The sequence below is a fragment of the Phyllopteryx taeniolatus genome, chromosome 5 (genome assembly GCF_024500385.1).
Source record: "Phyllopteryx taeniolatus isolate TA_2022b chromosome 5, UOR_Ptae_1.2, whole genome shotgun sequence".
Taxonomy (NCBI): Eukaryota; Metazoa; Chordata; class Actinopteri; order Syngnathiformes; family Syngnathidae; genus Phyllopteryx; species Phyllopteryx taeniolatus.
In genome coordinates, this window is record NC_084506.1 from 15,444,493 (window position 1) to 15,505,957 (window position 61,465).

The 61,465-nt window shown below is 43.7% G+C and overlaps 1 protein-coding gene and 1 long non-coding RNA gene across 3 annotated transcripts in view; one reads left to right on the top strand and one right to left on the bottom strand.

Annotated features, from left to right (window-relative positions):
• The window catches only part of LOC133477813 (transcription factor Maf-like), a 57,833-nt gene extending 49,436 nt beyond the window's left edge, over positions 1 to 8,397 (bottom strand). Inside the window, exons 1-3 of one of the 2 annotated variants that reach the window (XM_061773000.1) lie at positions 6,910 to 8,397; positions 478 to 547; positions 43 to 161 (exon numbers count right to left, since the gene is read on the bottom strand). In XM_061773000.1, coding sequence (XP_061628984.1) covers positions 520 to 547; positions 6,910 to 7,934 — 1,053 coding nt within the window. In that variant the 5' untranslated portion in view covers positions 7,935 to 8,397 and the 3' untranslated portion in view covers positions 43 to 161; positions 478 to 519. Of the gene's footprint in view, positions 1 to 42; positions 162 to 477; positions 548 to 6,909 lie in introns of those variants that run through there. The other variant, XM_061772999.1, reaches the window with a different exon arrangement.
• Positions 8,398 to 11,271: 2,874 nt separating this feature from the next.
• Positions 11,272 to 53,292, top strand: LOC133477900 (uncharacterized). Its single transcript, XR_009788512.1, has 4 exons — positions 11,272 to 13,964; positions 22,717 to 22,857; positions 29,775 to 29,874; positions 53,149 to 53,292. It is a non-coding gene; the product is annotated as an uncharacterized LOC133477900 (long non-coding RNA).
• Positions 53,293 to 61,465: the final 8,173 nt, after the last annotated feature.

Consider the following 61,465-nt stretch of genomic DNA (forward strand, 5'->3'; position numbering starts at 1 on the left):
CTCATCCACTCCCATCTGCCGTGTCTGTCGGATGTGAACTATAAATAAAGTCAGAAATACCCGCACAGCGTCTGGCTCCTCGGAGGGAGCGGAGTGGGGTGAAGGAGGTTCACGGGGTCAGCGCATGAAGTGAAAGCTTTTCGGCCTCGTCAGACTCCCTCCTGTCAATCAAGCACGTTTTTGTCAGTGAGCGAGGGAGAGAGAGGAAGGGGTGCGGTCGTCCACGGAGATAAATATCAAATGCATCTAATCTTAAAAAGCTCCTCGGGGAGTCAGCTGTCAAAAATCTGCACGGAAATAAATGGGCACGCGCACAAGTGCTTTGTCCGCAAAAAAATCTTGTCTGACACTTCCTCATTTTTTACACAGATTTATTTCACTAAATCTTTCCTGTCCGAATTATTTCGGAACCTTCTGGGGCTCACGGAAGGAGAAGTAGTAGTAGTTTAAAGTATTTGTGCTAAAGACGCAGGTTACCTCTGACTGAGGGTGACGGGACGTTGAAGTCCAAATTCTCGATCACAGATGGAGGAATTTTCTCGACGTCCTGCAAAGTAAAAAACAGACGAGGAAACAGGATTAAAAGACAGAAAATACTAATCACATTTCTGATCAAATATATGGGAAACATTTTAACTGACTCAATGTGTTAATAATTCAAAACGATGGCACAAAACGTTAAGCGGTACAAACCGGAACCGTTCTGAGAATCATCTTTCATCTTTAAAATGGATTTGGTATGTTACGATACGGCGGACGACTGGTTAGCACATCTGCCTCACAGTTCTGAGGACTGGGGTTCGAATCCCGGCCCCGCCTGTGTGGAGTTTGCATGTTCTCCCCATGTCTGCGTGGGTTTTCTCCGGATACTCCGGTTTCCTCCCACCACCCAAAAATATGCGTGGTAGTTTGATTGAAGAGTCTAAATTGTCCCTAGGTGTGAATGTGAGTGCGAATGGTTGTTTGTTTCTATGTGCCCTGTGATTGTCTGGTGACCAGTTCAGGTCTCTCGCCCGAAGATAGCTGGGATAGGCTCCAGCACGCCCGCGACCCTAGTGACGATAAGCGGAACGAAGATGAATGAATGAATAAATGTTACGATACACATTCTCTTCGTTTTGTTGACTGAATGTGCCTCCATGAATTTACATGAAAAGACATTAAATGCACAAATCATCCAGATTACAAGACTCGTGTACATTTAACATTCGTATTAAGAGACAAGTGCCATTCAAAAGACAGTCCAGAAGAACTGAAGTCATAAATCTTCTTCCTTAAAAAATAACCACTCGGCCGCGCTTCTTGTGGGGAGAAACGAGGCTAAAAAGGGACACAGCAGATTAAAGCAGACTCTCTCTCAATCTAACAATGCGAACCATTCACGTCTCCGTAATCCGACTCAACACCGGGCCAAGTGGACTGCGACCCTTTTGGCTGCGCTTGACGACGGTCAATATGTACGACTGGATTGAAACCACAGAGAATCAAGTCGTACCGGGAGAAAATTTCAAAAGAATTTAGCAGAATTTCTTACAGAATTAATTAGTAGAACATGAACAATATTAGGGGGGTACCGTTAAAATATCTTCTGGTTTATCTTTATTATTAAGGAAGTAATTCCACTAAGTTCAAGATGGGTACATTGATGGGGAAATAAATATATATATATATATATATATATATATATATTCACAAATTTAACAAGCTATCGTTCGCCTGATTCCCTAAGTCATTTTTCATTTACTGTCACAATATTAATAAAACAATACCAATGTGCTTGCTATAAAGTGTGTTTTTTCTTGGTTTGTGTAGATTCTCAGTCATCCAGGTCATGGTAATCTGAAAATGTAGCATTGATGAGGGAAAGAAATTGAAATCCGATTTAAAGAGATTAGCAGACAAAAATGTTGCTTGTAGGTATATGGCAAGTCATAAGTACAGTCAACTGATGCTACATTTGCACAATGAGTGCAATATGGGAAGTACAGTATAATATTTTTGACAGAAATTCATGATGACATAATTCCAGGAGTTATTATAATTTCATGGAAATGTGCTACTAGTCAAAAACTGCTCCGGAAAGAAGTTTGTTTTTAGAGCGGCTTCTCCACTATCTTTGTGGAATATTTGGAAAGTTGTTTTGAAAAAAATATATACTTTCATGGAGTGAATGACTGCTAGTTAGTCGCTGTGATGCTCATGTTGATCATTGCTTTCCTAATTGAAGATGAATCAAGTCTTATCTATCTGCAAAATTAAGAAGTGATCTTAACTTTTCCCAATTTTCGCGTACATTCCCGTGAGACTGCGTTGCACAGAAGCGTGTGCCATGAACGTTCCCGCACATGTCCGCCTGCTCTGCATGTGTGTACTTCGTCCAAATAAATTGCAACACACGCACACACACGGATTGACAGGTAGGGCGCGGGGCCCACATGCTACATGGCAGCAGCGTGTGGGGTCAAGGCCTTTCCCAGGTGCAAATTCACAGACAGAGAGAGAGGGAGAGAGAGAGAAGGGGAGGGAGGGGGAGAGTTCGGAGGTTGGGCACAACATGGCGGGTCACCTTGCTTTGCTTTCGAGATCAATGTCTGTTTGACTGGCAGAGAGACGCACAAAAGCGTGTGAGTGGCCGCTCGCTCGCTTCATTGAGATGCAGCAACAAACGCGCACCACGCCGGTCTCGCCTGCAGCTCCGCAAGCGTGTGTGCGCGCGCACCGACCGCATTTGCGTGACGCACGCCTCCTCCTCGCTTCGTGTTCACCGCACGCCGTCAAAAAAACTCGCAGCGGACTCCGTCCGTGGCTGTTAAAAGCCGCAAAGGAGACATCGGGAGTCACTGAATCCTTAATTAGCTGAATGTTCCACCTCTCGGATGCAAACTCGGCATCTGCAAGCATATATAGCGTTTGGGAAGGGGGAAAAAATCACTTTTGTAGCATATTTGTTAAAATATTCCGTATATAAATTAATAGTAAAACATGATCTGTGGAGAAAAAAAAATCAGCCACCTCTGGCCTTATCTTGTGCCTCTAGTTTGATATACAAGAAACCACCACGCCCGAGAAAAACAACCAATCAGAGACAGACGGCTTGACTTACGAGGTGTAAGGCCCAAAACGAGATTTTTACCTAAAAAGTCCACCTAACAAAGAAAATAATGGTCAGTGTTTTTGATTGAGATGCACTGTTGAGAGTTGATTATTGCAACTAACTACTAATTAACGACAAAGTGCTTGTGTTTTTGACATACTTGGCAAATAAAGAGGATTCTGATTCTGATTGCATTGGTTGTGTACAACTGTACTGTAACATACTTAGAGCTGGTTTTCAAATGGTTCGGTTATCCTTTTTAGCTACACGAGACTCAAAACATTGGAAAAGGTTCTTGCGATGATCCAGTGCAGTAGTGGACCACTGCAAGCTAAAAATCCAATGATAAAGTCTCACGAGTAGATCTCAATAAAAACAGAGCGGTACCATTATCGTTGGAAAGACTATTATATCATAATATTGCGGCATATTACTAAAATAGTTCCCCTAGAAACTGAGGACCTCTGGTGACAGTTCTTGTTGTGGATCTTGCAGGTCTACCTTATGTTGTGGCTGCCGAGCGGGAGTGGTCATTTGGATTGGATTCAGACCTTCACAATACCTCACACTCACACACACTTCTGAAGATGACAGGACAAATTGAATTCCAAGTTACATAAGTCAGGGCGAGCCAGTCTGTCAGTGCAGGTGCCCGCGAGGGACGCGGCGTGAATGCCAGCCATTTAAATCGCTTTAAATGTAAATGTTTATTGTGCCGAGTGATGCAGATGCAGATCAGTCGGAGGAGATTGGAAATGTATCGAACGTACGCTTGTCTTTCCCAGAACACGAACTGCAAATTAAAGAAGAATATGATTTGCTCGGGTAATGCAAAACACTTTCCACTATAGAGGACAACACGCTGGCTTTTCTCCATCTCGACATTTTATTACACCTTCCTTTTTCTTTGTTTGTTTGTTTTTTGGGGGCTGACATAACCAAAGTACAGAACAAGCTCCACAATGTCATGATCAAATGACTTTGTCCCATAGATTTAATGCACTTAGCACCCTTTTGTGGATGCTAATTCCGAGGCATGAAAGTGAGCTACGTCGCCATGATTCGCATGTCAATACTGATACCATTTCAAAGTGATTTCCCATAGTTGACCGTAAAAGTGCACGGCCCCAATACCGTGACAAGGGGACAACTGCATTATCTTAAATAACTTCATCACAGGGCGAGACTCTGAAGTGAGTGACGAGTCAATACGTAGCGAGGCGGAGAATTAATAATGCGGCCTACGTATGTGCAACGTGCGTCTTTCAAGCGGGACAGGAAACGCTCAAATGTTGTTTTCCTGTGCCCGCTTGCTGCTTCTTCAACACGGGAAGTTGAACTTGCCCAGAACGTGCACACACAGAGACACACAACACATAAACAGATTTTCCACACACCATAATCAGCAATGTTGCACTTTCGCTAACAATGGATGCATGGCAGCTGTACAGGAATGTCCAGTTCTGGGTTGTAATTAAGTAGAAGGCTATATTGACCTCATCAGATAGGAAGGCCATAAATTAGTGGATACACACACACACACACACACACACACACACACACACACACACACACACACTGAAAGGCTTCTCCAGAACATTCCTCGGCTCGTTTATCATGAGGAAAGAGCAGCAAATCAGCCAGCCAAGCTACAAACAAAATCATCATCCGGGTTATACGAAACCATCAACTCACTCGGGACCACAGAGAGCCAGGTGGCAGGTCACAGTGTGTGTGTGTGTGTGTGTGTGTGTGTGTGTGTGCGCGCGTGTGTGTTTGTTTGCGCACAATGAGAGCTGACTATGCACCAGCTGCGCATTCAAACACTTGACCACGATGCAAAGTTTCCATAAGAAACGCACACATTTGAAGAAGAACCAATAAAGGCACTCTCATTGTGTGTGCGCGCGCACACACGTGGACGCGCGCGGGCACGTGCACACATCAACACTGCATGTGCTGCATGCATGGTGACCTTGCACAGAAGCTTTGTTCTTTCAAGCCATGCACGTCTGCAGGAAGCCAGTCGGCCTGAAGGACTTTGAACGCCTCATGTGGCCCTTCAGTGTGCGTTTTTTTTTTATTTTAGTCTACTTAAATTGGAGAGTTTTTACACTAAGGTAAAAGTGGCAGATTGTCTTCACACAGTGAAACTGTAATATTATCATGCCATATCTGCCATTTCAGAATTGCTATAAAATATTAGTTTCACATCCATATCTGCACGTTAATTGTTTAAAATATTGGAACATGTTTCATTTTCCTCACTAAACGTGATTCCATTTTAGCACGTTTTTATTTATATTGAATCTACATTAAATAGATTTTTTTTCGTGAGTCTTTTTCCTTTTGTTTTTTTTGTTTGTTTGTTTTTGTACAGAGCGAATCCAACAAGTGGACGCGTGTCAAGTGAAAAAGTGCAAGTTTACTCAAAACTTAATCATTGACGAGCTCCGTTGCACACAACGCTCACATCTGGCCTTCGCAGTACGTTATTTAAAGTATTACATTTTTGATAACTGCTTTGCGCAACAGGTGAAGGCCACCACTTGTATCATGTAGGGAAAAAAAACATTTTCCAAGAATGAATATTCACATTAACCTCTTAATGATAATACACTATGGGCTCGAAAATAAAATAGACATTCGGGGTCTCAATGTTTGCCGAGTTATATCAGTGCGTAAAATGCGCATTGTCCTTCCACTTCGAGTAGACATTTATTTCCAATCTATGCTCGTATAACTGACATATTTTTGTTGTTTTCCTCATCAGGCGGAAGCAAAGTCACACAACACAAAACAGGTTTGTGCTCTGGTCGACACACTAGCGGAGAGTCACGAACAGACCGTGCGTAATCGACAACACTCCAATAAGAAAGAAAACACTGTCAGAAGAAAGCATGTTTTTTTTCATGTTTATTGCTGTATTGTGTATTTATCTAAGATTCACATTGGCTGCTACATGATGCTTAACACTGGGAGAACGTCATATATTTTTCAAACAGTTGATTTAGCGTGCACGACCCATACAGGTCTCTGCGTCGAGTCCTCCAAAGTGCAAAACACTGAAGAGGTCGTTTTTAGGCAAATATTTGGCCCACTTGTTGACGTAATGGCCAATTGCGTTTGTGCGTCATTAGGATGAATTAAAATAGTCTGTCGGTGAATCCCGAATACAACAGTTGATTTATTTCACTGTCACACCGACGTGAGTGGGCTCCAAAAAGGACGCGTGAAAGTGTGTCAAGGTCCAAGTGACGCGTGGATGTGGTCCAGATCCCGTTAAAGGCGATGAGGCTGAGCAATGCAGTCAAAAGAAAAAACGGAAAATAACATACACACAAATAAAAAAGAGAGAAAGGAAACATGACCAGGATGCATGGCTTCACAGTCGTTTCTCTTTTTTTTTGTATTATTTTTATTTTTTTTCCTTGACAAAAATTATCCAAACTTGTGCAGTTTTAGTTTGGATGTTTTCACAAGGGGGAAGGGGAGGGGGGCTCTGAAAATAACAACATAAAGCACTCAGAACGCACACAAAACAGGAAAATGAATTGCTGGCATTGCGCGTGACGAAAGTGAGCCAACGAGAAGCGACGAGGAATCATTGAAACACAGAAAACATGACAAGCTTGAGAGTTATCGATGCAAAAGCCGAACTCCAAAGTCCGCCAACTCGTCATTGTCACCCAGAAACGCAAACATCTTTCTTTTTGACGGCACGAGCTGTCGTTATGTTGCGCGCAAATGTAAAACAACAACAACAACAAGTTTTGGTTGAGTTCGCTCGAGTGGAGTTTTAGGCGGGGACTCACATGAAAAACTCCGGGGACGAGGGGTTGTGGTCGCTGCCGGAGCCCCCGTTTTCTCTGAAGCCGGTGGTGATGAGCTTCTCGTACTTCTCCTTGTAGGCGTCCCTCTCCCTGGCCAGCCGGGAGATCTCCTGCTTGAGGTGGTCCACCTGCTGGATCAGCTGCGTCTTCTCGCCCTCCAGGACGTGCCGCTGCTGCACCCGCTTGTAGCGGCACGACTGGGCATAGCCGCGGTTCTTAAGCGTCCTCCTCTTCTGCTTGAGACGGATCACCTCCTCCTTGCTGACCCCGCGCAGCTGCCGGTTGAGCTCCCGCACTGACATGGTGACCAGCTGCTCGTCCGAGAAGCGATCGTCCAGGCGCAGGTGCGGATGGTGGTGGTGGTGGTGGTTGTTGTTGTTGTTGCCCCCTGCGCCGCCGCCGCCGCCGCCGCCGCCTCCGCCGCCGGACTGGGACCCGGAGGACGGGTGGTGTGCCCCCGCGTGGTGGTGATGGTGGTGGTGATGGTGGTGGGGCGCGCCGGTTTGCGCCGCGGCCGCAGCGATGACCGCCGACACCACGGCGGCCGCCGAGCCCATCTCCTCCCCGGCCATGGCGCCCGCCGGGGCCGCCCCCCCGGCGAACTGCTGCCCCCTGGCATAGCCGTCGAAGCTCTGGAGCGGGTGGCTGCTGCTGATCAGCGCCTCTACGGCGTCCTCCGGGCTGAAGCCCAGAGCCTCGGGGTTGAGCTGCTGTTGGTAGCCGGTCATCCAGTAGAAATCCTCCAAGTGCGCTTTCTGCTCGCTCCCTGATCCCGGACTGGGCGCCGAGAAGCTTGGAGAGGGGGGAACCGAGCTGCAGGGCGTGCTCATCGGGGTGGAAGACAGGGATCCCCCGGCGACCAGGCGGCTGCACTGGCTGATGCTGCGATCGGGCTCCAGCGGCTCCTTTTTCACTTCAAACTTCATCAGATCGAAGTCATTAACATATTCCATGGCCAGGGGACTGGTGGGCAGGTCGGAGTTGCTCATTGCCAGCTCTGATGCCATCCTCTTGCTGTTGACAGTCCTCCAAAGGGGGTGAGGAGCGCCTGTCAAAGTGGGCTGTTGAGACACGCACTGAGCCAGCTTGATTTCTTTTTTTACTTCAAGCGGAGGAAATGTTCAAAATTTTTGAAAATAAAAACATAAAAACAGAAGAAATACAGTGCGCTCCTCGCACTGATTCGCTTCGGGAAAGAAGTTTGGGTGAGGTTTTTTTTTTGTTTCTGTTGTTCTAGTATATATATATATATATATTTTTTTTTTGAATGTGTTCCCCTTCGGTGTGACGCAGTGGAGCAGCAGCGGCGTTCCCTGCCTGTCTCCCGGCGTGCGTGAGTCTGAGCGCCGCTCTGCCTCTTTCTGCCATTTAACACTTCATGGCTCCTTTTAGGATTAGCGCACCAATTTGAGGAGGCTCACGTATGTGTCCCGGGCAAATAGTTGCCTGCCGCTGCTGCTGGAGGAGGAGGAGCAGGAGGGGAGAAGAAAAAAAGAGGACTTGAAGGGTGGAGGGTAAAAAAAAAAAAAAAAAAAAAAAACTCCACCCAGGGATTGATAGATTTTTTTTCTTTACATCTTCTCTAAAAAAAAAAAAAAAAAGCGTTGCTCATTTTAGAAGCGACGTGAAGTCACAAAGCTAAAATTAAGCGAGAGTGACAATGAGGTGCAGCAGCTCATTAGCATAATACAAGGTAAACGTCTGTAAAATGGACACAAAGTCTATTTTTGTTTGTTTGTTTTTAACGCATTTGAAGCAATTGGGCATGTGGGGCGTTCGAATGCACAACGCAATTTGTGTTTTCTCTTATCAATTACATTAATTGGCAACAATGAAAAAAGTTTAACATTCACTATAACGTGTAAATATCATATCATAAAGCATGACGTCGATGCTCCCTTAAAAAAAAAGGAATAAAAAGACAGCTTGCCAAACAAAAAGCAGAAGCAGCGAAGTGAGCGTGTGTCTGCGACCGCGTGACAGCTTTTAGAAACCCAATGTCGCCCCCTTTTGATGAAAATAAGTAATTCATGAAGGCGCTTGACGGCCCACCTTAATATGGGAAGAAGCAAAACACGTAAAAAACATATATAAATATATTTCTAAACTCTGAAAAGTGCCTTCATTAGGTAAATAGCTCTAAACAAAGGAGCGGAATCCAAATTATGGTGGAGCAAAGATCATAAAGACCGCGTTTGTGGTTAATGTGTCGATTATTGTGGCCTGCAGTATTGCAGAACTGCACGGCATCATACGGCAAGATGTTTTTAATAGTTTTCCACGCGTGCTGTTGTATTTGCATGTTCTCCGCCTGCTTGTTTGTTTGTTTGTTTTCTTGTACTCCAGCTTCCTCCCACATATCAAAAAACGGGTTCGGTTCATTGAAGACTTAAGTTTCCATATATGTGAATGTGAGTATTTATCGTTTGTTAATATATGTGCCCTGCGATTTGTTCGCCAACATGTATCCACTGTCGTGGAACTTTGAAATGCATTCAAAAAGGTAGAAAGGTATTATATAGCACAGCATTATTCTATGTAGCACCATGGACTTCTTTCAAGGTTCATAAAGTTTATTATCAAAAAACCATTTGGTTCTCCTTTGGTGCTATATAGAACCATTGGATAATGGTTGGTTCACAAATGGCCACTGATGGTGGAGTGGTACACTGACCTGACTTTGGTGCAGGCAGTGTGGGTTCGGTGTAAATGTGAGTGCGAATGGTTGTCCGGGTCTATATGTGCCCTGCGACTGACTGTTCAGGGTGTAGTCCGCCTTTCGCCCGAAGTCAGCAGGAATAGGCTCCAGCGCCCCGCGACCATAACCAGGATGAGCGGTGTTGAAAATGGATGGTTCACAAATGGGTGCCAAAAGTGCTTCCTCTATGTGGACCAGCCAAAGAACCACATGTGGGTACTGTTGAACCTTTTTTTTTTTTTTTTTTTTTTTTTAAGAGGGTATTATACTGCCAAAATGATTTGCTTACGGCTTGACTCTCATATGAAATTAATTGGCATCCCTTTCTTAATCCATAGCCTTTCGCCGCTGAACTGAAAAAGAAGTACTTCATTTGATCATGTACATCGTTTGCACATGATTAAAAATGTGGTAAACTGATGTAATTTTCCACTCGTCTCCCCAAACATAACAGAATAATATATGTTAGAGTAATACATTTGAATCATGTTTGAATTAAGTAAATTCAAAGGACTTTTTTTTCAGTGTACAATGGCTTCCACTTTTCTGGGAGGACTTTCCACAAGGTTTAGATGTGTGTTTGTGGGAATTTTTGACCATTCTTCAAGAAGCGCAGTCTCTGATCGAATTCATCCCAAATCTGTTCTATTGGGTTGAGGACAGAACTCTGGTCAGGTCAGGTACATTCCCAGCAAACTCTCATCCACGTCGTTATGGGCCTTGCTTTGTGCACTGGTGCACAGACATGTTGGAAATAGGAAAGTTGGGAGCGTGAAATCACTTGGCATGCTTAAAAAATCAGCGTTCCTTCCACTCGTAACTAAGGGGCAATATTTTGGACAAGTCCATGCTCCCAAATTTGTGGGAAAATTTGGCGATGGTCAAATTAAACCATATAGATTAAGACTGGGGTGTCACTTAAAGACCCTGTAAAGTGAATTTAGGTATTTGTTTCTAAATACATTCTATGTAAGAAGATAATTGCTGGAAAAACTGAGAACTATATAGCACTCAATTGTGGAGATACATAGCATTAAATTGTTTTTTACAGTTTTTTTTAATGCCATGGCTAAAACAGCACACTTCAGAGTCCAGTATGAATCGCCCCCTCCTTCACTATTAAAGAACTTTGGTGCCTTCGTTTGCATCAGCAGTTATACAGCGCAATTGTGACAACAGATAGCTAGTTAGCTATGCTGACACATCACAAATACATTTTCCCTTTGGATAGAGTGCTGGCGTGGTCGCTTTAGAGTGCCTCATTGTTGTGACGTGGAAAAGCCCTGTGATGATTTATCCCAGCCACCGAAGGCTTTAAGCGGACATGTTTTTGCGACTCAAACATGTAGGTAGCTATATGTAGGCACACAAAAGATGCTAGCTAAAGTAGCATCCATTTTTGCATGTTGAAGATGTGGTATTTGATTGACAGTCGACAGTTGGGCGGGGCTGTGGTTTCATCAGCTTCGACGGACACGCCCACAGCATATGAGAGTGGAGAGCGCGGACTGATTTTTTTCACGATTTTGAAGCTTCATTTGATAAACCCAATTCTTTTAATCATTCAAGTTTGGCGGGGTTGTTAGCAACACTTTCTCTGTGGCGTGTCAAGTTTAGAAGACAATTATTTTCGCCGTACAGGACATTTTGCCAATATAGTGTAGCTTGTCAAGAACCAAAACTAATCTATTCTTGTGTTCCGTTTATTAATTCACTTTGGTCCTTTTGAAAATACTGTAACGTCTTTGCTTAAAGCGTGTTACACGACAACACGCGTGCTTTGAAATCACGCCGTTATCATCTCGCATCGCCTCCCGCAGCACATCCTTCGCGAGCGGTGGCATACGAGTGCAAACAATAAGGCCTACACACAGAGGACCAGAGAGTAAATAAGAGCACTCTCAGTGGAATACGTCACACGGGGCTCCGTGGGGGCGGAGGGAGGGGCGGTGCTTCAGAAAACTCCAAAGTCGCCTGCAGATAATCCAACTCCCCGGTGTCCCCACACAAGTAAATATTCTCTTGGTCCCTGTGACTGTTCACAAGGATTTAACGTTAAACAGGGGAGGATAAACATCGTGTTTTATTCATTAGAGCGTACGACAGAGGGCCCTCGGACGCCTCGGAATAAATATTAAACAGATAAGGTGTCCCGTCTGATGTTACAGAGTAAATCCCGACCGGTAATAGACACAAGGCCGCACATACTGTATTTTTATGTGTTTATATTTAGTCATTATGTGGTGTCTGCTCTTGTGTTTATTAACACGCCGTAAAGGTGGATGAGTCTCGCACGAGGGTGCAGACCACAGTCCACCCCTGTCGTCAGCCCTGCTAAGCAAGCCGCACGACAAACATTTTGATAAATGGACTCACACGTTTATTTTTTTACTTATACACTATATCACCTTTAAAATGCTAATATCGTAGACTGGTTCAGTTTTGGACTTGAGCCGATCTGATTCAGAGACCTGAGAGGACCAGGCTAAGAGCTAGTTTGAAACCATGCATCAGCTGCGTTCTGAACAATATATTCTTAATGGGAAAATAAGTAAATAGGAACATCCTCAAACGCGATTTAAGCGGATAATTGTGAAAAAATTACAGGTGGCGACTAACAGCCGCACACCAGGCGAATCAGAATCTGAATCAGAATCAGCTTTACTGGGAAAGCATGTTCGGAGACACACAAGGAATTTCTTTGAATGACCCTCACACAAATACCAATTTGCTGCAACTGAAAACCTGCGATTCTTGGTGCTCCTTTTGGAAAGCAACATTCTGAGGCTGCACATATACTGTGTTGTATTATTATTTTTGGGGAACCACAAACAACATGGTGCAATTGTCAAGGATGAAGCGGATTGCCCTGGCCGCTGTAGCTATTTTATAATTACACAAAGTGAGGAAGCAGGTGGGAAAGTGTGGCCATTCGAGAGGCTTTTGTTTCCATTCATTCGTTGCGTTCGTGCATTACGGCGACAGAGACTCTCCATGCTTCGCTTTTTCAACCACAGGTGTATATGAAATTATAAATATAGTTACGCATTATTATTAAACTCAATATATGCTGTATATATTCGCGGGAGTCAATTGTATGTCGCTTCATACCAGGGAACTAGTGACCGCCAGTAAATGTGAACGTTCACTTGAAACGAGCAAACTAATATTTTTCAACAAATTCAATTAAAAAAAATAATAATAATGAAAGCTTTGTCATACTTTATTCAGTGTGTTGAAATTTCAGGATGAGCCGAAAATGCACGCTAACCTTTACGTGTGTACCTAATTTGACCTTCGGTCGACTTCCTTTCGAGTGTCACATAGTGTCATCGGTCGTTTGCAACAGAGAGACTGGAAAACTCACAGAAAGGCATAGAAGTGGACATCCTTGGGAACCTTCACGAATCAAACACCTGTTGTGAATATTGCCGTTCAGCTACTTATAGTGTTAGACAACAGCCAGCTGTGCAAAACGTACTGAAACGTTGAACAGTTGGGCATTCAAAAGTTTAGAGAAGGTCAAATTAAGTTCACTTGGAAAGGTTAGAGTGCATTTGAGGTTCATCCTGAAATTTCAGCACAAAGCCCAATATTCCTAACTTTTTATGAGCACTGTAATTCTGTGATAATGCGTTGCAAGATATTTTATGGATGAACATAACAATATTTATGAGCCCCAACACAATCGAAAGCGTGAGATGTGTTTATTAACGTTATTGTTGTCAAGAGTTTGACGACAACGCGCGATCGATATTTGGCTCCTGCGCATGGATAACACATTAAAAGATGAAGTATCACAACATTAGAAGTGCCGTAAAATGTCCAGGCTGATTTATTATTCCTGCCGACTCATCAAATCTGAATAAGTCTTGAGCGGTTGACGTTTAAGACGGAAGCAAAGGGTAAGAATGTGAATGACGTGGCACCCAAAGTGTCCGTGACATTGAAGAGTTTCACAACTATTTTGGTGCACAACTGTGACCCTAGAAGTTTGTGTGTGTGTGTGTGTGTGTGCTCTAATGAGACTCTGCGTGACCTTCCAGGAGAACGCTGATAATGATGACCCTGCTCCCGAAACTCACTGTGATTTAGTGCTACAGTGACGTGCCTAATTGTTACATCCATTAAAAGCGTCCTCGTAAGTGTCACATTTGCTGTAGCCCTTCCTTTTATTGCGTTCTGTTTGCCCGCAGGCTCCCCCTCGAGGTTCACACTTTTCTCGCACGTGCGCCTTGTTTGCAAGAGTTTACCTGCCAGCCCCAAACTCACCAATGGAGCTGTACCAGCTCTGTGAAAAGGAGGAAAAATAGCATTTATTCAAGACAAATGTGTCAAGGTAAACAGCGTCATATCCCAATGCTGCATGAAATATTGAACGTTTTGTCACCTCCCCTGAAAAAGTGGTGATTTTTTTTTCGGTGGGGACTGACTTTTTCTGCATGGTGCGCTTTTTTAGAATCTCGCTCACACAAGCTAAAAAACACACTTTTAATGTGACACAAACTAAACTAAAGGATTTCTGTACAACGTAGATTATGCCTTATAATCGCTCATTGCGCTCCGACTGGGAGGTTGGCTCCATATTAATTCTCAATCCCCCGCTTAATGCCATATATTAAACTCTGGTGGCACTCCAAATGAGGGGTGGGGGGTGACTTGGGGGGTGGGGGGGGACACGCAGACAAGTGGGCTCAGCGGGCTCATCTGAGACATTTAATTAGCAGCGCGCAGAATGAGCGAGGGTCTTAACTAACTGTGTCTTTTGTAATAGAATGAGAAAGTACGCGGGTGGCTGTTAGAATTACAAGTATGACGAACATCGCCAGGCTTTTCTCTGAGGCTGTTTTACAGGACAGTTTAAGAAAAAAACACAGTCAAATAATACCGTTACAATCAAGAGGGGTGGCACGGGTTAGACTGGTTAGAGTGTCTGCCTCACAGTTCTGAGGACCGGGGTTCAATCCCCGGCCCCGCCTGTGTGGAGTTTGCATGTTCTCCCCGTGCCTGCATGGGTTTTCTCCGGGCACTCCGGTTTCCTCCCACATCCCAAAAACATGCATGGTAGGTTAATTGACGTCTCTAAATTGCCCCTAGGTGCGAATGTGAGTGCGAATGATTGTTTGTTTGTGTGCCGTGCGATTGGCTGGCAACCAGTTCAGGGTGTACCCCGCCTCCTGCCCGATAATAGCTGGGATAGGCTCCAGCACGCCCGCGACCCTAGTGAGGAGAAGCGGCTCAGAAAATGGATGGATGGACAATCAAGAGGGGGAATACTGAAGCTCCCAAATGGGGATTCAAACCCGGATCACTGGCCTGTGAGGCAGACGTGCTAACCATTACTACACCATGCTGCCAATTTAAGTTAATTACGTCGGATTGATAGGTTTTTCCCGCCACCTTAGTTATACCTACACCCAAAAAAATACATCTTCCCATTGGAAAGTCAATTGGCGTGGCCATTTTAGAATGCCTCGTATGTGAGTGCACGCACGTCATGAAGGAAAGGATGCAAGATTGAGGAGGGCGTATTTTATTTTTATTTTTTTAAGTCCGACTTGATAGCCAGCATGTGGACAGGGGCTTCGTGCTGGCTAGGCCGCTTTAGAGCGCCTCGTTGTTGCTGCATGGAAAAGCCCCGTGACAACCGGGTGGGATATATTCCAGACACCAGAGGCTTTAAGTGGATATACAGTACTTCTGCTGCTCAAACATGTAGTTACGTGTAGGCATAAGAAAGATGCTACACAAAGTAGCATCCATTTTTCAGCCCAAAGTAGTAGTATTTGATTGACAGTTCACAGGTGAGTGGGGTGTGGTTTCAGCGTACACACCCACAGCATCTGAGAGCGGAGAAAACTGCCAGATTTTTCAAGATTTTAAAGCATCATTTTATATATTTGGCACTTTTTTGGGGGGCAGGGTTGTTAACAACACTCTTCTCTGGGGCATGTCAAGACATTTATTTCAAAGGGACTTTTGATTTATTGTTGCACGAGTTGAAAAACGCTAAAATACGATTTATTGTTGTACTTATATGAGAGTTGAAAAACAGTAAAATACATTAAAAACATGCCTGTACAGTTAATAAAGGTGGGGGTAACAGTTTGACCTTGTTTGACCCCTAAAATGAACAAACGCACACAAACTGGCAGTGTGCTTGCCGCAAAGGAGGCTTCAACCCGATAATTGGCCACAATGAACAGACTTGCATGTGTCAAACTCTCATTTTCACATCTGCTTATTGTCTCTCACAGCAGGTGGACATCTGCAACATCTCAAATGAGTCATCTGCTAAGGGCATGGCGTAATGCCACTATTTTAGACAAGAAATAAAACAACCACACATGATTAAACTGTGCATATACTGGATTGAGTTTGGCGTGAAACTGCAACATGCTAAAATAATACCTAAAAGTTTCATGTGAGTGTGACAATGCAAGTTAGCGAATACAAACAGGCACAAGCGAAGATCAATTAAGAGCAAGGGAGCTGAGCTAATCTTTGTCTGGCTTCATTATCGGCCTCATTAACAACCCCCAACATGCATCACACAGCATGCCAACGCTAGTAATGCGGCCGATGCTATACGCAAGGTCCACTGGACAGGACGCCTAACGGATATATGCAGAGTTTGCAATGAAATAAGCGTGATTTGTGATTTATGTGCAGCATTATAAAATTTGGTGTGACTAATATGCTGGGATTCAAAATTGTAAGACCACTGGGAATTTTATGGTATCACTGAATATGATTAGGGATGAAGGGGCGATTGTCAAAATGGTCATCAAACTTTGACACCATGGCGTTGGCAAAAAAGTCTTGCAATTTAGCGCCGGACATGTCTATTATACCTACTTCTCATTGGGCCTTATTAGGACAAATTCGAGCCCTAGAATTCACCCAAAATGGTTGCTTCGAACCAAAATGGCTAACTTCCTGTTAAATTTTCTTGTGTCCTATCATAATAGACGTTTTTGAGTTGATTGTTGAATTTTGAGTCTATCATTGAAAGCGGTATTGGGAGCTAATTGTTCCCAGTCAGCAAACATACGTTTCACCGAAGTTACAGCTACGATGTTGCAGGGAAAGCGTTTGCTCAATGACAATACGTCACCGCGACGTCGGCATTAAACCAAAAATTACCACCACGCGACGTCTGAACCATTCATGTTGGATCGCCACCCAGGGTAGCTAGTGAGTTTTTGAGCTTATTACGGTCCCCATAAGGGTGATTCATTCATTTGAAGAAGCTTTTGGAACACCTTTTGCTTGGGCCTTAATCAATTTGAAGAGAACATGAAGTTGAAGTCGCTCCTCTCACCCTGACCTGAGCCCAAAGACTTTCAACAAGTAATGAAAACACCTTTGTCTGTGTGCACATGAGGGCAAATGTTTGTTTTTTCCCCCCTTTTTTAATCCCTTGTTGCTGTAGCTGTTTTGCAAGTGGAGAAGGCTCACTAAAACCACATCTTCCCGAGTTACTGTATTGTGCACTTTGTCAGGGAGCACGACTCACAACGCTTCTCCGCTAGATTAACGTCCGCAGACGAGCGCGCTTCCACCGCTGGGATGTCGGCATGGCGTGGAGCGGGCGGATCAAGGGATGATGAACAGGAGGCTCCACGTGACGGCCATGCGTTTGATTACGGCAATATCGAGCGTAGAAATGAGATGTTTATCAAATGTGGTTCGGATGGGTTGGCAGGGGAGAGGGTGGGGATAAACGCTAATCCGGCTGTTAAATGGAGGGTTTGACGTGTCGGGTCTGGCTGGAGAACCCAGTGGGACGTCCCCTTCCACGGATACTGTTTGATGGAGCTGGTGCACAATTCAAACCACTCGATGTTTAACATTTCTAGTTACGTGCATACCAAAAGACACATCCTGAGGGAAACAGGCTCCAAAGGGGGGGAACCAAACCCAAGTGAAGGAAAACCAGAGAGAAGAGCAAAGTATCTTGCAGCTTTTCCTAAAAAAAAATAAAAATGCACAAACAGACTTAGTAAGAGTTAGTCACGCTTCTTTGCACACTCACAGTAGATGTGGACGCTTACACAAGGAGCAGAGACACCCTTCCTGTTGCTTATCCGCTTCCTGAGCCTCAATTTGTATTGAAATCCCTCGCAGGCAATTATCCACATGCGAATGGTGTACTTACTCCCAGCTTATATAAATTTCCTTCCCAGTAAGCCGCACCGTTTTCATCTTAAAAGTCTAATTACTATTTCAGAGTTTTATTGCTATGAGAAAAATTGCGGGCACTCAAACTTTACACAGAGCCGAAGGTCCCTTTAGACCTCTTGTTTGGCTGTATAATTTGAAAGATTGATTGATCTTTCCTTGGCATAATGTTGGAAAAGCCTTCCCAGGGAAAGAAATGTGGGTACAAGTGTGGTCAGGAAGACATTTTGTTGAGTAAAGTGTTGGCAGGCGGGCAGACGCCACCGCATTCAACCCCTGCCTCTCCGGCTGTCAGGAGTGTCATATATCAGGGGGATATCTGAGGGCGAGGGAGATCGCAGCCCAATTACAGCCTGATAACTAATCAATAGGCCGCTTATTTCTACAGCAGGAAGTAAAAGAATGGGCCCCTGGGACACATAGTTCAGATTACTCTCTTCTCAGCACGGGGCGGCCGCTAATGATGAGGCAGAGGGAGAACAAGTTCGAGGAAGCAGAGAGGTGAGGTGCGGCAGTACAGAAAAATGAGTTTGGAGGATGAATACAGAAAACCGCATAAAAAACGACCCCTACAGAGAAATTGACGCAGCCCCTAAAAATGTTTAGAATTTCCTGTGTTAATTGTTTAAATTGTACATATACCACAGACCATGATCCCAAAACAGTTTCACGCTCATTTAACATTACCTTTATAAATATATAGCTTACAGATGATACTTAAACTCCTCCGAGTGAGGGAAGAGTGGAGCAGGAGATCGACAGGCGAATCAGTGCAGCGTTTGCAGTGTTGCGGACTGAAGATTTACCGGTCGATCTACGTTCCAACTCTCTCTTAAGGTCACGAGCTGTGGGTCGTGACCAAAACAACAAGATCGAGAAGCGGCCAAAATGAGTTTCCTCCGCAGCGTGTCCGGGCTCTACCGGATAGAGATACGGTGAGCTGCTCCTCCGCATCGAGAGAAGCCAGATGAGGGGGTTGATTAGGATGATTCCTGGACGCCTCCCTGGTGAGTTGTTTCAAACGACCCGGGAGACGCTGGAGAGACTATGTGTTGGGACCCTCCCAGAAGAGCTGGACGAAGCGGCTGGGGAGAGGAAAGTCTGGGCACTTCAGCGCTCAAGGTGAAGACTCTCTGGGACTTCCACGAACAACCTAGGCTCCTCCCCAACATACAAAGATCTCTCAGATAAACCTTCGCTCAAGCTTAGTGAAAAATACACAAATACAACATGAGGACACCGCCGCTGTAAGACACTACTCAGGCAACATGACTCCAGCTCATGGCGTCACACTAGGCCACGCCCCTTAAAGGCATAAATACAACACAAATACTACAGTACGTACACTAATTACACTTGATAAAACCAGTTTATTTCTTTACATTTGCTTATTGATTTCTATGCAATAGTGTGAGTTTTTTCTTTATTAAAAACGTAACAAAATGTGGTTTTCTGTTTCTATTCCTCTAAATTGGGCCTCAGTATGCTCAGAATGGCTTCACTCATTAATTCCATGACCTGAGTTTCCACTGTATTCTAGTCGAGACAAAAAACTGGTCCGTCTTAAACTGGAATAACGAAACAGTTTCAAAGAGAACACATATTATATATAGTACCTGAATGTAATCACTGACTGTGAGAGTAATCGCTTTAACATTGCTTAGCATCAAAGGAAATAAAAACCCAATCTATTTCGAATATTTCTGGTCAGAGAGCCTTTAAAATCAACAGTGTCATGCTTTGCCATAGAAAGGTGATTCCTGAAAGTTTAAAGACGATTGTTTGAAATTGTGACGGAGAGGACTGATAATGGACAGGATGTACTGATTTCACCATTGACCAGAGCCCTCTGGAGTCATTCATAATGAATAGGCTTCTTTGTCAGATATGGACCTTTTCACAAGGTTAAAATCCAATAAAACCTTGGAAAATGGAGGAGGCGGTTTTAGACACAGATGTAGTTGCGTTAAGATTGTATTTATTTGCGCCATAGAACTACTGAAATATTAGTCAACTGTCTATCTGTCCAAGGGGCCGTAGTGTAAAAACTCAAACTTGAAGTCAAAGCGGAGGTTTTCAACTAACAGCCTTTTCTAATCTATCATCAGGGTGCGCAATAGCTAGTCCATATCCTGCTCTTGGTCCTGGCCTCAGCCTCCAAACAAAACCGCCTCTTGATGCTTGAAGGGCCTACTTTCCACGGAACAGCGCAACGATTCGTTCTCATTTCCTTTGACAGGTCATTCATTTTGTAGCTCCTCTGTCACTGTCGCCCCTCATGAAGAAATATAGCGGCAGCTTCTTAGCACGTCCCGTACACCCTCTTGCCCTTTGCTGACGGGATGTCCCAACACATTCAGACCCCCAACCCTCAGCCTCCATTGTAGCTCCTCGCTTCTATTAACACTGTCTAAATCGTCAACAATTTCAGATTCGGAATGTCTTTGCGGTGCAATCAACCTCCTGCTTGAGGTTTGCGTTTTGTCCATTATGTTTATGCAGCATTTGACAGCGGATGTAAAGTGTGTCTTCTTTACTAGCCAGTAAAGGAAGACTGGAAAAGCATGGTCCTGTTTTCCTTTTCTGGAGCACCGTGAAATCAGTAGAATAGTGTTTTTGGCTGTCAGGCAGAAGGCATCAGTGAAAGACGAAAGCCTAAACCATCACCATTAAGACTGATCAGGTTTCTCTCAATCTGCCTGTTTATCCTCCTTTCACCCAGATCACAACAAAGCTACTTTGCAGTCTCTTAAACCCGACATGTTTATCCTAGACAATACAGACAGAGTGTGAAGCAGTCCTCAATGACTTTGGTGATTAAATGCAAGCACTAGTCTTGGATGAAATGAAGCAGAGGAGAGAGAAAGAGGGAGAGACTCATCCTTGCAAGTTCATCTCCAAATCAACTGCAATTGGTGTGTGAACGTTGGCCAGATGCAAAGTTTTCCACTCAGAAGAACAATGCCTCGCTCCGTCTAAATCGATTGGAAATACGTCTCATCCCATTGATGCCATCTCTAATCCATTCTGGGCTCCGCTGCAAGATGGAGAGGCAAGGAAGGCTTGGGGGAGAGGGAGGAATCATAAATGCTGGATGAGCAGCCGTGTATTCTGAAGAATTTGTGTTGTGCCTCTTCTACTCCCTCTACTGCGATGGGGATGTGCCGTTAAGCTCTTTAGTCCGCGTGGCTAATGAAATAGGGTTGGCTGGATTACACAGGGCTAAAGTACTGTGCCTGGTGAGCCTCAGAGAAACCGCTGTCGCTCCGCCAAGTGAAGGACTGGAAAAATATAGCGAAGGGAGGAGGGCTTGTAGAGTGGAAGAGGGCGAGCAAAGGACTCGGAATGAAGGGACATGCTCAGTATTTTGAATTTCATGAAGATTCTGTCAGGTCTCTTTGTTGAAATGACCCAGAACTAGTTAGTCTCCGTGGTTGATGAACTCTATGCTTTTAATTTTTAGGGTGGCTAACCAATGGTAATAAGCGGGAATAGAGTCAAGCAATAGATGCCGCATACTTGGCTTCAAATAACCATAAAAGCAGCAGAAGGTTTTCAGCTCCTCGTAAAATCACTAGCAGGAACAGGGGGGTATTAATTAGATTAGCTCATTCACAGTCCTCTAATTACTCCGATTTCTCCGTGATGCAATTGGATCAGTTCATCATATGAGTGTGAGTGAATAATGAACAAGGTGAAAAAATATTTTATACATTTAAATATTGTGCAGGGAGTCCTCAATTTACGACCGTAACGACATACGACATTTCGAGGTTATGAACGGCGCACAGTGAAGTTTTTGCGCAGTGCCGTACGAATTAGTGGTTGAACGATTGTGAAGTCAAGTCGAAGTCGATTAATTGATGACATCATTGATTTTTATTATTATTTAAAAAAAAAAAATTTGCACAGTAACCAACCTTTTTAGAGCCATGGATCGGTTTCATGTAAAGAGATATTTCGATTGAGCGGCATAGGAACTAATAAAATCAAATGGAAAAAATAATAATAATACACAATTTATTATTACACTAGAAAGTAGAAAGTAGTAATTAGTGGTAGCTCTGATGCAAAATGCCAAAAAATCATGATTAGCGGTTTGTCGACTTCAAGCTTTAAAAGTCGATGTGAGGGAGTAAAATTGATTCGTCAACCAATCGGTTCAACCCCTACTGGTAAGAATTAGTGGTGGCTCGTAATTACGAACAAATTTGTGTTACGTGATCACCAATGGAATGGAACCTCTGTCGTAAATTGAGGACCCCCGAAATCAATTATTAGTCTTAAAGTGACCAAGTGCTTTGTTAAAAATAATCTTGCTTGAGTCTTTGTCTTATTGTTTCTTCTTTTAAGCAAAATGTTCGTTACAAAATGTTTTTTTTATCAATTACAGTGCTTACTTTTGTACAAAGATGGATTCTACTAAAGCTCGCTGAACCTGTTTTACCTTTGAACACAAAAATGATATTCATGGTCCTTCGGTTACGACCGAGTTTTGTTCCTCTGTTGGCAACGTCACCCGAATTTGTCCATAAGATTAGCGTGCCATAATCCATCACTAACATATGCGAGCATTGTAGTAAATATTTGTATGAAACACACTTCGGCCCATAAGTATAAAAGTACAAGGCATGGCCTAGTGTGACGCCATCAAGTACAGTAACTGAGCGTGCTTGTTGTCCTGCATGACCTCATATTATTACGCTCCCATGCAAACTAGTTCATTGCACACCGTTCCTAACATCAAAACGTCGTATGAAAGTACCGTCCTAAACCGAGGACCCCTTCTACTTATCTAAATTTTAAACTCGTCAACAGACTCCAACAGTTATTCCGCTGTTCGTGTTGATCTTTAAACATCTGACTATCCTTCTCACGTTCCTTCTTTGTTTCCTGTCACAACGCAGGTTTACACTCGTATCCGAGTAAAACGGACCGCTCCTGACGGGGCGGGGCACGATTTAAGTACGACTCTCCCTAATTGGCCGCCCGGCCTGACGTCGTATATGATGATAAATCTGGCGCAGGTGTCACCTCCTCGGCGGCAGGTGAGAATTGATGGGCTACACGAGGACTATCCATCATCCCGGGCAGGTGGCACGCTATCGGAATTTGGGAAATCTGTTCCCAATCAGGGTCCCGCGGTGCTCGGCGGGGTTTGCGGCGCTGTTTGGGAGGCGGTACTGGAAATCAATGTTGAGCACTCAAGGTCAATGTACTGTTAGAAAACTCCTTAAGCGTTGACAGATGGATCCCTTTACTCTAACTCTCTACACAGTGCAATACAACGAGCCACTGTCAGCCTCCAACCATTGCAGAGAGGCATAAGATAGTGAAAATACCCATACACCTGCAATGGATTTGTACATACACACACACTTGAGCACAATCTCTGTACTGTATGATGATATATAATTAGTGACGCTTTAGTCCAGGGGTGCCAAACATACAGTCTGTGTGGCAAAACAGTTCAATCCGGCCCACAGGATTCATTTGAAAGTGAAACAATACGAATAAAGACATTGCGGTGTGCAATCAAATGTGAGTCAGTCAACTGTTTCACTACAATACCAACAGAACCACTAGCGACGTTTGACACCATTTCACCAATCAAATTGAGGCAAGCAGTCACATGATCGCACACAAATTCTCCGCGACCCCACACAGTAGCAAAGTTTTCAAAGTGACTAATTTACGTGAAGCATGACAGAAACAAAAGAGACAACAAGTGCATGCGACTCGCAATCCGAAGTGTCAAAACATGCATGGCCTCACATTCAAGCTGTGTTTACCACAGAGTACGAAAAAGAACAGCTATGTCATAAGATGTTAACTCCACTTCCAACTTGAGAAAACATGTTGTGGTTTTCTATGTTATCTTTACATGGTGAGCCCATTGTTGTAATTACAATTACATTTTGAGAAATAAAAGGTCATTTAAGACCATTACTTGTGGCTGAATTTGACTTAATTTGTTTTTTTACAGAGATTTTATTTGTTATTGGTTTAGTTAAAGTACGGTTGCAATATAGCTGAATTTGCACATTTGTATTTTATATGTGTGTCTATTTGAAGTTAATGACCTGAAAAAAAAATAAATACGACGTGACTCACCAGTGACTCATACATGAGTAGTTTTGTCACATACTTACCATCCCTCCATCCATTTTCTGAGCCGCTTCTCCTCACTAGGGTCGCGGGCGTGCTGAAGCCTATCCCAGCTATCATCGGGCAGGAGGCGAGGTACACCCTGAACTGGTTGCCAGCCAATCGCAGGGCACATACAAACAAACAACCATACACACTCACATACACACCTACGGGCAATTTAGAGTCTTCAATTTATGCATGTTTTTGGGATGTGGGAGGAAACCGGAGTGCCCGGAGAAAACCCACGCAGGCACGGGGAGAACATGCAAACTCCACACATTGAACCCCGGTCCTCAGAACTGTGAGGCTGACGCTCTAACCAGTCGTCCACCGTGCCGCCACATACTTACTCTCAAGTTCACCTTTGCTTGAGTCATATTCAAAAGCAACAAATACTCTTATTTTTTGACCACTTTACCTTCCCCTCCTTGAATGATTGATAAGGAAATGCTGTAAAAAAAAAAGTTGTTTTAAATAGCTGTTAAGTTATTAGCGTAGTGACGTAATTTCGCATTACGTCATAAAACAACGCCGCATTCCCGCTATTTATTTTTAGATGAATTTACTTGCGTGTCAGGGAAGCGACAAAAGCGTCACATTTTATCGAGCTACAGTAATGATTCTCTGGTTATCACACATATACACGCACTGTAAACTCACTAACTGAACTCACCACGGGTATGTCGCTGTTAGACATCGCCTGTCTCCGCTGGTTTTAAAATTTGGCAAAGGTCTGAGACCGAGAGTCCTTCCAGGTTATGTCACGGAATCGTGAGCGTTTTGCTCAAGTCGCGCGACGTCTTGAAGTCTTGAAGTATTTTTTCGTTACTCTATTGTTTAATTTGGTTATCACAAATTATGTGAACTACGCTACCTTGGTTGTTTCTGAAATCACATTTTATTCAATCTTTGTAATTGTTAAGCACGGTGGGCGGGGCTTCATGTATGTAGTTACGGTCAGTGGTGGCATTCTCATTAACAAGTAACAGCCGAAATTAGCACTAGCATGTTTTCAGGTGAATAGGTTAATACCTTAATAATGAATAAAATATAGTACGTTTTAATGATGAGAATGCATCTATTAAAGTATTTGAGTAAAACAGAAATTACATAACCCACTGTTGGTTAAAATGTGTCTCTTTGGAAAGTGAATACACATAGATTGGATAAGTTTTAAGGAAGGACTTGACACATGTTAAGATGCATTTAGATCAGTGATTCCCAACCAGTGTGCCGGGGCACATTAATGTGCCATGAGCGCTAGTCAGGTGTGCCATGGGAAATTATCAAATTTTACTTAATTGCTCAAAAAATTATATTTACAATAAATAATGTATCTTTGTTCACCTATTTATGCCAGTGAGGCATAGTGACAGACAGAACAAATGAATGGTCTTCTATTAGATGGCAGGAAGTACATACAGAAATTAATGTATCCACTTTTTGTGGCATTTTTGTTTGTTGGTGTGCCGTGAGATTTTCCAATTGTAAAATATGTGCCTTGGCACCATAAAGGTTGGAAATCACTGATTTAGATGCATTTATTTTACTTTGAGCCTTTTAAGAGGTTTATTGTTTTTGTCTGTTTTGGTGTGAACACGTTTCACACACACACACACACACACACACACACACAGGGAACTGAGATGTACTGTGTAGTCATGGAGCTATTGGTGGCGTGCCCAGCTTTAAGGACCTTTGGGGCATAAGAGCTCTGTTTGAGAGACCCCCTTAAGGCTGGATTCATACTGCATGGTTCAAGCGACACAATTTTGACTTTTGCTTTCAAGTGGCACAGGTCAAGTAACACGCTACAGCAGCATAATGATATCCCTCCCTTCCCCCCAAAAAAACAAAACAAAAAACATGAAATTGGATATCTTCAGATTACAATCAGGCCACGTCCAAATGAGGATTAAAAATCTGATACGGATATTTGCCAACCCCTCCTTAAGCCATCACCTTGTCATGGTGGAGGAGTTTGTGTGTCCCAGTGATCCTAGGAGCTAAGTTGTCTGGGGTTTTATACCCCTGGCAGGGTCACCCATGACAAACAGTTCCTAGGTGAGGGTCCAGACAAAGCACGGCTCAAAGACCCCTAATGATGACGACAAACAATGGACTTCGTTTTCCCTTGCCCGGACGCGGGTCACCGGGGTCCCCCACTGGAGCCAGTCCTGGTGGTGGAGCTCGAAGGCGAGCGCCTGGTGGCCGGGCCTGCACCCATGGGGCCCGGCCGGGCACAGCCCGAAAGGGTAACGTGGGACCCCCTTCCCATGGGCTCACCACCTTTGGGAGGGCCCATAGGGGTCGGGTGCAGTGTGAGCTGGGCGGTGGCCGAAGGCGGGGACCTTGGTGATCCGATCCCCGGCTACAGAAGCTGGCTCGAGGGACGTGGAATGTCACCTCTCTGGCAGGGAAGGAGCCCGAGCTGGTGTGTGAGGTCAAGAAGTTCCGACTAGATATAGTCGGACTCGCCTCCACACACAACTTGGGCTCTGGTACCAATCCTCTCGAGAGGGGTTGGACTCTCTTCCACTCTGGAGTTGCCCACGGTGAGAGGCGCCGAGCAGGTGTGGGTATACTTATTGTCCCCCGGCTTGGCGCATGTACGTTGGGGTTCACTCCGGTGGACGAGAGGGTAGCCTCCCTCCGCCTTCGGGTGGGGGGACAGGTCCTGACTGTTGTTTGTGCCTATGCACCAAACAGCAGTTCAGAGTACCCACCCTTTTTGGAGTCCTTGGAGGGGGTGCTGGAGAGCGCTCCCGCTGGGGACTCCATCGTCCTGCTGGGGGACTTCAACGGGGGACGTGGGCAATGACAGTGAGACCTGGAAGGGCGTGATTGGGAGGAACGGCCCCCCCCGATCAGAACCCGAGCGGTGTTCTGTTATTGGACTTCTGTGCTCGTAACGGATTGTCCATAACAAACACCATGTTCAAGCATAAGGGTGTCCACACATGCACTTGACACCAGGACACCCTAGGTCGCAGTTCGATGATCGACTTTGTGGTCGTGTCATTGACGTTGTGAGTCGGTGGGGAGAATACTTCGAAGACCTCCTCAATTCCACCGACACGCCTTCCCATGAGGAAGCAGAGTCTGGGTTCTCTCAGGCGGGCTCTCCTATCTCTTGGTTTGAGGTCATCGAGGTAGTTAAAAAGCTCCTCAGTGGCAGGGCCCCGGGGGTGGATGAGATTCCTAAAGGCTCTGGAGTATGGCGTACCGAACCCCCAGATACGGGCTGTTCGGTCCCTGTACTGTCAGAGTTTGGTCCGCACATCCGGCAGTAAGTCGGACTCGTTCCCGGTGAGGGTTGGACTCCGCCAAGGCTGCCCTTTGTCACCGATTCTGTTCATAACTTTTATGGACAGAATTTCTCGGCGCAGCCGAGGCGTAGAGGGGGTCCGGTTTGGTGGCCTCAGTATTGCATCTCTGCTTTTTGCAGATGATGTGGTTCTGTTGGCTTCATCAAGCCGTGACCTCCAACTCTCACTGGAGCTGTTTGCAGCCGAGTGTGAAGCGGCTGGGATGAGAATCAGCACCTCCAAATCTGAGACCATGGTCCTCAGTTGGAAAAGGGTGGCATGCCCTCTCGAGGTCAAGGATGAGATCTTGCCCCAAGTGAAGGAGTTCAAGTATCTTAGGGTCTTGTTCACGAGTGAGGGAAGAATGGAACGGGAGATCGACAGGCGGATCGGTGCAGCGTCTGCAGTGATGCGGACTTTGTATCGGTCCGTTATGGTAAAGAAGGAGCTAAGCCGAAAGGTGAAGCTCTCAATTTACCGGTCGATCTACGTTCCTACCCTCACCTATGGTCACGAACTGTGGGTCGTGACCGAAAGAACATGATCCCGGATACAAGCGGCCGAAATGAGTTTCCTCCGCAGAGATAGGGTGAGAAGCTCGGTCATCCGGGAGGATCTCAAAGTAGAGTCGCTGCTCCTCCACATCGAGAGGAGCCAGATGAGGAGGCTGGGGCATCTGATTGGGATGCCTCCCAGACACCTCCCTGGTGAGGTGTTCCGGGCACGTCCCACCGGGAGGAGCCCCCGGGGACGACCCAGGACACGTTGGAGAGACTACGTCCTTCGGGTGGCCTGGGAACGCCTCGGGATCCCCCCGGATGAAGTAACTGGGGAGAGGGAAGTCTGGGCGTCCCTGCTAAATCTACTGCCCCTGCGACCCGACCCGGATAAGCGGTAGAAAATGGATGGATGAATATTTGCCCATTTGCCATTTGAGTGCACCGTATACGCCCATATTGGATTTACACTATCAATGCCAGCTTAGCATCACTGAAATACACTGCTTGATCACTTAAAAGGACAATGTACAGTTTTCAGACTGCTAGCAATATTTAAATGTAGCCACATTTTAGTCCCCTCCCCTGCCCCCACCGCCTCATGTCTCTGCCCAAACAAACACCCCCGGCTCACTGAACTTGGACAACAAAAAAGAACCAGACAGAGACCGGTTTGTCGCGCTCAGAGTGCATCTGCCGCCTCAGAGTGCATCTTGATTGGCAATGAGCGCGTCGACAGCCCGTTACAATTGGCCTGGAGGAAGGGACCACTGAGTCCCGCTCCCCTGCGGCCGCCTCAGATTGCACCTCGGTGTCAGCAGTGACCGTGCAACTTTAAATGAAATGTTTCTGGTTTGATGTATTTTTTTTTAATGTACAAATTAAAAATATAAGAGAGGTGATCAACTTACCTGACGACTTGGTGATAACGGTGACATGACATTCGCGCTGGTTTTTCAAGCTCAGCCATGCAGCCGTCCACGTATAGGCAATTTTAACATCCATCCATCCATTTTCTGAGCCGCTTCTCCTCACTAGGGTCGCGGGCGTGCTGGAGCCTATCCCAGCTGTCATCGGGCAGGAGGCGGGGTACTCCCTGAACTGGTTGCCAGCCAATCGCAGGGCACATAGAAACAAACAACCATTCGCACGCACAGTCATGCCTACGGGCAATTCAGAGTCTCCAATTAATGCATGTTTTTGGTATGTGGGAGGAAACCGGAGTGCCCGGAGAAAACCCACACAGGCACGGGGAGAACATGCAAACTCCACACAGGCGGGGCCGGGGATTGAACCCGGGTCCTCAGAACTGTGAGGCTGACGCTCTAACCAGTCGGCCGCCGTGCCGCCTGCAATTTTAACATATATGACAAAAAAGTGTTATGTTTTCTTAAAATTAATGACTCCTTTATCTTGTTTATATGATGCAGCTACCACAATCTTAGGCCCGCTGAACACTAAACAACATGGCCAAATACGAATTAAATCGACAATCGCAAAAATATACAGCAGGCAACGCACACCCTCACATATAACCAACATGATATAAACAACTACGACTTGTGTTCTTACCAGGAAACAATGTTTTGAGGCGCTACATTACATACATTGTAACTGTATTTTTATTTTTATTGAACCACAGTGGTATGTGGATCGATCCAAATAACAATAATATCGATACCGACGTTGACATTGATATTGATCGATATCATGATATTGATACTTGAGTTTGTGTTTCTCTCCTCTACATTTACCTGTATCCCATAGAGGCGTGTTAATAAAATGAATACATTTACTGCAATTGAAACAAATGCACTAATTTTATATATAGACAATGACTGCCCCATTCTTTGACTGTACTTGGTTATTTCCACGCCCGAGACTAGCCACGCTTCGCTTTTTTCATCCACAGGTACATAGGAAATTATAATTATAGTTAGTAAGTTTTATTGTAAAACAAAATGTGTATGCGTATGGTGGGTCTTACTCACATCCATTTCTTTCTCTCAGGTGTTGACCAAGAAGACCAAGAAGCCGTTTGTCTCCTGATGATGACCTCACTACCTGTCTGGGGGTCAGCTTTGAGGAGGACCTATCCCACTCGCTTCCTGTAAGCTCCTCTCACCTTTTAACTTTGACACTTGTTCCCTCTTTTATCAAATTCCAACTCCGGGGGATATTTTCCATTTGTCTATCATGTGTGTCTGCGTCCATCTTACCTTTTTCTTAACCCTTCCTCAAGCACCCTCTTCCCCCAAGGTGACCCTGGCCCCCAATCCCCACTATCAGTTGGACTCAGGGCCCCTATTAATCCTGCTTCATTTGTCCCGCCTCGCCCCTCCACTTTGGGCAGGAATTTATGACAGTACCTTAAATGCTAATGGTGTCTAATCTGTGGAGAGCTTTGCTCTTTTCTAAAGAGTCCTATCGCCCTTTGTGCCACGCGCATACAATGAGTGCACACCTACAGTACAGGGACGAGGGCCCCCCCGTATTAGGAGCAAGTTCGCCCGGTGAATAGGCACTAGACGTCAATTCAAATGTATTTTCAACCGGCAAATCGTGTCCTCTTTGTGGAAAGGTGAAAATAATATTTTTTAAGTCTTCTTAGTTCAAAAAGATGAATCCTCTATCAAAGTTCAATGGTGCACGCTGCCCTGCAATGAAGAAGAGAGATTAATTCCACATCGGAGTACTTAAATGTGACTTCCGCCCGGTCCGCCCGTGTGTCTGTCTGTCTTCTTCTGTCCACCGCGACCGCGATTAACATGGAAAACTCCTTAGGAATGTTTAGCCTCACTGAAGGAAAATATAAATGGCTGTCCTTCTGTAAGGAAATGTGTGTTTATAAGAGAGAGGATGAAACTGGACAATTTTCTGCCTCACTAGTTTATTTAATGCAGAGGTAAAATAATGCACATTTTAAATGGATGTAATTACTAGTTATCACTGGCAGTTACCTCCAGTCACTTGGAGCCGGAATGGAGTGAAAGCACCAGTGGTTTCTCACTGGCCGCAATATTAGGTACACTCGCGCATCTAATACCTAGCAGCATTCACAATTCTGTTCGGTCTTGCATTTGATTGGCTCGATAGGATGAATGTTTCATTATATTGCTGGAAGTTTGCAGTGGTGTGTGGGCCTTTTCATAAACTAACCAAAATATGAGAAGCATGATGCCATGCAGTCTGACACAATTACAAACGGTACAGCCACATAAATTTGTTAAATAAGCACACTACTGTAGATGTGAAAGTGCACACACGGTTGACACGTGTACGCACACACACACATCTTGACATGTGCGACACCTTCATTAGAGAAGCATTAGTCGCCTTTACATGCCTGTTCTATAACCTCGTCTGCTCTCATTCAAATGGGCTGATAAGGAAATGCTGTGTGCCGGCAAAAAAAATTCCACTTGCATCACACGCCTCCTGATTATACTGTACATGCAGTGTACATATAAATGTGGGATCTAAATTAACAGGCCACGCTGTAAGGTTAAGATTGTATTTTTACATTTTTTACGGAAGATTTCATAGAAAAATCATCCCTCGTAAACAATTGAGTGTAATGACCTCTTTGCACATAACCTCCGCATTGTTGAAATACGGCTTTTTATGGTCATTTCTGGCTTTGAAAAAAAAAAATGCGTTAGTCTACACACGGTGTTTACAGGGCCTGCCCAAACTAGCCATCACAGATGTACATCAAGTCGTCATAATGTATTAATGTTAGCATGAACATTTACAGTCATTTAAGCAGAAAATATCGAACATTGTTTTCTATGTTTTATTTATTTATTTATTTTAAACCTGTGTTTTGCATTATTGTCAAAGACAGATGTACAGGCAGGGTAAGTTGCCAGGCTTTCAGCTTCAGATCCATGACGAGGCATGATTAAAAACTCGCAAGTGTAGGGCCGCTTAACGTTATGGGTAGCTTTAACACATCATATAGAGTTGAACGTCATCATTGGATCCGGCCAATCTTTGTTACCGGATGTCTTTCTTAAACTAGCCTATTTATTTCTCCTTTAAATTTAATGTTTTCATGCACTGCGGTGTGCGTGTTCCAGGGAACGAGGTTTAGGGACAGAGCAATACATCGCTGGGAAATCCGATTTTACATGATAATGTGCACAGTAAAACAGAAAAAAACAGAACAATGTTCATGCTGTCTTTTTTAAGACTCATACTCGAGATTATGAATACGTACACGACTGTCGTATCGCGCAAAACCAGAAAAGAGTAAACCGTATTATCCGCAATGGATCTGACGTCACTCTGTTATGTGCAAATCGACAATATCATCATTATGTTGCAATGCACTGAGGTGTGTGTGTGTTAATTCCGAGCTGGCCACTGGAGGAAGCCACGCAAGAGAAGGCAAAGCCGTGATTGGGTTGAAGCGCCGCACCTCGACTGACAGACTTAATAGCTGCCCCACTGGCCTGAGATCAGCTATTAAGATACCGCAGTTCAACTAAGTTTAATTCCTCGACAGAATTACGCAGTATTTGCATTTGGGTTGAGGAGGGGAATTTCATTAAAAGACTAATTTTAGCTAAAAGATTTAGGTTCTTCTGTATTTTCCGAAGGCAGGCCGTTGTGATTTGCATGAATGCATAATGCATGAGAAGCACCGTGACATGAAGCAGTTTCGGAAAGAGACACACCTTTCTTTTATTTATATGACAGAGAAAAGAGTGAGCACACGATACAGGATCATGCGCGGGGCCACATCGATTATGGTCAGCGGAGCGTTACTTGAGGTCATGACCGCTTGGGGGAATGCACAATTGTTGGTTCATTTATCCCACAAAAACAAAAATAAAGGATGCAGGGCATTGCCTAATATAGCAAGTCAGTGAAGTGACCAGACTGCATTTGGCAGGTGAGCAACTCGAAGTGCATTAGTGTAATAAAGCTGATCATCCCTTGGTTACAGCACACCTTGACAGTGAGTTATTGTTTCCTGTTCCAATGGCCAGCCATAAGGCAGATCTATTCTTATAATGACCGCACATAATGGATGATATGGGTCAGCGGGGGAGGTGGCGTATTTTTCATGCTCTCTTTTAGCCGGTTGGCCTGTTCTTTTTTATTCCTTGAACGAGTCGGAACGTCGCTGCTGTGTCTTTTTCTCTTAACCTTGCTTTGACTTGTTTACCGCAAAATGTCAAAGCGTACCGAAAATGCACACTGGAGTACCAAGGTTTACAATACTGTTTTTTGTCATTCCTCAACTGCCGTTAAAAATGCGCCCACACTGTTATACGGTATGTGTTTCTTTATGACCTGTTTCTGCTGAGGATATTGAAAGCAACACTATGTGGTAATTTTACCCTAAAATTACATCTTCGATGGTACACTTGTTTATTAAAAAAAACAACAACAACAAAAAAGACAATATGATCTCTGTTGTTGGCCTGGATTATCTACTTTTGTGGTCTTATCATTTTCGTGGAACAACCAGGACAACTCTCATGTTGCGTTACCGTTGGTGCTAACATTACCGTTTGGAGATATACAAAGCTTGCCATGCAGACAATTTTATTTCATGACATGGGGCTCTATTTTCGTGATTTGCGTAAATCCATGGCGTAACTGAGCGGAGGCAGGTTGGACCCGGTGTTGGTAATATCATGGACCAGAACATCCGAGCGCATCTAAAAGAGGGACGTGTGCTCTCCTCGGGTATGATCACAGCTGACTTCAATCCTCTCCAATCAAATGGACACAGGTTTCCCTTGCCCGGACGCGTGCCACCGGGGCCCCCCTCTGGAGCAAGGCATGGAGGTAGGGCCTGAAGGCGAGCGCCTGGTGGCCGGGCCTGAGCCCATGGGGCCCGGCCGGGCACAGCCCGAAAGGGTAATGTGTGTCCCCCTTCCCATGGGCTCACCACCTGTGGGAGGGGCCATAGGGGTCAGGTGCAGTGCGAGCTGGGCGGTGGCCGAAGGCGGGGACCATGGCAATCCAATCCCCGGCTACAGAAGCTGGCTCTAGGGACATGGAATGTCACCTCTCTGGCAGGGAAGGAGCCCGAGCTGGTGTGTGAGGGCGAGAAGTTCCGACGAGATATAGTCAGACTCGCCTCCACGCACAGCTTGGGCTCTGGAACCAGTCCTCTCGAGAGGGGACTCTCTTCCACTCTGGAGTTGCCCGGTGGATGAGAGTGTAGCCTCCCTCCGCCTTCGGGTGTGTGGACAGGTCCTGACTGTTGTTTGTGCCTATGCACCAAACAACAGTTCAGAGTACCGACCCTTTTTGGAGTCCTTGGAGGGGGTGCTGGAGAGTGCTCCTGCCGGGGACTCCATTGTTCTGCTGGGGGACTTCAATGCTCATGTGGGCAATGACAGTGAGACCTGGAAGGGCGTGATTGGGAGGAACGCCCCCCCCCCCATCAGAACCCGAGCGGTGTTCTGTTATTGGACTTCTGTGCTCATCACGGATTGTCCATAATGAACACCAAGCATAAGGGTGTCCACACGTGCACTTTGCACCAGGACACCCTAGGTTGCAGTTCGATAATCGACTTTGTGGTCATGTCATCGGACTTGCGGCCACATGTCTTGCACACTCGGGTGAAGAGAGGGGCGGAGCTGTCAACTGATCACCACCTGGTGGTGAGTTGGCTCCGATGGTGGGGGAAGATGCCGGTCCGACGTGGCAGGCCCAAACATATTGTGAGGGTCTGCCGGGAACGTTTCGCGGAATCCCCTGTCAGAAGGAGTTTCAACTCCCACCTCCGACAGAGCTTTGCTCATGTTCCGGGGGAGGCGGGGGACATGGAGTCCGAGTGGACCATGTTCCGCGCCTCCATTGCTGAGGCAGCCGACCGGAGCTATGGCCGTAAGGTGGTCGGTGCCTGTCGTGGCGGCAATCCCCAAACCCGTTGGTGGACACCAACGGTGAGGTGTGCCGTCAAGCTGAAGAAGGAGTCCTATCGGGCCTTTTTGGCCTCTGGGACTCCTGAAGCAGCTGATGGGTACCGGCTGGCCAAGCGGAATGCAGCTTTGGTGGTCGCTGAAGCAAAAACACAGGCATGCGAGGAGTTCAGTGAGGCCATGTTGTAGGGCTGTCCTGGTTGACACGCCTCTGCAACATTGCGTGGACATCGGGTACAGTGCCTCTGGATTGGCAGACTGGGGTGGTGGTCCCCCTTTTTAAGAAAGGGGACCGGAGGGTATGTTCCAACTACAGGGGGATCACACTCCTCAGCCTCCCTATTCAGTGGTGCTGGAGAGGAGGGTCCGTCGGGAAGTTGAATCTCAGATTCAGGAGGAGCAGTGAGTTTTCGTCCTGGCCGTGGAACAGTGGACCAGCTCTACACCCTTGGCAGGGTCCTCGAGAGTGCATGGGAGGTCCCCCAACCAGTCTACATGTGTTTTGTGGACTTGGAGAAGGCGTTCGACCGTCTCCCTCAGGGGGTCCTCTGGGGGGTAATTCGGGAGTATGGGGTACCGAACCCCCTGATACGGGCTGTTCGGTCCCTGTACGACCAGAGCCAAAGTTTGGTCCGCATATCCGGCAGTAAATCGGACTCGTTTCCGGTGAGGGTTGGATTCCGCCAAGGCTGCCCTTTGTCACCGATTCTGTTCCTAACTTTTATGGACAGAATTTCTAGGCGCAGAGGGGGTCCGGTTTGGTGGCCTCAGTATTGCATCTCTGCTTTTTGCAGATGATGTGGTTCTGTTGGCTTCACCAAGCCGTGACCTCCAACTCTCACTGGAGCAGTTCGCAGCTGAGTGTGAAGCGGCTGGGATGAGAATCAGCACCTCCAAATCTGAGACCATGTTCCTCAGTCGGAAAAGGGTGGCATGCCCTCTCCAGGTCGGGGATGAGATCCTGCCCCAAGTGGAGGAGTTCAAGTATCCTGGTATCTTGTTCACGAGTGACAGAAGAATGGAACGGGAGATCTACAGGCGGATCGGTCTGCAGTGATGCAGACTTTGTATCGATCCGTTGTGGTAAAGAAGGAACTAAGCCGAAAGGCGAAGCTCTCGATTTACCGGTTGATCTACGTTCCTACCCTCACCTATGGTCACGAGCTGTGGGTCGTGACCGAAAGAACAAGATCCCGGATACAAGCAGCCGAAATGAGTTTCCACCGCAGGGTGTCCGGGCTCTCCCTTAGAGATAGGGTGAGAAGCTCGGTTATCCGGGAGGATCTCAGAGTAGAGCCGCTGCTCCTCCACATCGAGAGGAGCCAGATGAGGTGGCTGGGGCATCTGATTCGGATGCCTCCCGGACGTCTCCCTGGTGAAGTGTTCCGGGCACGTCCCAACGGGAGGAGCCCCCGGGGATGACCCAGGACACGCTGGAGAGACTACATCCTTCGGCTGGCCTGGGAACGCCTCGGGATCCCCCCGGAAGAGCTGGATGAAGTGGCTGGGCAGAGGGAAGTTTGGGCGTCCCTGCTAAAGCTACTGCCCCCGCGACCCGACCTCGGATAAGCGGTAGAAAATGGATGGATGGATGGATATTTGTGCTAGTTTTCATGGAAAAAAGCAAATTAAGCAATAGGAGAAAAAACCTGTATAAAAATGTAAATAGTATCATTTCGGACACCTAACAGTAAAAATATTTTGGCATTAAAAGTTTGAAAAATAATTTTTTTGAATTTCTTTTTTAGAAACAATTGTGACCTTTTGATTGATAACAACTGCCAATTGTTCAACTACTCATATCAGTAAAATTAATTGATTTTCAAAGGGAAATTCAGTGGGTCATGTCTTTACTGTTATTGGTAAAATTATATGAAAAGGACCCATGTACTCTATGTATCCCATCTGGAACACATTATTCTATATTATTATTTTAAAAAAACATTTGCATCATTAAACAACCACTGGAGTTGAATAAGGACCTCGGGAAACTATATAAGAAAATGCACAACCCTATGTTCACACACAATATATCTGTACACTCATATTAAGCTACGCATTTATATCGTTGTGTTGAAAATAAACAACAGCAAAGCATATGGTGTTTTTATTTGATTTTGCATTGCACTTTTACGGCGGCAAGTAAAAGTGAACGCGCTGCAGACTTTTCACTGGACCACGACTCCTCACCAACCTGAAACGTAAACAATCAGAAGCCCGCGACAGTGACAATGAATACCTGCTAGCGCTCGTGCACAAAAGAATCTTGCCCACAAGCAGTACAGGTACACACACACACAGCAAGTGCAGTCTCATGCACTATTGCCTCCCGCCTCTCTAAATCCACACTGTAACACTGTCAGGGGCTTTAGTGCACGTGTTTTAGATTGCTGCATGGCCAGTGATCATGAAGCAGCCTCTTCTATCCGACTCCCCCCACCTCCCCTCACCCCTTCCCACCCGCCAGCTCCATCTCAACCTCCTTAAACTTTAATAGTGCACTGTTAAATATTAATAACTGATATCAACGGGGGGCTGCTTTACTGTTTTTGGTAGCAGTGCAACATTAGCCTGCCCAAGGCCTACAACAGTGGTCTGCACACCAACAATTGCCACAAGCGCCCTCATGTTAGAAAAGTCCTAAATAATTGGAGGTTACATCATATCCTGTAAAAAAACAAACAAAAAAACCAAAACAAAAAAATCTAATAAAAAGTATTTCTTTTGCAAAGTGCTTGACACTGGAGGGCGTATTGGGGTACACTACACAGGAAATTAAATATAGATCGTTTTGTTCTGCGGCATCGCAGTCTCGGTAGGTAGAACACACAAGAGAAGTTTTGAGTAGTCGCATGGGATAACCCGTTATTCATCATATGGTAATTTGAGTGAGCGTTGAATTTTATGCATTTTATGTTCCATCCATCCACTTTCTATAGTGCTTTTCCTCATTACAATGGCACATATAGACAAATTAATGCTCACATTTTTCACTATTTGCGGTCGGGCCCGGTCAATATTCCCCGCGAACATGTGGGTCCACTGTATTTTTGAAGTGATAAATCTTCACTGAGCGACTAAGATCTTTGTATGTCATGGAGGAGCTAAGTTTAGCCTGGATAGTTTGTGGAGAGTCTTTGCCTGATTTGCATGTACATGCACATTTCAGATCAAATCATGTGTAAGCCTTTTGTTTTTAAAGGTAATGTTGTAGGAGGACTTTGAAATTATTATATTCAAGTGTTTTTGGATCCTAGTTTATGCTACATTGACAGTTTAAACTATTACATGCATATTCAACGTTCCTAAGGCTTTTTATGGGGTTCATCAAAATTTTTTATTCATAGCAGGTCTTTCCTTACTATATGAAGAGAAAATTCATGTAAGCATGGGAAGAACATGCAAATTCCACACAGGAAGGCCAGAGCCGAGATTCGAACTCAGAACCTCAAAACTTTGAGGTCGACGTGCTAACCATTAGGTCACCGTGCTCTTTGCCAAAGTATATTGCCTCTTTTATTGAAAGGTAAAAACTTATGTGAGCATTGAGTTCACACTAAGGTCCCATATTTCACCTCCACTGCTCAGGTACAACATCAACATTCGTGCACAGGTCAGCAGACTTGTCAGCTGGTGACCAGGGGGCCGGTCACAGGTTTTGAGCACTGAGCTAAACTGTTTGGCCTAGCGCTGCAAAATAAAAAAAACTTGTGCCCCGAGGCCGCGCTAAAACAGGTCAGTCTTCAATCACGTTCCCTTTAATTGGGAGAGAAATTACAGCTCAGCACTTGCACACAAACAATTGGGGAGATGGTCAGCGGAGGTTTGGATCGAAATGAATGCCCCAAATTTGCAGCGCATGACCCCATCAGCAAAATAAAAACTTGTTGACAGGACACCGTCTTAATGGCCTAAATTTCGCAGTACATCAGAACTTCCCAAACCAAACATTTTCTGAAAAAAATATTCAAACAAAACAGCTCAAATCTCAGGAGACCTGAGACTCAGTCAACATCTCAGGCACAGAAGACAAAAAAGCGCACGTGTGTCGGCAGCCTGTCACTACAGCTCCACTAACATTTTCCTTTATTTCTAGTTGTCCACCTTGTTTTACCATTTAGTGTCAGATTGAAGTCGTGCTAACCCATTTTGAACGATTTACAGCGTTTTACCCATGAGATTCCTTGACGGAGAATATCGGGGCTTGTTGTGGACAATTTTGAGTCTTCGGTTAACGAAAGAAGCATGCTTTTGGAACGAAAGAGGAAACTAGAGCTAGCAATAGCTATGTATAAAATGCTACTAGGTTCCAGTCACACTCTGGAACAAATGATTTCATCTGACATGATTTCCTATTGGAACAATTGCTTTGAAAGTAGAACAACATGGAAGTCAACGAGCGTCACTGAACGGACTGTGTTCAAATTTGGATGTTCCGCCCGTACTTAAATTATTCTTAAATGTCCACCGATTTTGAAGAAATTAATTCAAATGGTGAAAGTTTACCATTTTCAAAGTAAACAAGACATAATTATTTCTTAGTCAAATATTCCCAAGTTGAATTTGCCTATTTATATTTTTTTTATCTGACGAGAGAACGCGTGCGGCAAACCGTGGTCGTCAGCAGTTTTGGCCCGGCCCGGCTCGCTGGGCTCCGTCTGCCTTTATTTTCTTCTTTTTTTTTTTCATTTCTGCTCGTCTCGCTTGCGCTGCGCCTTCCCCCGGTGCTTCAGACGGGTTAAGGAGCGAAGTGAGCATATACACGGTAATCCCTTATTTGCTTGATGAACATATTTGTTTACTCCAGGGTGCTCACACTTAGCGGTAATTACATCGGCCTATCTCGCACACTAATTACTGGGGTTGTAGTACAATCGAGGGCCTCAAAGTCAAGCGCTCTTTTGTTTGAAAATTCCATATTTAATTTCCACTCTTGGCATGACAGTTTTTAAACAGCTAAAGGTAGGGCAAGTTGAATGGCAAGGGCTGTTTCTAGACATCCACATTTGTGTTCGGTTCTTCCTCTTTTTGTTAGTTAGCAGGCTACATCCCGGTTAAAAGAAAAACATGCACACATGGACCAAAAATAATCATGTTATGTCGTGTTTTCCTGTGTGTCATGTCTTGTCACGTCTGCTCGATTAGTTTTCGCCTTTAACTGTTCTCGTCAGCCCTGATCCTCGTGTCAAACAATCAGCTTCCACCAGCCACTCGTTTCTTGTCCGGGTGTGCCTTGTTGTCTCGTCAATCTGTTTGGATTTAGTTCCCTGCTTTTTGTTGTTGTCGTCATTCGTCACGTAGCTTTTGTCATGCCGTGCTTCCTGTAGTGGTGAGTGTTTTGTCTCCTTGTGTTTCTTTCTTACTTACAATTTTTTGGGGGCATTAAGTGAATTTTGTATTTAGATTTTTCCAAAAACCTTGTTTGCTTTTCTTTTTTAATAAATACTTCTTGGCGATCATGCCTGCTCTCTTATCTTTCTTCTCCTGCTTCCCTGCATTTTGGTCCACTTCTTGCCTGCATTCCACCATAAGCAAATGGCACAAACCTGTGACACTTTGTGAGTGTCAAAGTGGCAATTCTTTGAAGGTTCATGATTACATCGTATCATCCATGCAAATATGGCTTTTCGCAGTATGTTAGCATTACGCTATCTGACTTACCTTGTACGAAATTATAAGATTGGGTTTAAATTGTATTCACTTTTCTTTTATGTCAGTTTTTCACTAAGCTTAGCGTAAAATGGGGTTGATGAATCTTAGTCAAAGAATTGTGTGAGCGGGAGAAACTTTTTTTCCTACAAAATTATATTATATCATTGTCCCATTTTTTTGACAGCGAGGAAGTTACAATAGACACTAAGGAATACTTTAAAAAAGTCTATTTTAATAAGTTTGAATGTGTTAAAAGCATGTGGGCGGGGTAAAACTATATTTTAAGAACAATTTATATGGTTTCTCTATATCACGGAGTTTCACCTATCACAGAACATACTGTATATCCCGCGATAAACGGGAAGATGGTGAGGCTCTCCCCGAGCTGCCCCCCTCACAACAGCCTCACGGTGTCCTCATGACAACTTTTGTTGAGCAGAATGTGCTGTGATGGTGCCGCTTATAAACTCCAGCAGAGGTCAATGTGGAGGAGAACCCGCCGGGCCGCCACCGGCGCCACGCTGCTCGGCCGAGACGCCGCCGAGGAGCTAATCTGGGGAAGGGGAGGCGCCGGTGGGGGGATGTGGGGATTAGGCTGCTCTGTTATTGTCTGTTTGATGAGGGATTAAATATGGTTAATCCAGACCTTCATATGGGATTCCTCATTTAAGATAGCGGCACAGTTCCATCAATCTACTTTAACGAGCCTCTCTCACTCGCTCGCTCTACTAGTGATCAATAATTGTCTCTCTCACATTTGTTATTGTTTCCATATACCTGCAACTCTGATTGGGATTGATGAAATCTGAAAATGAAAAAAAATTTACAATATAAATTGTAACCTCCTGGTAATAAATGCATACAATAAGCAGGATATTTATGGATATAATAAATACACATTAGAGATTATTGCACTAATTCATTAATGCTGATTTATTCTATTTTATTTGTGTTATTGGGTCCATTGTTATGTAATAGCGCCATGACACCTACTTTAAAAAAAAATCTGAAGATAAAGTAAAAACTAGGCTTTACACGATCAGGATTTTGGGGGCCGATCACCGATCAGCGAGTTTAAAAAAACGATAACCGATCACCGATCCGATCACAAGATGGAGGAATGTGTCTATTTAAATGACCTGTTCATTTAGTGTGTATATGTGTACTTAATTGCTCCAAAAATTATATTTACAATAAATAATGTATCTTTGTTCCTCTATTTATGGCAGTGAGGCATAGTGAAAGACAGAACAAATGAATGATCTTCTATTAGATGGCAGGAAGTACATACAGTAATTAATGTTACCACTTTTTTTACATGTTTGATTGTTGGTGTGCCGTGAGATTTTTCAATTGTAAAATATGTTCCTTGGCTCCATAAAGGTTGGAAAGCACTGCTCTAGTCTAGTCTAGTCAGTCGTGGATTCTAATCAGTCAGGTCAAACCAACATTACATGACAGAAATAATGTGTGCTAACTTACTGTAATTAAATTATTTTTAATTAAATGATTTCACCCACGGCGGCACGGTGGCCGACTGGTTAGAGCGTCAGCCTCACAGTTCTGAGGTGCGGGGTTCAATCCCCATCCCCGCCTGTGTGGAGTTTGCATGTTCTCCCCGTGCCTGCGTGGGTTTTCTCCGGGCACTCCGGTTTCCTCCCACATCCCAAAAACATGCATTAATTGGAGACTCTAAATTGCCCGTAGGCATGACTGTGAGTGCGAATGGTTGTTAGTTTCTATGTGCCCTGCGATTGGCTGGCAACCAGTTCAGGGTGTACCCCGCCTCCTGCCCGATGACAGCTGGAAGAGGCTCCAGCACGCCCGCGACCCTAGTGAGGAGAAGCGGCTCAGAAAATGGATGGATGGATGGATTTCACCCACACCGAAACTTTAGAGCATGAGTCGACAGAACGGCGGCATGTTTACATACAACCATTCGTGCTACCACTCGCTTGCAAGGCTACATAACGTTTTTGTTGCCTGCTTGCGAGCCATATTGTATTAAAAGTACGTGAACATACATCAAGCAAGCCTTAAACGAATGAGCACCGGTGACCACCAACATACGTTTTTCCCCATTTTGTCCTTATAATATAGTCTGCACGATCCACTCTTCTTGTCGTCACCACGGTAACAAGTGTATCCGGTCTCATTTGAGTTGACAAGATAAAGCCCAATGATCGTAAAAAACGGGATGCGGTGGTATTTTATTGCAGTAGTCTGACATAGTGCAATCTTGAAAGAGCAAATTTGTCTTCTAGTCTGATCCGGGCATTATGTGTTGTCTGTCTCAGACGTGTTGTCTGTTCCACACCGCCAACATATTTTTTGTTTTTGTTTTTTTTAATAACTTTATTGGCCGTCAGATATTTACAGGACTACGCCAAAAGACATGCGAAAAGGCTAAAATAAGATAGCTTTTGGATTCAAATATACTGTGCACGATGGCGACGCGAAGTAAATGTCTTTCGCGGAGCCGATCAATGACCTCATTGATCGGATCGGCGAATTATGACATTAAAGCCGACCAGCCGATCAGCATAAAATTCTAATTATCGGCCGATACCGATCAGCCCGATTAAAATCGGTGTAAAGTCTAGTAAAAATCTAATGAAGAATGAATCGTAACTTAATGATTACAAAACTAAAGTCGTAAGTAACTTCATGAGGAATGAGTCGTAATGTTACAAGAATAGATTTTTCAACTTAAGAAAAAGTTGTAACAAGTCATAACTCGATTAGGAATTCATAATAGAACAAGAAAAATGTGGTGGTAATATGAAAAAAAAAATAATTTTAGAACAATACAGTTCTAACTTCATGAGAAAAAGGAGTACTATTACCAGAATAAAGTCGTACCTTAATGAATAATGAATCGTAATATCACAAGAATACCGACGTAACAAAAGTTATTTGTTGTTTTTTTTACCACAGTAAAGTCTTAATGAGAAAGTTGTAACTTAATGGTGAATGAGTCGACAACATAATGACAAAAACATTAACAATAAAGTCGTAACTTCATAAGAAAAAGTTATAATATTAAAACCATCAAGTAAAAAAATATATATATAGTATGTATTTTGCCAATTAATAATAAAAATAGGCCAGCACGGTGTACGACTGGTTAGCACATCTGCCTCACAGTTCTGGGGACCGGGGTTCAAATCTCGGCCCCGCCTGTGTGGACTTTGCATGTTCTCCCCGTGTCTGGGTGGGTTTTCTCCGGGCACACCGGTTTCCTCCTACATCCCAAAAACACGCATGGTAGGTTGATTGAATACTCTAAATTCCCCATAGGTGTGGATGTGAGTACGAATGGTTGTTTGTTTCTATGTGCCCTGCGATTGGCTGACAACCGGTTCAGGGTGTACCCTGCCTCTCGCCCAAAGATAGCTGAGATAGGCTCTAGCAGCCCGTGACCCTAGTGAGGATAAGCGATAAAGAAAATGGATGGATGAATAATACAAATACAGGTAAATACTGGATAAGGGAGGCGGAACATTGACAAAATTTAATGTCGACTTTATTGAATTGTTTTAAGTTTTATTGGGTTGGGCTTTATTTAATTGTTTTAAGTTTTATGTCCACATATTTATGACAGACTCTCCCGCACTATTCGTTTGATTGCTTTTCCGTTGCCGACCTTGTCTGCCCCTGACTTTCCCGCTTCGTCATTTTACCGGTAATCATCTCAGACTTTTGTCTGCCAACCACGAATTCTGCCTTTTGACTCTTCCTGCTTGCGGTTTGGTTGTTCCTGTGGCTATGTCGTGTTTTTGTGCAATGACATTGCAGTGTGAGTCTCCCTGTGGATTACGGAGCATTACACGTCCTGGCCCTCAAACTGCTCCTGAAATCCACGGAGACTCTTCACCTGGAGTTTGAATTGAACTGTGTTGCTACTCACCCATTTTTCACTGGACTTTCTAATTTTCTGCCAAAATTCAAGAAACATCATGTAGACATTTGATTTGCTTTAGTGGGCCACAAAAACATTATGTGGTGGGCCAGATCTGGCCACCACAGACAAATTCTAGCCTTTATGACATCTACTTTTAAACAAAAAAATCAATTCAGAATTTGCAAGAGAAGGAATATCGGTGGGTTCCACTGTTCATTAGAGCGACTGATGCATGGCAATGGACCATTTACTAACTTTAAATGTTTACGACTGCAACACACGCATATGTCTGTAGGTAAGTCGTTAAAAGGACAAGCGCCATTTTGCTGCGTCATCACCGTCCACGTCAATGTGTTCATCTTTATTGTTCTTTGCGCTCAGTCAATACTTCAAGAAAAGTGTTTTCGTACCACTTGCTGAGTGTAAAAAGAAAATGATCTCATTGGGACACAGTTAAAGTCAATTCCCGGCTTTTATGCCCCGCACAAGAAGCAGATGTAGATATATTTCATAGCTCCCCTCCTTGCCCCCCTCCCAAAATATGCTTACTAGTGACAGGAAAATAAAACCACATATGTACGTTTAAAATTTTCATAAAACAAAGCCTGTTTAACAATCAGAGCATGCGGCTGAAAGTCAGTAAATCATATGTTTATATCCGCAACAGCAGCTTGTAAAATCGCCGCCACTCCTCTCCCTCACTTCCACCCTGTCCGCTCACCGTCCTCCGTTTTCGAGCAGTTGGCATCATTAATGGGAGGGATTGCCTGTAAATTGGCAACAATGAAAAGACAAATGATGAGTGGCAGAGTGCTGCAAAGCGAGCTGGGAGGAATTAGGACTATTTGAATAATTCAGCCCTCCCGCGGCCGCTGTGACAGGAGCGTTAGTCTGAAGGAAGGCCCGCTGCTTGAGAAATGACAAGCTGTAATGGAACGTAAGCGCGCGTCGCTGCGTGTTAGCCTTAGCCCACGAGCTTACTTCATTTGCTTTGTTAGGGATGCACTCAGGGGAGCAATACAGACAACCATAACGTAACGAGTTGTGTGTTTTTAGAGCAACAGTGAGGAATACATGTTGGCTTCTTCTTGGAAATTTTATCTCATTCAGTAGCGCCTTTATTTTGGTAAAATTACGACTCATTCCACATGATGTTTTGACTTTATTTTTCTAACGTTACGACTACTACCTCAAGAAGTTACAACTTTATTCTTGTAGTATTACAGCTTTCCATCCATCCATTTTCTGAGCCGCTTCTCCTCACTAGGGTCGCGGGCGTGCTGGAGCCTATCCCAGCTGTCATCGGGCAGGAGGCCGGGTACACCCTGAACTGGTTGAGTATTACAGCTTTTTTTCTTGTAATTCAGATTTTTTTTGTAGTCGATGCCAAGGTGTAGGGGTGAGTAAAAATATTGACTACTCAATCAATGCATCGCAATACTTCCTCACCAATTCAATATCGATTCAGCAAATCCTCTGATTTGATTCACCTCCTCGTCAGTGTCGGGGCGCTTTGCTTGTGATTCACGTTGTATGAACACAAGGCCGCATTCGACCAAAACAATAAGAAAACGGAAAAAGAAAAACTTAAGGTCTTTATTAAGCTGTGACAGGCAGAATTTTTAATTTTCATCATTTCTTCTTCTTTTCCTTTCGGCTTGTCCCTTTAGGGCTCGCCACAGCGTGTCATCCTTTTCCATGTAAGTTCTCCTGCATCCTCCTCTCAAACACCAACTGCCCTCATGTCTTCCCTTACGACATCCATCAACCTCCTCTTTGGTCTTCCTCGAGCTCTCTTGCCTGGCAGCTATTTCCTCATCATCCTTCTACCAATATACTCATTATTTCTCCTCTGGACTTGTCCAAACCATTGACGTCTGCTCTCTCCAACTTTGTCTCCAAAACATGGAACCTTGGTTTTCCCTCTGATGAGCTCATTTCTAATTTTATCCAACCTGGTCACTCCGAGAGCGAACCTCAACAGGTTCATTTCCGCCACCTCCAGCTCTGCTTCCTGTTGTCTCTTCAGTGCCACTGTCTCTAATCCGTACATCATGGCTGGCCTCACCACTGTTTTATAAACTTTCATCCTAGCAGAGACTCTTCTGTCACAAAACACACCTGACACCTTCCTCCACCCGTTCCAACCTGCTTGGACCCGTTTCTTCACTTCCTGACCACACTCATCATTGCTCTGGACGGTTGACCCCAAGTATTTAAAGTCCTCCACCCTTGCTATCTCTTCTCCCTGTAGCCTCACTCTTCCCCCACCACCCCTCTCATTCATGCACATATACTCTGTCTTACTTCGGCTAATCTTCATTCCTCTGCTTTCCAGTCCATGCCTCCATCTTTCAGACTGTTCCTCCATCTGCTCCATGCTTTCACTGCAGATAACAATGTCATCTGCAAACATCATGGTCCACGGGCATTCCAGTCTAACCGCATCTGTCAGCCTATCCATCACCACTGCAAACAGGAAAGGGCTCAGGGCTGAGCCCTGATGCAGTCTCACCTCCACCTTAGATTCATTTGTCACACCTACAGCACACCTCACCACTGTTCTGCTGCCCTCGTACATGTCCTGTATTATTCTAACATACTTCTCTGCCACTCCAGACTTCCGCATGCAGTACCACAGTTCTTCTCTGGGTACTCTGTCATAGGCTTTCTGTAGATCTACAAAGACCCAATTTAGCTCCTTCTGACCTTCTCTGTACTTTTCCATTAACATCCTCAAGGCAAATAATGCATCTGTGGTAGTCTTTCTAGGCATGAACCCATACTGTTGCTCGCAAATACTCACTTCTGTCCTGAGTCTATCCTCCACTACTCTTTCCCATAACTTCATTGTGTAGCTCATCAACTTTAGTCCTCTATAGTTCCCACAGCTCTGCACATCACCCTTGTTCTTAAAAATGGGCACCAGCACACTTTTCCTCCATTCCTCAGGCATCTTCTCACCCGCTAGAACTCTATTGAACAAGCTGGTCAAAAACTCCTCAGCCACATCTCCTCGATGCTTCCATACCTCCACAGGAATGTCATCAGGACTAACTGCCTTTTTATTTTTCCATCCTCTTTAATGCCTTTCTAACTTCCCCCTTACTAATCATTGCCACTTCCTGGTCCACCACACTTGCCTCTTCTACTCTCCCTTCTCTCTCATTTTCCTCATTCATCAACTCCTCGAAGTATTCTTTCCATCTAGCGAGGACACTGCTGGCACTAGTCAACATATTTCCATCTCTATCCTTAATCACCCTAACCTGCTGCACATCCTCCCCATCTCTATCCCTCTGTCTGGCCAGCCTGTATAGATCGTTTTCTCCTTCTTTAGTGTCCAACCTGCCATACATGTCATCATATGCCTCTTGTTTGGCCTTTGCCACCTCTACCTTTGCCCTATGTCGCATCTCAATGTATTCCTTTCGCTTCTCCTCGGTCCTCTCAGTGTCCCACTTCTTCTTAGCTAACCTTTTTCCTTGTATGATCTCCTGTACTGTGAGGTTCCACCACCAAGTCTCCTCTCCTTTCCTGCCAGAAGATACACCAAGTACTCTCTTGCCTGCCTCTCTGATCACCTTGGCTGCAGTGGTCCAGTCTTCTGGAAGCTACTCCTGTCTACCGAGAGCCTCTTCCCGAAAAGCTGCACAACTCTCGTCCTGTCTCAGCTTCCACCACATGGTTCTCTGCTCTGACTTTGTTTTCATCACAATTTCGAGGAAGGAAAAATTATTTAAGTTTACATGCACTTAACTTTTTAAATATTTTTGCAAAACTGTCTTGTTTTACTTCTTACTGAATAGACATCAACGGATTTAAATCAATATGGAATCGAATCACAACCTAAATAATGAAAATCGAATTGAATTGTTTTTTAACAATAACCAGCCCGACTAAGGTTATGATAGACCAGTCAACTTCGATTAATTGATGACGTCCGTGATATTTGTTTTCTGTTGTTGATTTGATGTGTGTGCTTTCGCTCCCGCACTCACTTTCCCCACCGTCCTTGGTCGAACTGGCCCTGACTCGCTCATCCAATCACATTCCGATATCTTCATAGCCTCACAGACAGTCAGAACATGTAAAACTCTAACACCAATTTACATAACACAACTGCAGAGTCGCTACTCGCTACAGGATATAATTGTTGTATCAATTTTTTAAATTACATGAAGAGAGAATGCTTTGCAATAATGTATTGTCGCAAACCTGCAGTTCTGTTGATTGGATTGTTGCAATACTTTTCCGACGGTCTATGAGACCATGAAGGTTTTTGAGTGTGATTCAACACTCCATTATCGACTTCAAGCTATAATCATCATTGGCGCAGTAAGTGGTAAAGTCGATGCATCTGACTTGTCAAGTCAGACGAGACAGTTCGACCACTACTCTATATGCTGTTGTGATACGACTTGGCGGCGGCCACCTGGATCTTGCTCGTACCCGGATACAACATGGCATTTTTGATTGGCCCGACAGCCGTTGCCACGTCGTTCACCTGCCATCCAAATTTTGAACCGCAGCAAAACCAGTTGCTGATGGTCGGCCACTTATGAAAGCTAGATAGTTCAGTCGCGTACTGTTGCGTCGGTCGGTGTGCAACGACTTATAGTATTATCACTGAAGCTCAGCCAAGTCTCTCAAAACTTTGGCACAACTTTTTAGGTAAAAAAAAGCCAACAGCAAAAAATAAAATTGCTACTCCACAACGTGCTACCGCTACCATAACCTAACATGTGGAGTGCTCCGTGGAGCACCGGACCAGTCAAACAGTGTGTTTCTGTGTGGGTTTGTGTGGATGTGGGTCCAGTGACAGCTCAGTCCCTCACCTGTCCCCTGCAGCGCTACCTAGGGACCGCTCCCCACTTTTCTCCGCCTCTCAATGGGGGTGAGGGGGGACACCCCAGACACCTCCCTGCACTCCATTCCTGCCTTTGAACACTCTCTTCCACTTCAATGGCAACTTGTCTATAAAAAAAAAAAAAATTCTCCCTGGCTCCATTTCCTCACACAGAAAGACTTCCCTCTCTCCTCCTGGCCTCCTCTGCTGGCACTTGTAATTATCTAATGCCTGGGAGACAGGTTTTAAGCAGAGGTGTCAGGACAGGTGCTTCCTGACAGCAGCCCATGATTAGGAGAATTCCGGAGTTCTGTCAGCGCTCTTCCGATGGCGCTTCCCCCTGGCGAGCGCTGCGCCTTGTTGTCACCGCAACAATAGCGACTCTTAATTTGTTGTCACCGAGGCCGAGCGAGTTGGCGGCGTGAGCCCCAAACGACGGGGCCTCCGGGGGATGTCGGCTGGCGCCCCGAGGGAGGATGACAAAAAAAAAAAAAAGAAAAGAAAGTGTTCCTTAGCTGGAGAGTCCAAACTTGTGCAGCTCTGTCCCACTTAGCTCATATGTGCACTTTTGAATGTTACTTTTTCTTCTCTTTCCCTCACTGCCATCACGGCACCTATCTGCCTTTGCGGGCTCTCGTACTGCTTTTTCTACAAGTATCTGTCCCGCAAATTGGGCTCCGTGCACCAGTTCCGCTACTCTGTGTGCACAACTGAAAGAGTTTCTGGCCAGCCACCTCGCCGACGTGTTGGTTTGCGTGCGTCTGCTGCTTTTGCTTTGTGAACATTCTGCGGCAAGCTAAGCCTGCGTGTGCTTTGCCAAGGGTGAACTGAGTAGCTACTTGTTAGCAACCATGTCACCATCACAAAAGACTACACACGAACACGCTCAGGCTAAGTGGTCTAAAACTATGATCCGGGAGCCGTAGCTTGGGGGTCCGCAAAATAATTTTCAAATAATTATGTTATATCATTTTAAAAAGTGCATAGTTTCGTATCATTAGCCTACTAGCATAATTGCCTGTGTCATTTTTAAATGTTTTCATAAGACAAGAAAAAAACAAATTTGAGGACAGTCCTGTTACCTTGTTTCATATTTTAAGGATTACCATCAAATCTAGACTTCAAGAAAAAAAAATGTATTAGCGAGCGTTTTTTTATTGAGACAGTAAGGTAAAAATGACAGGCAAATACGCTTTTAGGCTAACGATATTAGGACCAGCGCGCCAATAAAACAAACCAATTACGTTTCTCTACCTTAGCTTTGAGCCAATTCAAAGCTCTGACAGATTGTGATGTGTCATCACAGAAATCTGACACATGTATTGACACGTGACATAAGCATAAACTTATTTTTAGAACAAAAGGCAATTGCAGGAATAGTCTTTTATTTCTTTTTTTTAGAGAATAAAGGTATAATATTTTGAAAATTCTTGTTACACGAGAATATTACTCACTCCCCTCGGTAAACTTAGATTTTTCAGTCATAATATTATGACTTCATCTTGGAAAAATAAAATTTTCTTTGCATAAGATTACGACTTTTCATCCTGACAAAATATGTCTTTGTTCTTGTTATTATATTATGTTAAGATTACAACTAATTTTTTCATGAAACAATATGACTTTATTGTCATGACATTACAATTTCCTTTTCTCAAAACAAAAAATGCATTTTGGACATTATGCATACATGCAAATAAGTCGCCTTTTGGCGAAATTCGCCGTTTTGAACTCAAAATAGGTCATTTACGTGAATCGTATACAACCCGAATTTCAATAAAGTTGGGACGTTGTGGTAAACATAAATAAAAACAGAATACAATGATTTGAAAATCATGTTGAACCTATATTTAATTGAATACACTACAAAGACAAGACATTTAATGTTCAAACTGATAAACTTGATTGTTTTTAGCAAATAATCATTAACTTAGAATTTTATGGCTGCAACACGTTCCAAAAAATCTGGGACTGATGTCAAAAAAGACTGAGAAAGTTGAGGAATGCTCATCAAACACCTGTTTGGAACATCCCACAGGTGAACAGGCTAATTGGGAACAGGTGGGTACCATGATTAGGTATAAAAGGAGATTCCCTGAATTGCTCAGTCATTCACAAGCAAAGATGGGACGTGCGTGAGAAAATAGTCGAACAGTTAAAGGACAATGTTCCTCAACATACAATTGCAAGGAATTTAGGGATTTCATTATCTACGGTCCATAATATCATCAAAAGGTTCAGAGAATCTGGAGAAATCACTGCATGTAAGCGGCAAGGCCGAAAACCAAGATTGAATGCCCGTGTCCTTCGATCCCTCAGGCGGCACTGCATCAAAAACCGATATCAATGTGTAAAGGATATCACCACATGGGCTCAGGAACACTTCAGAAAACCAATGTCAGTAAATACAGTTCGGCGATACATCCGTAAGTGCAACTTGAAACTCGACTATGCAAAGCAAAAGCCATTTATCAACAACACCCAGAAACGCCGCCAAATTCTCTGGGCCCGAGCTCATCTAAGATGGACTGATGCAAATTGGAAAAGTGTTCTGTGGTCTGACGAGTCCACATTTCAAGTTGTTTTTGGAAATTGTGGACATCGGGCCAAAGAGGAAAAGAACCATCCGGACTGTTATGGACGCAAAGTTTAAAAGCCAGCATCTGTGATGGTATGGGGCTGTGTTAGTGCCAATGGCATGGGTAACTTACACATCTGTGAAGGCACCATTAATGCTGAAAGGTACATACAGGTTTTGGAGAAACATATGCTGCCATCCAAGCAACGTCTTTTTCATGGATGCCCCTGCTTATTTCAGCAAGAAAATGCCAAACCACATTCTCCACATTCAACAGTGTGGCTTCATAGTAAAAGAGTGTGGGTACTAGACTGGCATTCCTGCAGTACAGACCTGTCTCCCAGTGAAAATTTGTGGTGCATTATAAAGCCTAAAATACGGCAACGGAGACCCCGGACTGTTGAACCGCTGAATCTGTACATCGAGCAAGAATGGGAGAGAATTCCACCTACAAAGCTTCAACAATTAGTGTCCTCAGTTCCCAAACGTTTATTGAATGTTGTTAAAAGAAAAGGTGATGTAACACAGTGGTAAAACATGACCCTGTCCCAGCTTTTTTGGAACGTGTTGCAGCCATAAAATTCTAAGTTAATCATTATTTTCTAAAAACAATAAAGTTTATACGTTTGAACATTAAATATCTTGTCTTTGTAGTGTATTCAATTAAATGTAGGTTGAACATGATTTGCAAATCATTATATTCTGTTTTTAATTATGTTTAACACAACGTCCCAAGTTTATTGGAATTGGGGTTGTATTTTACTGGCACTGTCTGCCCAAACGTGGGTATTTCAGGTCACTTATAACTTGAGGAAACAGAATTTGCACATTCATATTTTATTTATTTTTATTTTTTTAATTGATGTTCATGCTGTGGTTAAAAAATATATATATAGATGAAGTTTCTCACTATTTACTCATTATTTGAGTAATAATTTCACTTTTTACTCTTACTCAAGTAATTTTTTGGAGGACTACTTTTCACTTTCGCTTAGTCACATTATTGTCAAGTAACAGTACTCTTACTTGAGTACAATATTTGGCCACTCTACCCACCTCTGGAGCGGACATCATCTATTGCTACTCTTACGTTTAAGCAACATTTTTGCTCATCAGATCAGCCAGTGTCGTATTTGTTGCACTGGTCTTGTATTTTCGCAGTGAGGTGCTGCCGGTCGTGGCCCTGGTTGTGGTCCCAGTGGAACCGCGACGCACACGTAACATCGACGACAAGAGTTGATCCGCTAGTACATCTTGTATTAATTTGGAAACGCGCCTACAATTATCTAATTTGTTTACGGCTGTTAATGTTAAATGCGATGGAGCGATGTTAAGGATTGTGTCACAACATAGAATGAACTAACTTCAAATTCAGAAATGGCCAATAAAAACAGAAAAATATTGTACTTAATATTTTCCTGGAGGATGCATTTGGGATAAGGGTTTGAAGTTGGTAATAGTGTAAAATAAAATGAAACAGACAATGATTTTAGTCAATTCTTTTCCAGAATGAGAGTGCTTAAAGAGGAGGATGCTATTCATGTGGAACAGCTTGAAGCTGGCATCAGGTGCAGGTGGAGATGGGCCTGGCTCAAGTTGGAGGCCAAAACAAAAAAGCAAAGAAATTAGGCAAATTTTATTCTAATCTTAAATGTGTACGTCAACATGTACAACTTGTACTTGAGCGGTGTAAATAAATGTTTTTCTGCGTGAAGAAATTTTATTTTGCCTTACTGTACTATTCAGAGTCTTCCAGATTGCTTAATTTATGTTAAAATAAAAAACATTCTCTGTGTTTTCCCAGCCCAGAATGTTTTTTGTTTTTGGTTTTTTTTGTCACCTTTTTCATGCCTTTATTGTTTGCATGTCTGATTATGACATGTTTTCTCAAATGTAGGGGAGTTTATTTCTGATTTAGACCACCAACTTCAGAAGGGTGAGGCAAATATCCGAACCACTATCTCACCATGCTACCACCCAACCATCCATTTTCTATACCGGTTAACCTCATTAAGGTCGCCGGTAAGATGAACTATCCTAGCCGACTTTGGGCGAGAGGCAGAGTACACCCTGGAGTGGTCGCCAGGAAGGCACATAGACAAACAAGCATTCACACCTATGGACAATTTAAACTCTTCAATGAACCTAGCATAGTTTTTGGAATGCGGAAGGAAGCTGGACTACCCGGAGAAAACCACCCCGTGCTGCCGTAAGTACCATTTAAAAAAAAAAAAAAGACAAAAACCAGGCAAGAAATATACTAATCGCAATGAAAACGTCATTTGACTTGATAGCATGTGTCAAACAAACTCAAGGCCCGTGGGCCAGCTCTGCCCCACCCACATCTTTTTAAATTATTTAATTATTTATTTATTTGTTTTTGTGGCCCACCAAACCAGATAAAGTGTGTCTACTTCAGGTTTCTTGCTAAATTGATTTGTTCTTTCTATTGTGTCATTAAATCAGTACCAACATCCAAATTTCTTCACTTTTTACACATATTGCAAGCATTTGTGCACCAATATATATATATATATATATATATATATAGAATACAATTACAGTATATGTTTTTCAAAGTCAAAACGGCAGTCTGAGGGAAACCGTAAACACAATGTTGTCCACGATAAAAATGAGTCTGACACCCCTGAAATAAACATTTTCAGTAGATTTGACGATCAGTGTTTAATACACACAGGCGCGCGCGCGCACACACACACTGTCCAATTATGTCATTATGATCAGCTAGACATTTCAGTGGAAAATCTCCAAACTCTCCTGCAGATAAACTCACTCATTCAGGTATAGACACACACACACTCCTTGGTGAAGGGGCCACCAGGCCAGGGTGGCAGAGTGAGAGGTTCCAGCTGAGGGGCGCTAATGAGCGAGTTTGGGGCCTCCCCGTCATCTCAAGCGCGGACGTCCCGTCACCTCTCATCACGTCGGCTGGCAGCAGATGAGGAAGGAGCTCCACATGCAAAGGAGCCTCATCCTCCCCACCACCATTGATTTGCAAGACTGTGAAATTAATATCGATTCGGAAACATGATGAGTTTATCACGGCGGCGAAAAAAAGGACACGGAGAAGTTGGCGTAGAAGAAAAAAAGGGTTTTTTTAAAAGAAAAAAAGCAACTTGAGAGGGAAAGTTAAGTAAAACGCTGATATCGGCATAAGGGGGCCTCATTGTTCGCATTGTTCGCACGCTTTCTTGCAAATACAGAAAAGAGGAATACTAGAGGGAAATGGGAGCTAATTAAAAGCAAGATCAAAGCGTCCCTCTAAGTGTTTTTTCCTCGACACATCCGGGAAAAGTCAAAACACCGCTATTATTTTTCTGCCACCTCAGATATTTCTTTTGGGGTTAAAAAAAGACAAATATAGTAAACTTTCTTTGAGTACATATTGTAAACCAGTTAATCACGCACAAACCAACTAAAATATCTGGTGTCAATATTTATCAAATTGAGCAATAATTTAAGATCAGTTAAGACATTTGGTCAAGGTCTGACCTGGTGGGGGTGATTTGTTAGAGCAAAAAGCGTTTTTGCACAATTTAGTGTCATCTGTCTGTTGAGTATATGAAGTTTGAATTTGGTAGCAACTGGAAAAAAAATATTTAGGAGGAGTCAGTTTTTGAAGAACTTCTGGAAATGTCCAAAATGAGCGTTAAAATCGCTAAAACAAACCAAAATGGCAGACTTCCTGTGTTACTTCAGGCGTGACTTCTTGAGACTTTTTTGTGTGTCTACTCATGATTGCCATGTCTTCCAAATTTCAAGTTGCTCTTTTAAACTGGCTTCAGGGGCTGAATTTTTAAAGACCTCCAGAGGACACTTCAGTTTAGTGTTTTATGGCAAATCATCCAAATTTGCTGTCATGCTCCGTCCACACGCGAGGATGAAAAGTAAAACATTTTCACAATTTGTTCAAAGTTCAAATTTGGTAGCAATTGGACAAAATCTCTTGGAGTTTGAGTTTTTGTTTTGAAGAACTCCTGGAAACGTCTAAAATGAACTTTAAACTGCCAAAACAAACCATTGGTGGCTTCCTGTTTCTTTCCAGGCACGACTTCCTCAGACCTTTTTGTGCATCGACTCATGATAGACACACCAACCAAATTTCAGGATTCTAAATAAAACTGTTCGGAAGGTTAATTTTTCAAAAAGTCCCAGTGGCACTCTGACCCCATTTCTGTGCCATGCCCGGGAGACGTAACAAATATAAAACTTCACCTCCAAAGTCTGAAAACGCCTTCTAATTTTTCATTTATTTGGCATTTAAAAAAAAAAAAAAAGGACAAAGAAAGAAGCAATTTGAACTGCCTGACATCCAATTGACCCCGATGCAAGTGGATGGTAACCGTGAAAAGTTATAAATTCCTTTTGTTTCAATCCAACCCTTACAAATGTAGTCTTCGTTTATATAAATGTTTCAATTAATGGCAAGTAATGTGTGTGTGTGCGAGCGTGTACTGCTAGTATTAGATCCCATGTAGCTCGACAAGGATTACACCCCTAATCTACACTGTCACTCTGAATCAAGCCATAAAGACACACACACGACACTGAGGGGTGCGGGAGCTGTCAGGTGCTGTTACGGCACATGCTTTAAGACCCCTTACCCATAATGCACTCTGGCACAGCATGCATATAAGATCCACTCGTCCTCAGAGAGTTTTAGCTCATCGGGGAGTCCTACTTGGAATCATAAAAATCAGGTCAATGCAGTATATAGTGCCTTGACAGAGAACCAGAATTGTTAGTCAGGAGAGGGCAGACCTCCACCAAGGCCAAGTACTGAGGACGAGTCCTCATTCAGCAGAAGATGGCAGACATTACCGCCTCCGACAGATACAGGATTGTGTAAATTCTGGTGAGAGCCGTCTAAACTATGACATCACCGTCACTCTCCTGGTTTGTAGAGGTCACATTCCGATTTGTGTGGTTTTGTGTACTCACAACCGGAAATGACATTATTACCTGGCCCACTCCAGATGGTAAGTGATTGAGTTGTGCCGTAATGTGACACTATATTGACTTAAACCCAGACAGGTCACGGCAACCCTTCCCTGCTCATCAGCGTCAGGGCGCCTTAAAAACAGCCCCCGTTCACCCCAATCAATGGCCCTCGCATACATATATTTGCATACTAACCTAATGGATCTTTACCTTGATCAGACCTGACCGGCACATGAACATTGCACTTAAAAGGAGGCAAGACTAGCAGGAAAGAATGATGCCCTTGTTGCATACACATCATGATGTCCAATAAAAGATGTTGGAAAAACAATTCCACCCACTAAATTGGCCCAAAAAAATGTCATGACACACAACACAGAATGTTTTTTAAAGGCCTGCCAAATTTAAATGAATTAAAAAAAAAAATTAAAAAAAATCAGGATGTATGTAAAATCCATCCATCCATTCATCCATTTTCTGAGCCGCTTCTCCTCACTAGGGTCGCGGGCATGCTGGAGCCTATCCCAGCTATCATCGGGTAGGAGGCGGGGTACACCCTGAACTGGTTGCCAGCCAATCGCAGGGCACATACAAACAAACAACCATACGCACTCACATTCACACCTACGGGCAATTTAGACTTGTCAATGAATCTACCATGCATGTTTTTGGGATGTGGGAGGAAACCGGAGTGCCCGGCGAAAACCCACGCAGGCACGGGGAGAACATGCAAACTCCACATAGGCGGGGCCCGGGATTAAACCCCGGTCCTCAGAACTGTGAGACAGACGCTCTAACCAGTCGCCCACCGTGCCGCCTGTATGTAAAATAAAGCTCTGAAATCATGAAAAAAAATAAGGCCCGCCTTCGAGCAGGACTGTGTGGGCATGTCTGCTATAGGTGCTACAGACAATCTCTGACCTGACAATCAAATTTGTTCGCTGTAGTCAACTACTGGCAGAATAACGTCATCCATCCATCCATTTCCTGTAACGCTTATCCTCACGCGGGTCGCAGGTGTGCTGGAGCCTATCCCAGCTATCTTCGGGCGAGAGGCGGGGTACACTTTGAACTGGTCGCCAGCCAATCACAGTTGTTAAATACAATAGAGTACTATTTTTCTTTAGAAAAACAAAACAACAAAAAAGGTGATTTTTATTTTTTTTTTATTATAATTTTTTTTGGGGGGGGACTGGAACTAATTAATATCATTTCAATTAATTTTAATGGGGCAATGTGATTTGATATACAGTACAAATAAATTCGGTTTAGAGCCTTGTCATGGAACATATTAAAATCATAAGAGAAGGTCCCACTGTTTATATATTTAAATTGAACCTTATTAATGTTAATATTTGGTTGATGCAGGTCAAACACAATGATTTCTCTGCATCTTTACCGAGTTTTAAAATGTGAGCAACCTCGCACATCACATGGACAAAAAAGTGTATGCTTACTGCTCTTATAGTGTGTGGTATACTCAAGATGAGCAACACGGCACACCACACGCATAACGATATTTCCACGATAATCGGCATTCACGAGTCACCTTTTACATCACAATCAAGAATTTGTGATCGTAAATATTAAATTAACATTCACGATTGTTGGCTGCAACTGTTTTCCGAGCGGATCGGAAAGAAAAAAAAAGAACACTCTTACCCCACACAACAAGATAATCGATCAGGTTAATCTTTTAGAGGGATCTGATCTGGGGCATTTGCTGATTTTGATCGAAAGGGGGTAATGAGGGTCGATTATCGGTAGATACATACCTCGCTTAAATGTTTTATTTAATTCCTTACAAATACAGAGTATCTCCAGCTGCATTGTGCACACAAAAAGCAGGGTTGCACAGCTTTGACTTTCCAATAAGCACTTCTTTGGCAGTACCGCACCGCCACCGCTTTTGTTGTTACGACTTGTATGTTTCTTTGAGTCTCGTGTTCCATCCATCAAGCCATTTTCTGCCCCCGTTTTCGAGTTACCACTGGAAATGGTCTCCACTTTCAGCTCCATAGTTCCATTAATGTCGGCTTTTCAGAAACTCCCCCGCCTTGTAGTAATGTTTAAAATGCTCTTGGAGAATGTTTCCACATTCATCTTGTGGATTTAACTGCACTACTCACAGACCATATTTCTCAATACTGTATGCCATCTGTCTGTCTGTCTTAGAACTAACCATATCACAAAAGAGAGAACAGTCAGCTTCTGCCAGGAGGTTTTTTTTAAATTATTATTATCAAAACACCCTCAGTGGCTCAGCGGCAGTCTGTTTATTCATCATTGGAAACATCCAATAAAAAAGAATCCTACGTCGGAAAGAAAAGTGCATTGACCGCTTGCGTAAGTAGAGGATTTATCACGGCTATTAAACTTATTGCTGCTTTTATCTTTCTTCATTCTTCATGTTCATGTCAATGTATTACAAGATGACTTGTTTGTGAGAATCCACACACCCACGTTAAAACATGCCTGATTATGTCAGAATATGTCACATACATGTGTTAATATAAAAAAAATAAAAAAATAACCATTCTGGTTAATACTGGTGCTGATCGGCCCTCGGGTTTTTATAAAATACTTCAGAGGGTGTGAAAACTTAAATTTAGTATAATTCACTTTCTTTGTATTCAAATGAGATATGACTTTTGTCTGGGGTGTTAGACCATATAAAACGCTTGAAAAGGTTGGAAACTGCTGCAGTGAAATAATCTCCACTGAACCAATAGAAGAAGGTAGGACCTGAAAAAGAAAGGAAAAATGCATGCCGACTGAAATCCTGGCCACTGCGTTCGGGTTTAGGTAGGCTGAGTTAAATCAGGATTTCGGCTTAGGTTAGGTGAGGGTGGTTATAAAGTTAATAGGGTTAGGGTCGGAGTGGGTTTAAGGTTAGAGGCTGAGGGTTAGGGTTAGGTTAAGGTTTGGGTGGTTGGGGTTAGGGTCATTTGATTGAGGGTTGATGCATTCATTCAGAATTAAGTAAACTAAATGTAATCAAATGTCATTAGTTACATTACTTTGAGAAAGTAGTTGAAATAGTTACACTACTGTTACATTTTCAACAGGGTAACATGTAATTGTAACCAACTACATTTCCAAAGTAATCTGCACTGCTTGTAAACACAAAGCCCCCCAAAAAATAAAAAAATCGACCAAGCAACATCTTGTAATTAGAAAAACTTGCAAGTTGGGGCACTTGTAGGTCAAGGCGCCACTCTATTCTTTTGAGTTTCCTGTAGCTGTTTAACAACTGTTAAAATGTGCAGTTTGAGCTGTCACACACACACAAAGGCACAGTGGACCTATTGGTGGAAAAGCTCAGGTGTTTACAAGTCACAACATGGGAGGCCTCGTTGTAAAACTTCCTCATGAAATGAGGCGAGGTCCGAGGCACACCGCGTCGCCCGTCACTCAGCCGCACGACACGTTAGTCGCCCAACTGGCAGCCATCGAGCGGCTGTCCGCAGCCGTCATGGCACACGTTAAAACACTGCATCCCGCTTGCCGCACACACGCACGCACCAACACGACCGAACACACACTTCAGACGGATAGATAGATAGATGGAGAGACAGAATGACACCTGGATGGATTGACACACACCAGCCCTAAGGGCAGCGAGCCAGATTATTATGTACATTCATAACACAAACACACACACATTCAAACAAAATTGAAATTTAATTAATATCAATTTTGTGTCATTCGTTCTTTCTATTTTGAATTGTGAATCAAAAATACAAAAAACTCAAATTGACTGATATATATATATATATAAATATATATATATATATATATATATATATATATATATATTTTTTTTTTTTATATATATATTTACAAATTGACTGATATATATATATATATATATATATATATATATATATATATATATATATATATTTCTTTTTTTTTTTTAAATATATATTTAACTCCCCAAAAAAAAGAAAAATGCCTCGTTTTTAAAATTTCAATTTTAGGCTTGGATCAAAAATCTAAAATGCAAAAATGACCCACAAGACTGATTTTAAATATTAAATTGGTGAAATTTATTTGACCCAAAAGTTTGGTAACGTGTAATTGTGCTTCCGTGTCAGATGTAATCCATGAAGCCTATTACAATAACGCTTCAAAGACATTTGTCGTGATGATGTAATATGGAAGATGCATCGTTCGGTGGATCATGGTTGTGGTCCCAATTTATTGTGGAGACTAACAAACTAAAATATCTTTACTAATGCTCATTACCAAACTTCCTGGTCACATCAATGCGACCAAATAAATATTAAAATCAAAGTCAGTACTCTGGCCCATTTTTCATTTAGATTTTTGGTCTGGACCTAAAATTAGAATGTTAAAGATCAGCATTTTTATTTATTTTTTATTCAAAAAACTGAATAAAATCACATTTAGTCACATTTTCATTTTTTGATTGCCATTTGGGAACGGTGGCCTACTGGTTAGCACATCTGCCTCACAGTTCTGAGGACCGGGGTTCAAATACCGACCTTGCCTGTGTGGAGTTTGCAAGTTCTCCCCCGTTTTCTCCTGGCACTCCGGTTTCCTCCCACATCCCAAAAACATGCGTGGTAGGTTGATTGAAGACTCTAAATTACCCATAGCTGTGAATGTGAATGCGAATGGTTGTTTGTTTCTATGTGCCTTGTGATTGGTTGGCGACCAGTTCAGGGTGTACCCCGGCTCTCACCCTAAGACAGCTGGGATAGGGTCCAGCACGCCTGCGACCCTTGTGAGGAGAAGCGGAACAGAAAATGGATGGATGGATGATTGCCATTTGAAAATGGAAAGACCAAACGACACACTGACGACTATGTTCCAGGGTCAAACTGTTACCATCAT